Genomic DNA, 72,089 nt, shown 5'->3' with positions numbered 1-72,089 from the left:
ATCAGCATGGACCTTTTCAATATGTCTTCCATGCTATTTTGCTTACCCCAAAGTTTCTCCCTTCCCTTCCCTTCCCTTCCCTTCCCTTCCCTTCCCTTCCCTTCTTTCATGCAATGCAGAGTCACAATGAGAAGGTGCCTGGTGGCAGGGAGAGACTCCAAGTTCTAAAGAAAAAAATGATAATTATGCCTGTGGCCAGTACGGTGGTTCTTGCTGCATACTTGCTAGCCCGATTTCTCTGAGACCTAGTCTAATTTCTCCGTGACAATGACTTGGGGGTGGGGGCAAATGTCTGCACAGCATGTTTGACTAGTCTAAGTATGGCTGGAGATCTTCTCTCATTTAGACTGAGTGTATGATTGCATGGATATGAGTATATGTGTCTGAGAAAGAGAGAGTGTGTGTGTGTTGTGGGGAGTAGACCTAGGAAGGCTCTTTCCCAGAGGACGAAGAGGCAATTGCCCGTGTCCTGTGATGTTAAGCTGCCTGCCCAGGCCTCTCTCCATCTTCGTGTGCAGACCAGATCATAATGAGGACTGAAGTCACCCAGATGGGTCACCAGGAGTCCACAGGGCCCTACCCAGCAGGGTTCAGCCTACAGGCCACACCCAAGCCTGTCTGGGAATGGGCCTCCCTGTGGTAAGAAACGTGAGCCTCCCTGATTGCACAGGGGCTGGGCGTGTCCCTCACAGAGCGTCCTTTGTGCCCAGGAGAGGATTGGCCCGGTTTGTCCTGGCAGACTTCCAGGCACTGCCCACCTCCAGCCACCCTGCCCCGGAGCTCCCCGCCTTTCCTCTCCAGCTGGGCCTCCCTTCCTCACAAAGTGCAACCACCTTACTGAGGTGCTTGGGGGGACGCCTGTGCCACAAATGTGACCCTGGAGCCCCTGGCTAGAGGTCAGGGTGACTCCAAGGACTGCTGTCACGGAGAGGAGAAGCTTCTGGGGCCAGCTCACATGACTGGGGCTGCTGACAGGCCCACCCTGGGGCACCGGGGACAAGAAAGAGCCTGCAGTCGGGATGGAGGAGAGAATACTGGAGCAGAAAAGCCCCTCTCGTTCAACCTGCCTGCACAGGGGTGAGATACAGCATCTGGTTTGCTGCTGGGGAGACACCATCACTGAAGGTCCACAATTACAACTGCAACTGTTCGTGTTCCTTTAAAAAATTAAATTAAAAAAAGCCCACTAGAAATCTCATGCTTGTCAGAGCCTTCCTCCCCCGCCGTCGGCTCCCATTATGAATTCATGGCATCTTCTGCTGAGAGTTAATTACATGTTGTGTGAAAGATACAGGGCTTCCTTTTACATTTTTTTTTTTTCCTCCTTGATGGGTCCTAACCCTTTCGGCTGTCTGCCTCTGCTTCTTCCCTGTGCTGCAGGAAAGAGGGGCACGCGGCGAGGAGGAGCAAGCCTGACTTCAGGCCCTGTGCTCCTCAGAGCCTGGCTCTCAGATGCTGACAGCTCAGGGCCTCCCTGCACCAGTGAGCTGGCGACAGCCCTACCCATCCAGGTCCCCGTGCGCCACTGCAGGGAGATCCCAAGTGCCAGGGATCATGACAAAGCGCAAATGGAAGGTGTTGTTCAGGTGCCCGGCACTTCGCCCCTCTGGAACCTACCTCCTTTTGCCCTCCTCCCCCACAAGCAGGGGCGTCAGGTGGAGGGCAGCGTGAGGATGGCATCCTGAAGCCATCTGCGCGAAGGCACAGAAAGGGAACAGGACCCCTTCCGGGAGGCTTGATTCAGAGTTTCACAGTTGCTGTTCTCCTTGGTTCTTTTCTCTGATTGCTCCCACACATAGCCAGATATTTCATTCTTGAGATGGCTCACCTTTTCTCTTAAGAGGCTATGACCAACTCCGGAAGCAACAAGTGTGGACTGATACCTTGAATTATTGCCTCTTTCAGGTGTTGAATTTCACCTACAGATGACATGGCTAATTGCACAGCTGTTGGGCCCTCTCCGAGCATGCTACAACTCCCCTTGGCCTTGACAAGTCGCAGCACTGCAGGGCTGAAGGGCGCTCTTGGCCAAACCCCGCCCCAAGGCAAGACACATCTTAAAGTGGAGAACTTTCTACCATCCTCCAATATCATTCCAGTAAAACAGGCAATAAAGGAAACCTCAAGGTTGTGAGTTAAAAGCAATCAGGTCTATAATTATGATTCTCAACTAACTGCACACAGATTAACCACTTTTTAATGGGGCAAACCTTTCATTGTGGGCTGATGTCCTCCTGCAACTACTTTTCCTAATTCCAAATTAGGGCCCAGTCTGGGAATGTTAATTCATTTTAATTATTAGCCTTGCCTAGTTTAAGAAGCGCAATCTGCTGCTACTGGATTCCAAAATAAAATACAAACGTGAATTTTCTATTCTTCCGAATATGGTGTTTTGCAGCTTCCCGACTTAGGTACAACCAAGAGTAGACTTCGTAAAAAAAAAAAAAAAAAAAAATAACTCCTCTGTTTAGCTTGATTCTTCAAAGCCCGGTGTAGGCTGAGAGGGCATACATGGCTGGTGTGACAAATCACACTGGATTACTGATGAGTGGGTTGTCCCCAGCCTCTAAGGCAGGGGGAACTCAGCCCAAATGCGCAGAGCCTGTGAGAATGCCAATTCCTGGGCCCTGCGCCCAGAGATCCTGATTTGGTGGGTCTGGGGTGGGGCCTAGAATTCTGCATTTTAAAATAAAAATAAAATAAAATAAAAATAAAAAAGCACCGTGGGTAATTCTGATGCAAGTAGCCACAGGTTAAAAAACTCCAGAGGGCTACGGCTGTGGCTTATAAGCATAGAAATCAGCTGGGCACCCAGCATGCTGCTCTACTCCCAGCCAGAACCTTCCTGGAGTGTATATTCCAGGAAACTATTTATATATCTATTTTTTCAATGACATAATTTTTTTCCCCTTGGTTATAAAGCGATTGCAGAGAACTTATATAATGCCATAATAAAAAAAAAAAATAACAGCCACTCATAATCTCTCCAAAAGGGGTGGGACTATCAGCATCACGTTGTGGTTTTTTTCTTCTTTGTGTATTTTTTATAAAGTTGACAACATACTGAACAGATCATGTTATTTCATTTTCCCTCGTGTCACTATTTTTTCCTGAATATACCATTTCTGAGGCTACATAATATCCCCCTCGTGTGGATGTGACTTATTTTAATAACCACCCTTACCTGTTAGATGTTGAACAATAATTAATGATTGTAATATTGAGTCGGATATCTCTACGCATAAAGTTTTATCAACATTTTTGCTGACTTCCGATAGCTAGGTTCCTAGAATTGGATCACTGGATTAAAGGATGTGAATGTTTTTGAGGCTTCTGATAAAGAGATTGCCAGCGTGCTGTTCCAATTTGCCCCCTCACTGGCATATAGTGGAAGGCCCCTGTGTTGACTAGCCCTCAGCCTGTACCACAGCCTGTTACCAAAGATATTACTCTTACTGTATGTTATGAGTTGAATTATTTTCCCTAAAAAAAAAAAAAAAAAAATTGTGGAGTCCTAACCTTATTTGGAAACAGGGTCCTTGCAGAGGCAATCAAGTTAAGAAGAGGTAATTAGGGTGGGCCTTTATCCAATATGACAGGTGTCCTTACTAAGAGGAGAATGCCACGTGAAGTCACAGATACACAGGGAGGGCATCACGTGCTAAAGGAGGCAGAGACTGGAGTGATGTTTCTGCCTGCCACGGAATGTGGCCTGAAGCTAGGAAGCGACAAGGAAGGCTTCCACCCAGAGTCTCAGTGGGAGCATAGCCCTGGTGACACCTTGATTTCAGACTTCTAACCTCCAGAATTCTGAGCAAATCAATTTCTGTTGTTTAAAGCAAGTAACTTTCTGTAGCACTTGGTTATGCATTCCTGGGAAATGAATACACGTGTATTTCCTGGATTGGTGTCACCTCGACCAGAAACGGCTGAGGTGCAAAGGACAGAAGAGTGTCCAGTGCAGCCAGTTAATCCGTCCTTCCTGGGAGCATTTCCTGCTCCTGTGCACAGGAGTAAGAGTCCAGGGCCCAGCATGGGACTCTGGGGCCCATAATCCGTTAGAGCATCTATTTCCCTCAGTCACATCTCATGGTAGACGGGCACACAAAACATGAACTTTGCATTTTTCTTTCAAACTCTTGGATTTGACTCAATGGAATAAGGATTTATTGGGCTCTTTCAACACCTCCTGGATTAAAGCCTTGTTCAGCGGTTCAGACATGCCTAAGTGTCTGCGCAAAGGTCATCTTTGTCACTGATATGGCCTCAGACTGATTCAGGATCAGGTTTCTCCCAGGCCCTAAACCCACGATTGGTCAGTAGATTTTGCTGCAATTAAATTCCTTACTTCTAGAAATGTTGGTCTTTACTCCACTGGCTTCTGAAAAAGAGCCTGTTTCTCTCTCAAGTTGACCTTCTTGACCCTGGACATAACCTGGACCTAAAGAACCCCAAGTGGAAAAAATTATACATGCTAAGGAAGTTTTTACACCCACAGTTTGAAAATCTAAAACACGTTAAACTACTCTTTACTGAGCATCCCTGACTTCTGGTCCTCACAAGAACCCTGTGGGTGGGTATAATGATCTCTATTTTACAGGAAAAGAAACCAAGGCCCCAGCAGATCAGCCGGCAGATGGCCCAAGGTAGCAGAGCTCAGACATGGCAGAGCCAGACGTGGAGCCAAGATTTTCTAAAACAGTGTCCTGGGCCCTCTGGTCTATTATGTGGCCAAGGAAAGCTTAGGGAAGGTTAGCTCCTCAGTGGAGCGATAAATGCTACCAGAGGAAGCCAGATGTTTTGAGGAGTTATGCCCAACTTTCGGAGGCAGATATTCCTAATTTAGCTCAGTCTCATGCCCAAATTTTCTGGTATCTGCAGTAATACAGAATTTTGTTACATGACCCCTGAAAATAGTCTAATCTCTGCTAGTTCATCTTTTGACCTTATATCTCACTTTCAATAATTCTGGCCCAAAAAGTTTAAAAAAAAAAAAAAAAAAAAAAAGTAAGCCCTCTAAATGCAGATGAGGACTCTTACATTTAATGGAATGCTTTGAAAAAAGTTTTGTGATGAGACAGAGCCCCTCAGGGGGGAAAAGAGAGAGAGACAGCCTCTAATATTTTTTTGTATTAATGAACGTATTTACACATGACAGGTTAGCTTTAACGAAGTCCATCGGTATTCTTGAGTATGGACTTACACACGATGGGCTAGCTCTAGTGAGGTGCCCTTATATTCCACTGGCCCTCTGCCCTAGTTCCAACTGCTGAGGGAAGGAGCAAAGGCTCTTCCTGCCGAATGGCCGCTAGGAATCAATGAGGATGATGAGCCAGGGGGCGCGGAGGCTGAGCTCAAGCCAAGAGCAGACTGGGTCAAAACCCAAGCTGAGGCTCTCATGGAAGCAGACACAGCAAGCCGGAAGCCCCGTCAGACACAAAGGAAGAGTATCAGGCCAAGCGTGGGGCAGAGGAGGGCAGAGATGACAGCTAATTCCTTTCCTCAGGGGTTCCACCAAGGGGGAGGTGCAAAGATGAAACCCTGGGCCTTCCCGTGGGCCTCCGGGTGGAGAAAGAAGTTGAATTCAGCAAAACTTCTCAGGCCAAGCAAAGCAAAGTAAGAGTTACGTGGATGCGTTTAGAGCCAAGTGCACTCAGGCAGGCAGGAGAAAAGAGTTTTGCAGAGAAAGTGGCAACTGAACTGGGCCCAAACCAGAAACATGAAAAATCGGAATGTGAAACAGTGGAGGAGGCAAATCCTACCCCAGGGAGTTCTCAGCCTGAAAAAAAAGATGTGGAAGTTGGGGGTGGCAGTGTCTGTGGCTTAGGTATCCGGCCACAGCTCCCCTCCTGCACCTGGCCTTAGCTCCCAGGATAACCCCCACTGGTCCAGCCCACCAGCTTCCCCGAAGGGCCACCACACAGGGCCCAGGACCTTCCACCACTAACACTTTCCATACCAATCCCTGGCCACTATTTCTGCCCTCTGATGTCACAGGGCTCTGCATCCTGACCCATCTCGGCAAATTAGACCTCTCGACTTCCCAAGAGCTGTCATTCTTAACTCTTTTCTGCAGAGGCCTATAGCGCAGAGCTTCCCAGAAGTCTGGTTCAGTGCTATTTTGAGTGGGACTGGATTGGCAGAAATGAGCCACCCACCCGCACACTTGGGAAAAGGCTGCCCAAGGAGAAGGGGGCCAGGAGCTCCCACTCTGCACGAGTTTGAGTGAGGGTCATATGGGGCAAGCAGCAGCTCACGTGGCCCCTTGTCGAGGCTGTACCCACAAACAGCTCTGGACAGATCCAGGCGGGTTCTGTTCACCCAGCTGTTGCGCTACGTCTCCTGCAAGATGAGACACGGACACCCCCCTCCCCGGGGTTGGCATCACTTGTTGAGCCGTGGCTTTGGAAAGAACAGCAAGTTAAATCCCGGAAAGAGACTGAGAATGAAATCCAGCTGGAGGCCCACCAACGACAGTTGTGTCTTGCTCATCCTGGCGGCCACAGCCCCCCTCCTGCACCTGGCCTTAGCTCCCAGGATAACTCCCACTGGTCCAGCCCACCAGCTTCCCCGGAAGGGCCACCACCCAGGGCCCAGGGTGGTGGGGGCGGGGTGGGATGGACAGGGAGTGGAGGAAGCCCAAGCACCTGTGGGGCTCCTCTGCCTTCCTTCCTGTCTGACACGGGCAGGGAAACCTATCAGGGTTAAAGCAGCTTCCGGGTGCCTCTTAGGCTACCGCAAGTGGGTGCTTTTTAAAGGGTCTTTTGCCCTCTGTGAGCACCCTAGAACCACAGGATGCAGCCTCCCCGAGTGGTTACTGAACACCGACTCAGGGGCAGACCATAGTGCCCAGAGCCGCTACAGCCTTGTTATCCAGACCAAGGCCAGACTCCTTCGCATGTCTCATTCCTGCCTACAGCTAACCCGTCTTCTGTCCTCAAGGGGCTTTGACCTAACATCTCAGGTAGGAAGCAGCTCACTTTCCCAGGAGCCCAGTCATGTTCTTCACACATTCTTAATATTCTTCCTTCCTCTTTTCATACAGCGGCTTCCTTCCATCTTCCTATCACCACCCCTTCACTAAACCACCACCCACCTTCTATTTCCTGAGGTTCTGGAAAGGCTTTCGGCTAGGATACACGTCCTCTTTGAAGGGTGTGAGGTGGGGAGAGTCACCAGCCTCAACCCCATCCCACCACGGGGCAGGGGAGGGAGGGAGGCTAGGCCAGTGCCCCTCTTCAGGCTCGGCTAGAGCCGCTCCCACCGAAGGGAGCTGGACCACCTCCTCCAGACTCACGAGCTCCCCGGTGCCCCGGGGCCAGGGTGTTCACCCGGGCTCCCCTTCCTCCCCCGGAAACTCGGCCTGCGGCCTTTCCCAGCATGCCCCCCTTCCCCAAGCCACTGTGGGGCGGGTCCAGCCACCCACCCAGAGCCGGCTTCAGCACGTGGCTGTGGGGCGGCAGGTTTCCTCTCCGCCCGGCTGCACCGCGGGGCGGTTCTCACCCTCTTTCGCCCCTACCCCCCGTGACTTCTTGTAAAATGCTGCGCCCGTCCCCACCCACCTCCGCCCTCCCGCGGCTGCCAGACCGGGGCCGGCCCCCCACCGCCTCCCCCGGAGGCAGCGCTTTCTCCGCCCCTGGCAGCGGGATCCGCTTCGGAAACTGTTGACTCAGAGGGTGGCCGGGCGGCCAGCGTCTGATGTCAGCTTGGAGTGGGGCCAGGGGAGAGGGGGCGGGAACGCTGGGGGCTGGAGGCGCGGGGCGCGGGGCAGGGCCCACGGGCGCCGGGCCGCGGCGGGGGGCTGTGCGGCTCGCTCGGCGGCTGCGGCGGCCCGGGCGCCCGTGAGTCACGGTGCGTCACCGGAGCAGATGCCCGGGGCGGCCGGAGGCTCCCGGGCTCCCGCTGACTCATCAGAAAGCCCTGCTGCACAGCCCGGGGGGCGGGACGGCGCGGCGGGGGACGCGGGGGGGGGGGGGGGGGGGGGGCGAAAGGGGGGGGGGGGGGGGGGAGGCAGGGGACAGAGGGAAGCAGGGGGAGGCAGGGGGAGGAGGAGGCGTGGGTGTGTGTGTGTGGCGGAAAGGCTCGGGCGGGCGGCGGCCGAGGTCGTCTGAGGCGCGCGGGCCCGGAAAACCCCAAGAAGGCGGCCGCGGCGAGGGCGCTGGGGCCGGCTGGCAGCTGCAGGGGTCACCTGCAGCGCGGGCGGGCGGCGGGCGACCGGAGAGGGAACAAGTCCCCGCCTCCCCGCAGCCGGCGCGCCGCGTCAGGGGCCTACCCAGCCCCCCCGTGCGCAGTCTGTCCCGGCGAGCGGGCCCCCGCAGGGTGCGGTGGGGGCGAGGGCTGCGGGAGGCCCCTGGCCCCATGTCGCACACGCCCAGCTATCGGGAGAAGGCGGTCCCGAGACACCAGGGCTGGCCTCTGTGGCGCCCGAGGTCGCGGGGTTCTTCCCTCCGCCCCCTAAGAAAGCCTTTCGGTGTGTCTGGGAAGAGACAGCACCAGCATGCAGGTCCTCGACCGTGCATTCCTGGCCTCACTCTTTATACCCCTTCCCTCTCCTGGGGCGTCTACCCTGGTGCTGTAGCCACCACGTGCTGGGTCAAGGCCTGGTTCCAGTGCCTTCCTGTCACTGTTGGCTACCTACAAGACCCCGTGGCTCTCAGAAAATTGAACAGAGGGACCAGAGAACTTCAGGAAGGCTCATGAGCCGGGAGAATTTCTCTGGGTGACTGTCCACCCTGTCCTGCAACAGGGATAAATTCTGTAGCATTCAAGAAATATGAGACTCTTATTATACGCAAGGCGCTCCCCATCCCCTGTGACAAGTGGGGGAAGACGAGGCACAGAAGAGTCTAATGGTTCTCACTCTGCACATACAACCTAACCAGGGAGGCACCCAGGGCACACGTTGAGCAGAATGGGGGTCGGGGTAACAAGAGCACACAGAAACCCTGGTGGAGGCTCCCTGGTGGGGCTGGCATTAGGGTAGGGACCTTGAAGAGGAATGATTTGAACAGATGGGGAAAGGACATTCCAGACAGAAACAAATGCCTGGAACCAAAACCTAGAGGCGGGAAGGAGCAGGGTGAGTTCTGGGAATGGCAAGCAATCTAGTTGGACCGGAAGAACGGAGGCTCACAGGAGCATCAGCGGCTTGGCCCAGCAGACAGATGTGGATCTCAGAAGCAGGCACAGTGGCCCAGAGGGACCTGGAGCTACAGGGTTCCGCCCTCTGCCCCAGGGCACCGAGTCATGCCAGTTCCCAGACAGATGGATTCCTTCCAAGAATTCCATAGTCCTGCTCAGTCACAGCTGCTGGAACCTCCCTGCTTTGGATGGCTTTTATTACTTGGTGTCTAATGCAAATCCTCTTTTGTTCAGATTTCAAACTTTCCTATTCTGTCCCTCGATCACTATCTGTATGTATTGATCTCCCTCAGTGTTTCTCGATCCCAGCACATTAGAATTACCCGGGGGTGCTTCCGAAAACAAAAATTTAGATGCATGGGCCCCCCTCCCTGAAATTCTACTTCCTTTTTCTGGGGTGGAGCCCAGGCATCAGCTTTCTTTCAATGGGCAGCCAGGGATGAAAACTACGGATGCAGATGTCACCGATGAGTGCATCCAGGTCAGGCCCACCCTCAGAGTGGGGCCTCCTGGCCTTCAGACTTCCCAGCTCTGACAAACCCGGAGAACGGCCTTGGCAGGTCTCCAGGAGCAGTCGGACTCCCTGAAGCTGGAGTTGAAATGTGTTTCCCAGGCATCCACTCTGTAGCTGAGGCCAAAGTTTCCGACAGGAAGGGAGGGTGAGGCTTCTGTTTGCTTCCCAAGGGCCAACTGGCCTTTTAAGAGCCAGTGATAGCTAGCCACCATGAGCCCCACCAGCAGAACTGGGCGTCAGTGGGAACTGTAGGCAGGTCCCATCGACTCCACTGGTAGGGGGCTTAGATGTGGCACCATCTCCTGCCACACCGGCCCTCAGAAGTAGAAGAGGACCACTGGGGATAGACTGGGGACCCGGCCTATAGGTCCTCTCTTTCTTACAGGCAAAATGGAAGTGATGGTTCCTGCCCCTGTGAGGATCTTGAGAGAAGTCACCTCAGCATAGGGAAGGTTTTCAGTAAACATTCTCTTCTTCCTGTTTTGCTAGTAACTCTTTTCACAAATTTAGGAAAACTCTCCAAATCTGGGCCTCACAACTCCCTCGGTATTTGTCCACCCCCACCTCCCCAGTCCACAGCTTTGGGGAGGAACCTGAAGTCATATCTAAGGCCCTGTGGTAGGAAGGTCAGGCTTAGGAACTTGGCAGTGGCCTCCCTGCTGCAAGGGAAATGGCATCGACTAACAAGAGGGTAACCAGCCAACCTCTCCCAGGACTAAGAAGCAGAATTATGGCCTTGAGTCCAGGGAGGATTTAGACCTAAAGGAAGAATTTCCTGACAAATGACAATGTTGCCTACAGGACTCATGGAGTCCCTAACAGTTTGAGATCCATCCTGAGCACCTGACCCTGTCCCCACCAAGCAGTGTTGTCCCCATTTGACAGCTGAGAAAACTGAGGGTGAGAGACATTCAGTAACTTGGTGAAGCAGCCAAGTCCAGCGGCAAGTGGCAGGAAGGAGACTGGAATCTGGAAGAGCTGCAGTTGAAAGTAGCGTGGCAATCTCTCCCTGCCTTTTGACTCTTCCAATATCCTAGGATTTTGCGTTTTTTATCTCAAGCCTTGCACCCAGAATCCTAGAGAGGCCACACTTAATCCTACGGTGGGGGCATTAAACCCAAGGGGAGTCATTGATATGCTGGACACTGTTCTCCCTTTGAATCCCCATCACGCTAGAGGAAATGCTATAAAGGTAACCAGTGGTTATTGGAAGGTCTTTCCTGGCCAAACTGAAGGCAAGCTAGAGAGTGTCCAAGGTCTCGAGAAATGCAGCAGAGGCGCCACGAGACGGCCCTTTGTCGGATTTCCGCATGGACAATTCTGTTCTCTCTCTGGATTCTACCGGGCACCTCTCCTTACAGCGTCGCAAGCTTCCCGGTGTGGAAGCTCCAATTTTACAGATTAGAAACTTGAGGCTGGACAGAGGTACCACTGGGAAACAACTGTGTCTGGATGGGACGCCACCGGTTCCCTCCCCCGTCGCGTCCCGAAGCCAGGCCCGACCACCTACTGCGGACGGGACCGGTAATCCGGGCGCCCTCCCAGGTCTGGCCCTCCGGGCTGCACGGCGGCCCAGGGCGCGGCGGGGCAAACAGGACGCACCTTCTCGCCGCGCGCGCACAAGCCCAGGGCCGGGGCCGGGGCCCCGAGCGCCGGGGAGGAGCCCATTTCCCTTCCCCTTCCCCTGGGAACCGGCCGCTGGCGGTGGGGGTGGCCGCTGCCCTCCCCACCCGGCCCGGCCGCCAGGTGCCCAGAAACTCGGCCTCCCTCTCCCTCCCCCGCGCCTGCTCTCCGCGCGGCCCGCGTCTCGGCGGTCACGTCTCCCCATTCGGCTCCAAAGTACTAGTCAGCCGCTGCCCCGCCGACCGGGCCGAGAGGCGGGGGCCGGGGGAGGGGAAGGGCGGGGCGGGGGCGGAGGGGGCAGGGGAAGGAGAGGCGGCCCGGACGGGCGGGTCAGTGCGCTCGGCCCCCTTTCCCTCCCGCTCGGCGCGGGCGCGGCCGGGCCCCGCCCACTGTGCCCCAGTCGGCCCGAGCCCCCGGGGCGAGGCGTGGGCAGGGCCGCAGCAGCGTGGCCACCGCCCCTGCCGGGCACTCCGCGGGCGGGGGGCGGGGCAAGGGGAGGCCCCGCCGGGGAAGCCGCGAGGCCGCGCTTCTGGAGCGGCGCGCGGGCCGGTGTTGCTGGGGAGAAAAGCGCCGCCGCGGCCCCGCCCCGAGCCCAGGGGACGCTGCGCCCTCTGCTGGTAAAACCTCAGAACTGCACGCGGGCCCCACCTGCACCTACAGCGACGACCGGCCTTTGGACACTGAGGGGGCTGCTCGGGTCTGGTCAGTAGAAACTACTGGTTAATTAAAGATCATAATCCTCCCCCCCCCGCCAAAAAAAAAATCCGATTTCAAAAGCGATTCCTGGGCATTTCAGGAAAATTTGGAAATTTGGAGAAGAATAAAATCACTCATAGTTCCTAACACTGTTAGGAGTTTTCATGTCTACCCTTACGGTGCTTCACATCGGCAAGTCTGTGTGTGTGCACTCTTTATAGAATAAAAAATACAATATTGCCAGCTCTGTGAACGCAGAGGCCTTATTTTATTCATTGCTCCGTCCTCAGTGTTTAGAACACTGGCAGCATTCTAGATGCTGAGAAACCATTTGTCTCTATCTACAGGGGATCAGGCTTTATACGCTATCAGGATCGTCGTTGTTATCATGCTTAAATTTTCTTTTATGATCCCCTGACCCCACAGATGTGAGTATGCAAGGGATTGATGGTAAAACGGTCCACTAGCCCTCGTAGCAGATGAGCTTGGGGTTCACAAGTATTCACAGTACACATTTAAGGTACCCCTCCCCCCCCCCCAACACACACCTGGAATCTGGACAACACCCTGTAATCAAACACACGATTCCTGCAGCAAAATGCATGGCTATTCACACCAAGTAGGATACACAAACACCATCAACAGCTGCATGTCAGTTCAGTCACGTTTTGAGGCCAAATGGGTTTTCGCCAAACCAAACTAAAAACTTTGGGTTTCCCGGGCAATTTGAATTTTGAATTTGTAGACACTGTGGACCCTGCACTAACCTCTGGCCACACCCGAGGGTAGGCGACACAAGTCTCTGCTATGAGCTCATGCTTTCCCGTGTGCCTGTCTCTCACATCCTCCGTGTGCCTCGTAGCTCAGACAATTGAGGTGCCAACTGATGAGATGTGATTGAATCTGGGATGTGGGATGTGAAGGAGTGGGATTTAGGGGGGTTGGACTTTTGGACGTGGTCACACCTCCTTCCCTACTCGCAGCTGCCTTCGAACCAATGGACCTCAGCACGTGTGCGGTCACGTCTTCTTCCTGGACTCGCTTCCAGGGCGAAGCTGGCCCCAGTGGACCTCCCCTGGGGATTTTGAAAGAGAGGAGCCCAGCTTCCCCCAAACACCCCCACCCTCCCAGAGCACCACCGGGACAAAAAGGACACTGCTGTAACTTCTCAAGAAAGGTATGGGAACCAAGGCATTTGTGTCTGGCATCTCTCCAAGCTCCAGACTGAAGATCCAACCTCCTGCTGACATTGCCACTTGACTCCCACCCCCAAATTTACCTTAAATGTGATATGCCCAAGACCACACTCACAAACCTCCCCTCAAACCCTGGTCCTCTTCTGTTGGGACCCGTGTCAGTGATGAAGCCTGTCATCCGTGCAGTTACACCAGCTAGAAACTCGGGCATCTTCTGCTTCCTTTTCCTCCAGCCTTTTTTGGGACTCATCTCACGTCTTTGTCCATTTACCTCTGAAACAGCCCTCCCACCCTTCCCTGCTCTCCACCTCCACCTCTGCCAATGCAAGGGCCTCACCAGTCTCCACTTCCAGCTCTCGATTTACTCAGGTCCTTTCTCCACAATGCAACGTGACGAATGCCTTTGAAATACAAACTCAGTTATGTCACACAGAGACACATTCCAGGGCCACCAGGAGCAGCCGCCCAGGAATACGAGCTCACCTCGGATTCTGCGGCACGTGACCTGCAAAACGCACATCGTCTGACAGCTCTGAGGCGCACCCCACCCGTAGCTATAAAAACGGTAACGTCTTTCCCGTTTCTCCTAGGATAAAAATGCATGGTGACTGCATTATGAGCCTCTATAAGGCTTCTATAATTGGCTGCCTTCCTCAGTCCCTCGAGTTTCCACCCCAGGACCTTTGCACATGCTGTGGCCTTTACATGGACCATTCTCCCTCCATCTCTTCACCTGTTTAACTCCCACTCTTCCTTCACATCTCAATGCAACTATTCTCTAACCAGGAAATCTTTCTGATCAAGCCAAATGCCGCATCGAATGCTCTTCACCACCAGGTGCTACTTCTCCATAACCGTGACTCTTGTAGTCTTCCATGTATTGGCTCGACACTTGTCTCCCTCAGGATACTGGCACTTCTGGTTTGCCCATAATGGTGTTGCCAGCACCTGGCCCAGAGCCATAAATATGTGTTTGGTAAACATGTGAATGGACAGATGATGGCTACCCTCCCTGTTTGCTCACCTCTGGGGTAGCGTGTGGCATTCTGCTCACCCATCTCAGGACAAGCCCAGGAAGAGAAGCAGAAGCAGAGAAAGGAGGGGGAGTTTGTGAGTTCCGACAAAGAGCATCTGTTATGTGCCAGGCTCTGGGGATACGTAAAAGATGTAGCCGTGTCCTCAGGAGATGGCACACTGAGAAACCAATTCACTGAATGCCTTCAAGATCTTAACTCCTAAATCACAAAAACAAACCCATGGATCTAGCAAAGCCACAACCACACAGGGAACTTTCCCCCACAGATAAAAGGTCCCTTCTTTGACCCTGAACCAATCAGCAAAAAATCTCCTTTCTCCCAACCAACCAACCAGTCCTAAGGGTTCCCTGCTTTATGAGTGCTTCAACCACCTCCGAAAAGCCCATCCTAACCCTACCAGGTTGAGAGGCTCTGAAAGCTTGCCTGGTGTAGGAGTTCCTTGCGTGTGTCAAGCTAAGTAAACTTGGCTTGTGGGGCCACACGCCTGTCCTTGGCGGGCCTGGCATTCTAGCTTGAAGGAGTTCAAAACCCACCTGGAAAAAGCCACGCAAAAGTTTACCAACCACATCCCTTGAGCATCCAGGTCTTCTAGCCTTTCGTTACATTTTCTCACACCCAGGAACACCAGTTCACATTGGGCTCAGGGGTCCAGAAGTTGTCACAGTACCTGGAAACCTGCACTTAGTTTGGGATTTACAGTGGCAAAGGCTGTTGCTTCTAGTAGTGGGTATATGGGGGAGGGTGGGGAAAGTGAGGCAGAAATGCCCCCTTCCTCCTAGCTCCTCCCCACTACAAACCCCACTGTAGCAATGCAAAGGGTGGAAAGGCGGGAGCACTCTTGAAGTTCAGAAACATGAAAGAACATTAGAACTTAATACTAAGTGAAATCAGCTTGAGCACATTGGGGGAAAAAATGGGGTAACGTCATAGGCACTAAGCAAAAGGTAATCAACGAGCGCCATCTAGTGGGAATATCTGTCACTGCCGTCCTCCCCGTAAACTTGAAGCTGTGGTGCACCGCGTGAGATACCAGAATTTTTCACATCAGGAAGTAGACCCGCCTGGGTCCTCATCAGAGAAAAGTTGTTGAGCTTCATTACCCCTATCGCTGCGCTCTGCGTTGTAAGAAGGAAGCCAAGAAAGCCTCACTCATCACCTATAGGTGCTTTAAATTTTGCTAAACTTCTTTAAAAATTTGACTTAGATGTGATTTTCCTCTAACTATGGCTGCTAGGAATCTCCGAGCCAAAACGGGGCCAATCTTTATCAGGATCTTATAATGATCTCTTTTGTATTAACCCTTCCTTCGTTTTATCTCATTTTTAAGGTCCCCTCCCCCCCAACACCCAACTTCATTGCCGTTTTCCTTATCTAGTTTCTATCTTACATGAAAAATATTTTTTTCAAATCTCTGGGAAAAGTTGGAGTCATCCGTATTTCACACAGACTCCCTGTCACCTTCCTAAACATCTTATCCAGGAGTCATCAGGAATAAGAGGGTTCAGAACCCCAGGATACATCAAGCTAAAATTCAGTGAGCAGAAACAAGGGAGACGTAATGGCTACCACATATCGAAACTTTACTATACACTGGGCACTTTTTTAAGCACTAAACGTAAAATTCATTGAATTCTTACAATTTTTGTAGGTGGGGAAATGAAGCTCAGAGAGTTTGGGGGCAATTGTCTATGCAGCATTAAATAACTAATATGCCCTTTTTATGGAAGAGGTAACTGAGGCTCAGAGAGGTTACATAACTCATCCAAGGGCACACAGCTAGTAAGTGGTAGAAACAAAGTTGGAATGCAATGCCCCAAATCCACATTCTCAAGCTCCACTGCTTTATGAGCTCTGTGTCAGACATCAGCCAAAGCCAGAGTGGGGGGAAGCGGGGCTCTGTTTTAGGGTCACAGGCTGGAAGAGGAACTTGCCAGCAGAGAGGGGTGGGGGCTGTGATACAGAGCCACCTGCAGTTTGCTTGGTATGTGATTGGGGTTGTGTGGATATTATAGTCGTTTCCTCCTGCCCAGCCTGGCATCCTGGACGAGAGATATGAGGCACCTACAGGGTCAGACCATTTGCTCCGCCAGGTCCCAAGATCCAGCAGAAGCTGGTTTGTCTGTCAGACATTATCTAGAAGTCAGTTGAAAGAAGTCAGTTGGCTCCCTGGAAGGGAAGTGCCACGTGGGCAGGGGTTTAGGGCTATTTTGTTTACTGCTGTCCGAGTGTTGAGTGTCTGGCCGCTAAATATGAAAAGGTACTTGGAGAATAAATGATCACCCGAGTGAATGAATCAGTGATGAAGTTGGACCCTCCCTCAAGCTTTGCCCTGCAGGAATCAAGCTATCTGACAGGTGATGAGGGATCTCATGGGATGGGTAACAAGATGGTTCCTAAGGCCGACTGAGGCCTGCCTGGAGAGCACAGATCCCAAACAGAATCTTCCCAAACACAAGACTGTAAAGCGGCTCAGTCATCCCATCAGACCAGTGACAGAAGCCCACTTTGCAGCCCTAAGGATGATGGGCTGAGGGGGAGTTCCTAGGGGCAAGGAGACCAGGTAGGAACTATTGCAATAGTCCAGTGAAGAGACAGGAGGGAGTCAAACTGGCAAGTCTCTAGAACCAGGCGTGGTTTCTGGTGTGCCTGTTGCCCTCACCTGGGTGTCTGGGTAAGTCTGGTGCTGCGTATCCTCTGGGTCACACGGTACGTGGAGGTGGTCAGCAGGCTGGAGCTGGGAATGGTGAGTGAGGTACAAGGAAATGGGTGAGGGCCTTCTGAGCTGCTGGTCTGGGGGTCGGGTTACGGGGAGGGAGATGTTAAAATGCTGGGAGTGAAAAGTGGCCACTCAGACTGAAGAAACTAGTTCTTGGACAAAGTCTCATGCCCTCAGCTACAGGTGCCCTCTGGGCTAGGCCATGGAGGTCTGCACCCTGGGCTTCCCCTTCCCCTAGAGAACCATCTGGAGAGTTGCAAAGTAGCCACACCCCTTTGGTACAATCCGAACCCACCATTTCCAGGTGTACCCGAGGGCTTACCTGAGGGGTGGACTCCAGAGCGTCTCTCTGGATTTTCTTCTCCGGAGTCACAGACCCCTGTAACACTCAAAGCCAGTTCACCGCACTATTGGAGGAAAAAAAAACGACTGGAAATGGCAGAAGTAAAACGCTGGGCGCTCGGTGTTAATGAAGCCATACTTTTCCCAGGAGGAAACGGAGGGCTGGAATGTTGAGGTGGAAACGGAGATGTCTGGAAGCCAGCGCCACATGGCATTAAAAGCATTTGTCAAGAGTCTTCAGGTGATTTTTAAAAACGGTCTTCTTTATACCTTTCTGTATTATTGGAATTTTTATAACAAAATCACTTCATAATGGGAAAAAACAAAGATCTCTGTAGGAAAAAAGGAAGATAAACAAGAGAAAGAAGGAAAGCTGGAGAACGTAACAGGCAACGGAAAGGGAGGGGACAGAAGAAAGGAGCAGCCGCTGAGAGGAAAGGAGTGGACAGGCAGGCACACTAAGGCAGTCAGGCCAGGGTCCCAGGGTCAAGGTGTTGCCCTGTTCGGATTGGCATTGTTAGTTTTGTACCCCTAAAATTCATGTTGAAGTCTTAATGCTCAGTACCTCAGAATACGACCTTACTCGGAAATAGGGTAATTGCAGATGTAATTGAAGTTAACATGAGGTCATTAGGGTGGACCCTAATCCAATGTAACTGGTGTCCTTACAAAAGGGGAAATTTGGGCACAGACGCACATACAGGGAGAATGCTAGGTGTACGTGAAAATGGCCATCTACAAGGAAAGAGGGAACAGATCCTTCCCTCACGGCCCTCGAAGCAACCAACACTTACCCTGACCTTGGAATGCTAGCCTCTAGGACCGAGACAATGAATGAATCTCTGTTGTTGAAGGCCCCCAATTTGTGGTACTTTGTTAGGGCAGCCCTAGCAGCTGCTAGACTTCTTAGCAGAAACTGCTTTGGACCTTAAACAGACGTTAAACACGATCTAGCCTTTTTCTTTTAAGGACCGGATACTGCGGTGCTCCTTCAAGGTTTCCTGCAAGGCTGATGGGACTCATCCCCCACTATCAGGAGTATCAGGTGCATATTAAGACTCACAACTGCAGCCAACGGCTTCATTCTCCACTTGGAATTGGCTCACAACATTGTCCAGAGAATTGTCCTTTGCCACAGGGAACTGCTCACCCAAACTTACGTCTTGCAAAGTGCAGCCGGTAGCCAGCCAGTGACTGGCTGATACTGTGATACAAAGCCCCAGCCCCCGCTTTTCAATTTGCTTTAACTCTGAAGAGCCATCCCAGCTCCAGGACTACCTGCAGCATCAGCTGAGGCCTCCTCTGGAACTGCATTGTTGCAACTTCCTCCTCTGTCCATTCCTGCCTCCCATCTCCCAAGAGCACTTCTGACCAACATTCTGCATGTGGCTGTGCATCCGGGAAACCCAGTCGAAGACAACAACACAGGTTTATCAAGTATTAGGCTCAAATCTCTGCTCTGACATGTTTTAGCCATAAAAATCTCAGGCTAATTCCTTAACCTATCTGCGTATCCCAGATTTCTTCAAATGCAAAATCAAGGAAGTTAGAGGGAAACCCTTAGGACACTTAGAGCTTCTCATTTGTGTCATACAATAGTGTCCCGAGGCCGTTGAGATGTTGGTCCTTACACAGCTTAAGCCTAGGCTTTTAGTTCCAATGTCTGTGTCCTTTTTTAATCTGCTCGATTGCCACAAAACTGCCGTCACTCGAGTAGGGTTGCTGATAGCTAAGGCTTGAGCCTAATCCTTTATTATTGGTACTTTTCAAGCCTACTCCCTCCTGGGAGGTATTTTGGAACCGCTTTGTCCCAAGGTGATTGGTTTTATTAGGGATCAATGTTAAGATAATATTGCACGGACAAAATGTTGTGCTCTGAACCCCACATTTTCCCCAAGGGTCCATGGTGCAATTTCAGCGCACTTTTTTTTGAGAGAAAGAGAGCACAAGCAGGGGAGGGGCTGACAGAGACGGAGACACGGAATCCGAAGCAGGCTCCAGACTGAGCGGTCAGCACAAAGCCCAATGCAGGGCACCAACTTTGGACTGGTGAGATCGAGACCTGAGCCAAAGGGGGACGCTTAACCGACTTAACCCAGGTGCCCCTCAGTGTAAACATGTTTTTTTTTTTTAACGTTTATTTTTTGAGACAGAGACAGAGCATGAACAGGGGAGGAGCAAACAGAGAGGGAGACACAGAATCTGAAACAGGACCCAGGCTCTGAGCTGTCAGCACAGAGCCCGACGCGGGGCTCGAACTCACAGACCGTGAGATCATGACCTGAGCCGAAGTCGGACACTTAACCAACCTAGCCACCCAGGTGCCCCTAAACACGTTTAAGTAAGAATGTCAAGTTAGAGCAAAAATGTACCTAAAAGGGAGGGGGCAATCGTGTCATGCTATTTGGGAATATTTTCCTCCTCAATATGAACTTATGTCCAGCTCTACACCCTAATGCCCTCCCCCTTCAGTCTAATTCTCAACCCAGTTCTTATTGGGGCAACATGAGATATAACACATTCATAAACATTTTTAAATGCTTTTCTTTTGGGAACCACTAAAGTTCTCCCTCTCCCAGCAAACTCTTGAAGTGTATTACATCTTTTTTTGAGAGAGAAAATCCAAGCAGGGTCCACACTCAGCACAGACCTCAGCACGGGGCTCAATGTCACCATCCGGAGATCACGACCTGAGCCAAAATCAAGAGTCGGAAGCTCAACTGACTGAGCCACCCAGGCACCCCAAGTGTGTTGCATCCTTGTAGAATTAGAGGAAACTGAACTTGGAAAATGCTCTTGCTTCATTGCTGTTGAGAACTTAAAAGTAAGGAAAAATGAGTAGGTTTAAGTCATGAAGAATTCAGGGACAGTCTCCTGCATAAAAGATACTGCACCCTTAGCTTGGAAATTAAAAAGTTGCCAAAGTGAAAAATAGACTTGGAATATGGAGCGGAGAAGACCTCCTAGAAAGCGATTTGAGACACCAAGTGGATGGGAGGAAATCAATAAAATCCAGAGAATTAAAATTCCTAACCTTTAGTCATAGGTCTTCTGCATACTACTGCTAAAAATCGAGGTGGTGTCAAAGTTGTAGATACAGGCATACACCAGACAGTCTGGCACCATTATTTAGGAAAAGCTTTTAAGTTATCTGGCCCTAAATTGAATCTGAATAATATCCTACTAGTTTACAAGATTTTCTTTTGCACGCTTACAAAATCTTTCGGGGACGGGGGGGGGGGGGGGGGGAACGCCAATGCACAATCAGGTCATCGGTCAACTGCAGATTCTTTTTAACTTCCCATAGTTAATCCAGTAGTAATCTTCTCACTAGGCCATCAACTGCACAGGTTTTAACAGGCATAAGCAGTGTTATGGTACAATCAGGATTAGAAAGACCATTTACCAATGAATATGCATTTGAAGCTGAAGTCAAGATAGGTCAAGGGAGTCAGAAGTTAAGAGATGGTTCTTACCTGCTCCAAGACAACACACAAAATGAGCATGTTGGGTAGATTAAACCTTCTACTCATTGCCATTAAAAAAAAGAGTTTGCCATTTGCAACAGATAAAACCTAAATCCTTCCACTGTGCAACACTGGACAGAGTGCCTGTAGCAGTTCTGTCTTCCCCTATCTACACTGCATTCTGGGTGAAGATAAAAAACTGTGATTAAGATACATGTAACACCCACAATCTGTAGTAAGCAAAGGAAAAAAGAAGTCCTTCAGTAAAGAGTAGGCACTGCTACTTTTCAAGTTAATTTGCCCAAACCGATGATCATACGTTACCAGAATTTCTTCAAACTTAAAATGCTTTCCTATTTCTATACTTTTGAAACCCCATCCTGAATTAGCAACAGACCTAGGGGAAAAAAATCTAATCCAAACCATCCTTAACAAATTTGATCGCAATCCCAGCAGAGTAAAAAGGCTTCAGAAATTCGTACTTTTGCTATCAAAAGGCCAGAACAAGTTTTTTTTGTTTTTGTTTTATTCCTAGGCTAGGTTTATTCTCATTATGAAAGCATCAATCTGCAAATAGACCATTCTTTTATTGTGCCTTCAGCATGGACAAGACAGGAATTATAAAGTATTTGTAGGATTTATTCACAACTTGAATGTGCAAGACTACGGATTTTTCTCCTCTTCTACTGTTTTAGTCAATTAAGCAAGTATTCTTGCTATATAACTGGTCAAGTTGCCAATATTAACAGTGAGAAAACACAAAGTCCCCAAAAAGGGACAAAAAGATTGAACAGTGGCTTTTTAAACACAGTATTTTCAGTGAATGTTATCAGTGCCCACATTTATTTGGAATATCTATTTTAATTCATATAAATCAATTTCATTTAGTTTTCAGTTTAAAATTATTAAAAGGCTGGTGAATTAATGGATCAATCTAGAAAATGTGGCCCTGGAAACATACTCGTGCTCATGTATGTATTGAACTTTACCCAAAATCTTCCATGTGTAATGCCCAGCATGTTATCGGATTTGCTACTTTATAATTAAGATTCTGAAAGAATAATTGGAAGTTCATAATATTCAGAGTTGAAATGCAGAATTAACTCTTTCACAATAGAAGCCAAAGTAAAACATAAGGAGGAATAAAAACATTTTATCTGTGTATTCAGAATCACACACAAATTACCTTTACAGTTCAATTTACTATATAGAAATCATTTGGGTTTTATATTTTCAGTTAAATTCTGAACTGAGATTACAATATTGTTTAAAAAAAAAGATTGTTACATTAATTCAGTACTTTTTAGCATACCAAATTGAAATACATTAGGTTCAAACCTCAGATTTTATGGCAAACAGTCTTCAAATACAATACAGACATTTCTTAAGGTTACCATTTCATTCACATGTGATATTTGCTACTCTGAGCTGTATACATAGAACAGCTCTCCTATGAATATGGCAAAGTCGACAAGCCATGAAAACTCAAAGCTGTATACTCAAGCCAAGAACTCAAAGTTGTACCATCTTCTAAAAGGTCTGTCATTTCTGGACCACAAAGCACGACATGTAAAGAAGGTTGGGAAGAATTCCTCCTCTTTATTACGGTTAAAAATAAGTTGCATGTAGCTTGGAACTTTGCATAAAACCCCATATTATGCCTTGGTAAAGTCCAAGGGTAATTAGATGACAATGGACTGGGGTCTTAAATTTAATTAATAGAACCCATGAAATTCAAATGGGCATCAATCAAATCAAAAAAATATTAAGCACCTACTGGTTTAGATCGAAATTTATTAGAGATTCATGATCAATTTCTTTCCACCTTGAAATCAAGGTGTAAAAACCAGCTATTAAGTGCATTCCAAACTTCTCCTATGTAGCACAGGTAGAATTTTCTGTCCATTGGCACCAAAGTGAAGTCACATTTCCTCTTGGGAGACAGAAATTCCACATCTGAACATAGAGTAAGTTAGGAAAAAATGACCCCTGTTGTTTATATTTTATTACTATTGTGATTCTGAGATCTAGGATTACTAATATACTAGCAGTGAACAACGTAAACGCCTGGCAACAACTGTCAGGTTAGTAACGCTAACTCCCTTCCCCCAGTCACAAGATTTTAGTATGAAAAGAATTAAAATTACTAAGCTGAATGGGAAATAACAAGGAATGGAGAGTAAAACAAAGCAAATTCCTAAAGTTTGAAATCATTGCAATTGAGAAACTGAGAACAGGTGTGCTTCACCCCACCCCCTTACAACTCTGAATTTAAATAATGTTCCGTGCAAAAGAGCATCAGGTTTCTGGATATAGATGTAGCCCTTCTTTAAGTTTTAGTGCGCTGCAGACTCTTCTGCAATTTTATTTCCCTCCCCCCAAGTTTATTCAAAGTATTTAATAGAATCTTCCATTTCAGCCGAAAGATTTGTAATTCAAAGATTTACTAAGGTATTCTATGCATTCTATCTATACAGAAACACCTATTAATTATTACAATCGGTTTATGCAGAATTAACATTTTTGGTGTTAAAATTGTTAAAACATCATGCTTACTGCACATTGACTCTCCATAATGAATCTGAACTTCACAATGATTTACCAAACATTTTACTTAAATTACTAATTAAATAACTGAAAAAATGTACTGAGCCAAACTAAACTTAAATGGGCTATAAAGGAAAAACAAAAAATAAAAAAACCTTCATAACAGTCCATATACACATCTATTTCAAAACTACCTTTGCTAGCTAGCCCCTTTCCCAAAGTTTTAGCCTGAAAAAACAGTAAAATCTACACAAAATTTTATTGCAATCATACAAGGGTTACATTAGGTCAAATACAACAAATACTATGATGCAATTTTACATTTATTAAACTACAGTTCAAAGCACAAATTTACACATTCTAAATACACTAAACGTATCTAATGAAGTCACACTGGTCTTCCACTGACATTTGATATATCTGGGTGAAAGACATTAACTTTACAAGACTTTTTAACATGAATCCTTAGTATAAAAACTGTGTACTTGTATGTAAACGATTTAATGGGGAACCCAATTAATGGGCTTCCATCTCCACTAAGTCATCCATTTTGTTGCATATTTTATTTTAAATGCTTAAGGGGTAGGACAAACTGGTTAAGTTTAAATCTGGATACATTATCTAAATCTCCCAATTACCCCCCAATGAATTATAGATGAAAGCTGATTTCGTCTGGTCCCAAACAGCTATTACTAATAGATTTTGTTTCCAAGAGAATTAACAGAATAAGATTGTTTGAATTTGTTTCACACTGGAATGTAGACCAGACAAGCTTAACCTGCAACTTCAGATCTAAAGAAGCATTGATGCCTGTTTAAGCTTCAGAGGAAAAGCCATCTTCTTGGCTCAGCTGAATGCAAGAAGGCACAAAGAAGAAGTTCTTCATCATTGTGTCTGAAGTAATTCCAGCATCCTGCATCTCATACCTAACATTAAAAAAAAAAAAAAAAAAAAAAAGTGTAATTCTAAATTTAAACACAAAGACCACACTACCACAAAGCAAATGGACAAGACTATAAAAATAACTAGTCTTCCAATAATCCTTAACAGAGGGAGGGGCACTTTGCTATTTACTGCTTGTTAGGCATTTGTTACAGAATTAAAATTATTAGCAAACATCTTATGTCATCTCAAATATCCAATCAGCTTTAAAATGAAAACAATACCTTACCAATCATTGAATGACATCATGTAGTAAATCGCTGGCCTCTGAAAATCATTAAAAGCAGATGGTTCATGGAGAGAATCTGCTCCCATGTTATCAAAGATAAGCCAATCTCCCACATTCAGCTCAGGAAGAAGACAGTTTTCCACAATTTGATCAAGCTCATCACAGGATGGACCCCAAAGGCTGCTTGTAAACAGAGGCTCATCTTCCTTGTATTTCTGTAGGAAAAGGTTTTATTTCTTCATTAATTTTTACTCGTGTTCATGCAGGTAATGAATCCGAGGGAAGATGAGAGCATTTTTCACTGAGTCAGACCCAATGCACCTATGAAAGGCAGGCCTGGAGCCAGGGGCACTGGTGCTCCTTCTTAACTCCACCTAAGGAGGGCAACTCCTCAAAAAAGGGCAACATTTCCCATCCTAAAGTGTATCTCCAAAACTTGGGATGCATCTTTAAAAAAAAAAAAACAAAAAAACAAAGGCTCAGTTTATAAACTGCCAAATAAGCAGCTCTGGTATTTGTAATAAAACTTGCCTTGTGAACCTCTGGAATGGTATTTAAGTCCTCAGACAGTTTACTTGCAAAAGAACCATAAACACCATCATTCATATAATACATGAAGGCTGGTTCATCACTTCCGGTTTTTTCTACTGAAATAAAGCAGAAAAAACAAAGATGAATTTATATTGAAATTTCTAATAGAGTTACTATGCAAGGCATAGCAAACAGACTGAATATTTATAGAGCAGACTTACAGCTTTCACATTTCCCAAATATTTAATTTAAAAAAATATACTGACATACTTTAAAACTGTTAGCCTAAAAAACTGAAAAGACATTTCATACAGGAAGATAACCAATAGACATGAAAAAAGTTCCCTACAGAAGTTACCAGGTAAATGCAAATTAAAACTACAATGAGCCATCACCACCACATACCTATTGAATGGAGAAAATTAAAAAGTGACAATACTGAAAACATCCATGAAAGCGGGGAAACAATCAGAACTTGCACATATATACCACCAGGAGGATAAAATACCACTGAAATCTTCGGAAACATCTACTCTGTGACCTGGCAATTCTATTCTTAGTCATTTCCCCCAGTGAAATGAAAAATGTCCATAAGACTTACACAAGATTGTTAAGTTTTACTCATAATAGCCCACAACTGGAAACAACCAGTTGTTATTCATTGTTATTCACTGCCAAGGAGAATGAATAAATTGCATATTCACAGTGGAATATTAGGACTGAACGTGAAAAAAAATTGTTCAGACGCTATACTGAGCTGTCCTAAAATATATGCTAGAGGATTCCATTTATATGAAGTCTGAGGATAGCCCAAACTAATATATGGTGGAAAAACCATCAGAATGGTGGCTATCTGGCAAAGGAACAAAACTGGAGGGAAATTCTACGATATGAAATTTATGTTTTTATAGGGATGTCAATATATGCCTTCATTATTTGTCAGATCGTGTATTTAAGACTGTACTCACTGAATAAAAAGGACACGTCAGAAGTAATGAACACAATCAATACTCTTCTTGGTTTTTAAAATACCACTCTCCATTAAAATGAATTGGAGCTCTTTGGAGAAATGGCCAACTCCAGGTCTGAGGCAGGGTAAGAAGAGCTTGGAACATCTTGATTTACCAGAAAGTAAAGAAGCACTCAGGAAATGATGGGGGCATGTCAAAAGGAGCCAAATTTTGGGCAGTAAATAATGAAAAGTAGTAGATTACATAACCTATTGAATAAGTACCTAGGAGTCTAAACTAATATAAATAGGAAGGTAGAAAGAGAAAGCTATTCTTAAACTGAATAATGAAGTAAAAATATGAAGAGAAAAAGGTTATTTACAATGATCTTTCCAATTCATTATGAAGAAAACTCACGTGATACCATCTTAACCAAGTGATCAAAATGTAAAGTTCCTTGTATCCTTGCAGCTCTTCAAGTTTGACATTTTTAAAAGACTGTTTATAGAAAAAAAACTTATTCCTGTTAACTTAAGGAAAAAAACTATAGGAATAAGTCTTCTTAATGTTGAACAGTACTTTCTACATTTTTTAAAGTAGTATTTGTCAGGAAGACAGACTGACTAGTGCCTTTTTGTTGGTTTGACAAGAGAGATGAAGACTGTTGGCCCTTGTTATGAAAGAAAGCATAAAGTACATTGTCCCCCATGAGTAAAAGTTCCATGACAAGAGACATTACAATAAAACACCGGTTCTTAACAAGATAGGAGAATCAATCAGCTGGGGAAGCTTACCTAAAATATGCTTATCAAAACACCAGAACCAAGAGTTAGATTCAGGAGGTCCTTCACAACATATAAACGTCCATGTCCTACAGTATTTTACACTTGACAAGTATCTGATCATTTCAATTCATTTGTAGATGAACTGATCTAACAGAAACCAAACTATAAGGGGGCACCTGGGTGGCTCAGTTGGTTAAACGTCCAACTTGGGCTCAGGTCATGATCTCACTGTTCGTGATTTCGAGCCCTGCATCCAGCCCTCTGTCAACATAGAACCCGCTTTGGATCTTCTGACCCCCACCTCCGCCCCTCCCCTGCTCACTCTCTCTCAAAAATGGGGAGGGGAAAAAAAAAAAACTTACCTCCAGAGGAAAATTTATCATTTTCAACAACTTTCTTTGCAATGATATTAACTGCAAGTGTAAATGCAGAAGACACATAGTAGCTTCCGGGTTCTGAAATTATCTTAATGCCAGATCCTTCAGGAAAGTAGACATCCAACAAAGGGCTGATAACATGATTAACCTATAAATTTTAAACCCCACATTATGATTTCAATATTGAATTAGATAATTCATCACACAGTCATGTTCTATAATCTAACCCTAGCAAATCAGTTTCTAAATATTATAGAATGAGGGATGGAGGGGAGAGCAAGAAGGTGAATAGTAACGTACATCTAGATAAAACAGCTTAAACTATCCAAATGATAAATTCATTTGTGCCATCAAGTACCCCTAAGGGCAGAAACGCAACTGTATACAAATTTTTTGTAAATAAGAAGTTATGTTAGAGTTCACAGAATTTTATTAAGCTTAAGCTTTTCAAAGTTAGCTAGGTCTTCTCATTGTCTCTTTATCTTAGAATCAAATTAAAAATTTTTTAAAAATATTTGTTAGAGCATGCGAGCGAGAGCAGGGGAGGGGCAGAGAGAGGGAGACCCAGAATCCGAAGCAGCTCTAGGCTCTGAAACTGACATGGGGCTCCAACTCACAGACCATGAGATCATGACCTGAGCCAAAGTCGGATGCTTAACCAACTGAGCCAGCCAGGTACTCCAGAATCAATTTTAAACAGATAGTACAGGGTTTATTTCCTGCCATTGTTAAACTCTAGTCTGACTAATCTACCATTTTAGTAAAGAATGAGATTATTCCAGCACGTCCATCCACTGAACAAAGTTTACCTCTTCCAACTGAAATTCAGATCCTGTGAAGCCTCCACCAATGTCTAACATGTTCATTGTGAAGCCAAATTCTCCCTAGAGATAGGAAAAAATACTTCAAATGCTTATCCAAATGGTTATGGCTACAAGGACATTGCAAACACCCCTTCCCAAGGAGGTAAATAAGATCTGTTATAATCTTTAGTATAGAAAGGGCTTTGGTCTCTATTAACCGAAGAAGGTTTATACTCAATGGTATATGTATACAGTACAGTCTTCCTGAGGTCTGTCCTGGCTTGTAGTCATATGCAAATAAATTACTATTTCATCCCTTTACCTAGTTAAAAAATGTGACTGTATGGAACTGATTATAAAAAATAATGCAAATGTTTTAAGTATATGAGGGTACTTCAGAGGTAGTAAAAACACTGGATATTAACACCCTGGCTTAAAACATCGAAATAACGTAAGGAAACAACTTACAGCCATGTCAAACACACATCGAGCATCAGACAGAGCATGTACATATACTTGAGATTCTTTGCAAGTACTTGAAACATGAAATCTGGAAGAAAGAGAGTAGTAAATTTAAAGCAACAGCACATCTTAGAGGTCCTTCCTGTAATTCTTTTTCAGTTCTCATTTACCAGACGTAACATTACCAAATATTTAAAGAACTGGAAGCACACGCCTCTAATTATCCAAGTTATAATAGCAGTGTTTTTTTGTTTGGTTGATTTTTTTTGTTTGTTTTCTAAGAAAAGGCAATGTATGGGTAACACTGTAATTTTACAAAGAATTTAACAATGAGCTCTCAGGCTTCATAACTATCAGAAAGGGACAGGCTTTTATGTATATGAAGCATCAAGCACCACCAATAAAACTGGGTCACAAATTAATTTGAATGTACAATTTTATCTGACAAAATATAAAAACGTGTCTATTGTAAAATACAAAGGTATTGGGTGGCTCAGTCGGTTGAGCGACCGACTTCAGGTCACGATCTTGCGGTTTGCGGGTTTGAGCCCCGCGTCGGGCTCTGTGCTGACAGCTCAGAGCCAAGCCTGGAGCCTGCTTCGGATTCTGTGTCTCCTTCTCTCTTTCTGCCCCTCCCCCACTCATGCTCTGTCTCTGTCTCAGAAATAAACATTAAAAAAAAATTAAATACAAATGTACATTAATTCAGCTGAGTAGTACTAACACTTATTAATGTTACTTATTAAGAGAAACTTAGAGACTCGTTAACAGAATACTTAAGACTATGGCAGTGGTTACACAAATCTGTTAGAATTCATAAAAAGTCAAATCCAAAAAGTCAATTTTACTGAATGTTACCTTAAAAAACAGAAATACGAAAACCCTCAAATCGGTCAATATTGTTACCTAAGGCAGAATTAAACTTAACAGTGGTGACTTTTTATCCATCTTTATGAACTTAAAAAGCAAGACTTTGCATTGGAGTGAGACTAGCAATGGACTGGCAACTCAAAAAATGTGGAGCTCTGTGCTCCAAATTTGACCCAGACCATAGTTCTGACATTACGATCAAATCATGAAATCTCTTTGGGCCTCAGTTTTTACACACATAAAAATCAAGAAAAGTGGAACAATGTCTGATTTATTGGAGTGGCCAAGAGATTAAGATGAAAAGGAAAAAAATTTAAAGATGGGAAAAAAATAAAAGCACACAACTCAAATGAATGCCATCTTGGTATTCATTAGAATTCTAGTACATCCTCTCCCTTCAATTTAAAAAAGGGGGGGTTTTAAATTACTAACTGAATTTTTATTTACTATTTTATCTCTTAGGGAAGGGGAAGGTATAGGCACAAAATTACATGAAGGATAAAGCATATTTAGTTGTTTTTCCTAGACTAAGGGAAAAAAAATACATTAAACTGAAAGTTGAATCTATTAGAGTTCGTGCAAAAAGTCTTAAAATAAATCAGAAAGACAAAGATTTATCACCATAAAATGAAATTTAAAACAAATACTCACTTAACCCCAATAATTTGGACATCAAGTTCCTTAGCACATTCCAAGAGATGCCTACAGTTCTTCAGGGTAGTGCCAAACTTCATGTTACCCTCTTCGCCTCCAATATTATCTTCTGTTGCAATATGTAGTAAGACCCTAAGAGAAGGGGAAGATGATTGGGGCAGAGTTGGTTTACATCATCATCAGCACATGTGAAGCCTGAAGATTGTAGAAGTATGTTGATTATGTTGCCAGTGCTCCCAAATCCAGCGACGGTTGAATCAGTGAACCTAATGAAAAACAATCCTGTACAGAGAAAAAACTAGCCATTAGGGCCTAAAGCATGAAGCTCACAAGGACGGGAATTTGGAAAATGCAGGAAGTTAAGACTCTGTTGTAGCAGCAAGAGTCAGTTGGGCTCTGTAATGAAAGACGACATTACTTTCAAATGAAGTCCATCAGTCCATAAAACCACCTAGAAAGACTAAATTGAACAGCAATGCCATCATTGTCTTTCGGATGAAAATATCAGGGCTTTAAATGTTTCAAATTTCCTAAATTGTTCTAGCTACCTAAATTTCCACCACTTATTCTGAGAACTCCTATTAATCTCATACATCTTACCAAAAAATTGGCGAACTTGGAAGTTATTTAAGCATCTAAAACAGTAGCCTTTTAAATACTGATTCAACTCCATTTGGTATTTCCTTCCAAATCATGACAACCAAGACAAAATGATCAAGACTGTCTCAGGAGACACACAGTAATTACAAACTACTAAAACCCAAAATATACAAATGCTGTTTGTAAAACTGTTTTCCCAAAGAAGTCCTGATGAGTGACTGATGATCAGAGGGGCCAAGTCTGATAAAAGCAAAATTATTCTTCCTATAGGTATAATCAGCTCTATCAAGAATATAACATCCACTTTACAATTAACAAGGTAAACATCCCTAATCACTGCTGTCTTTAAAAGATCACAGAACAGAAAGATTTTTTGAGAGAGACAAGTGGTTCACTAGAATTTTCCCCAAAAGGCCTTTATTCAAAGTTTTTTAGAGTAATCAATCCTGTCAGGACACCTAAGAGTACCATTAAAGTCAGTAAGAAAATTATAAATATACAACGAAAATATGGATATGATACACATTTTCAGGAACACAATGCATTAAAAACAAGTAATTTTGTATTAATACACTATACTTTTAGTATATCCTAAGGTCTTCTTGACGTACCAGTTCATGACAAGATTAAATCTGCTTTTTGCTTTTAAAAAGTACACATTTTAATTTAAAAAATCTTGAGATGCATGCAGGAACAAGTACAAAAAAAAAAAAAAAAAGTAAACTTCCTATGCAAAGAGAAGAGTGGGCCTTAGAAAAGAAACCCCTTGAACCTACAGAGTAGGCTCCTAAGACACTGTCACTAAGGACAACCATTTAAGAACTACAGCTAAAGGCAGATTAAACCCTCAGCTAACCAGGAAAAAAAGCTGACCAACACATATCCTGTTCCCAGCATGACAACTAGTAGGGCTGATATGATTATGAAAAGAGGCTGTGGCCCTGATTTTATTATCCCAAGAACCCCATTTTCTTCCTCGAGTTCAAGATTATAAATTCATATTCCAAACTGCCCTTATCTCCTCCCAACTCTACAAGAAAGATCAGAAATAGGTAGCCAATAGATGCTATCAGCATTTTTGATATAGGAACTTATTAAATAAGTTAAAAAAAAATAATTATAATACAAATCACTACTCTACTAAGCATTGCCTTTTCCCAGGCCAAAGACAAACCCAAACCCTAAAGAGTAAGATAAATATTCCCATGTACTTAGTTTTACACTTACTTGGCATTTGGGTGATTACGTGCAATTTTCTTCAATTCAACTTCATTGTCACATGTCATGATGTTCACTCCAATTTTTGCTGCATACTTTATTTGAGACACTTGTTTGCAAGGACTTATGTAAATGATGTTTTCTGGAGATACACCCAATTCTTGCACTAAAGCCATTTCAGTCTATAAAAATATATTTTAAATAGTGTCATCTAAAAAGCAAAATTTCTATTACCCCTTTTCATTCAATTACCACTTTATAACTTTTATTTTTTGGCTAAATTTAAATCGTATTAAGTTAAATTGGGACTGCATAAAGTCACAGTTCTTATTCTGGTAACACTACTCTGTGTTAAAATCCTTTTAAAAGCTATAATTACCACCAGAGAAATCTCCTGGTTTAGAATTATTTTGCTGTCATCAGAAGTAATGGTCTAGCTCTAGCCTAAGAATGAAGAACAAATAAAAAGTTGTTGACAAAAGATAAAGCTTTTCAAAATCTCATCTCACTGAAACTTTCCTTTCATTGGTACACTTGAAAAGTTTGTAAATTTCCATCAGGCTGCGAATTTACACAAGAGTTTAAAAACATCCAAAAGAGAAACTTCCTTGCAAGTTTTCTAACTGCTGTAACCAAAAGTTAAAGTGAGTTCTAAAATGTTGCAGTTCAGTGACAAAATAATGAAAAATACTCACTTTACTGGAACAAGCAAATCCAGTTCCAAGAGCTGCCAAAATCTCAAGTACAGCTGGAGTGGAGTTGCACTTTACTGTGTAGAATGGCTTTATCTGAGCCACTACATTCTGCCACTGACTGTGTTTCTTCACAATCTTTCCAAGATCTCCCACAAAAAATGCATTTTTCCCTGTCTATTATGATCACACACAAAAAAGAGAAATAATAAAGGAACCATTGAAAACAGAGTACCAAAAGTAGTAAAGAACTCCCTTTTCCTCCATAAAGGAGCGAAAATACACATTTACACACACTACTATATTTAAGGCTTAAGAGTAATTAAAGCTAAATAGAGCAAATACAGGAGAATCCAAATACCTTTTCTTTTTAAAACTTGACTTTTTGCTGTGCTATGCTGCCATATAACATATTCTCTTCTTTGCTTTTTCTAAAAAACTGTATCAATTGTAGTGACTTTCTACTTTACAACTGCCTCAGTTTGGGGGAGTAAAGGAGAAGAAAACCACCTGTTTCCTTCCATGCTTTTTTCCTACACTGTTTAAAACTACTCTGGTAGTTCAGGACCTGATTTCCTAATACGGTGAGTAGAATCAGGAATGCTAACCAAAATAAGCTATGTATCTCCATTATAAATTGCACGTAAAGACAGGATGGTAAAACAAGAAAGCAAGGACACTAGGAACCGATCTTTAAGGTGACAAAGCTGGTAGTCTGTATACAGAGATGGCAAAATTATATTAAAAAAAAATACAGAAGTACACTAAATACCAGCTGAACGGGAATAAGGATATTCTTCCTTCAAAACTAAGAAAACAGATTTTAATTAGGGATCTGGAGAAATCTGTAATAATTTTAACATGGCTACTCTAGGGTAAGAGAAATGACTGTAACATGTCAGGCAGAGAGAGCATAAATTATTCAATGTTACATGGCAGACCAAATAATCTTATTTAGAATACACAACTATTGTTTGAAAAGCCAAGACGATATTACTGTTTTCTATTCCTTAATACACATTTGAAAATGTACATTATTGGAAAATACTGATCAGGATATAGACATGATTGGAAATTAAGGTTTTTGCATAGCAGATATGGGACAGCTGTACTCAAATTACTCCATTCTTTCAAGATATACCATCCCTAACGTTCTAGAGACAGAAAATTTATTTTTACTTTAATATGGAAAAAACAAATAAGGCAATTATTATGGCTACCAGCAAACTGGGATTAAAAAACAACAACAAGATTTTCAGTTGTAACCGCCCTTGAACCATACAATTAGATGACACTGCTAGGAAAGAATAGGGCTGTAGACTAACCCTCACTAAACGTGGGATAATTCAACATTGTGGGACAAGAATGAATGAAAGGAGTATTTCGAAGATCATTATCTGACCCACAAAGAATGTTGCAAAAGTTAGAGGACTAAGAGAAAGGTCAGCATACTTCCACGAGGAGGTTCCTAGTGACCTAAGAGAAGGAACTGCAGAATGGTATGGCTATACAATTGACTGAACAGTATGACAAGTGTCACTTTTTTCCCCAAAATTTTGATGCCAGGGGAAAGAGATTTGCTGAGGTGTGGGGAGACTGGAGCACACCTGTAAAGGTCAACAAAAGTACTTTGGTATCCTATTACTGAACACCAATAACGTGAAAATCTTTCAGTAAATTTGGGGAAATGGGAAATTAGCTCCAACAAATAAATTTTATTAGCAAGGTAATAAACAAAGATAGTTCTATTAGTAAGTATAAAACAAAAATAATCTTAAGTAGCAATGAATATGAGTCAATAGAAGCTGACATCTGGCGCCAGAAACATTTCAGTGTAAGTTACCAAATTCTTAGCCAACATACACGACCAAAATTATATTAAATATAAATTAAAATCTACTCAAGCATATAGTTGAGAAAAACGGAGTAAAAAAGCCGTAGTGATTAGGAGGAACATAATCAAGAAAATAGACCATACAAGAGCTGGGCACAGCAGAGAAAGAACAATTAAATTAGAAAGGCACCTGTTTAAAAAAACTTTTTTTAATGTTTCATTTATTTTTTGAGACAATGTGAGAGACAGAGTGCAAGCAGCGGAGGGGCAGACAGAGGGAGGCACAGAATCTGAAGCGGGCTCCAGGATCTGAGCTATCAGCCCAGAGCCCGACGCCGGGCTCAAACTCATGAACTGTGAGATCATGACCTGAGCGGAAGTCGGACGCTTAACCAACTAAGCCACTCAGGCGCCCCAGAAAGCCACTTGTTTTAATCTGGGCTACGAAGAAAACCTCATCACTACGCAAGGGAAGTGGGAGTGTCAAAGACAACCTGGAAAAGCGAACATCTGAAAAAAGTACTTTTATCAGATTAACATCTTAGAAATAGAGCAATGTTTTAGAATTCAAAAATCTGTAAACACTGAATTTGAGAAATGTGAAACGGCACACTTACCAGGGTGTGCTCATAAACATAATTATCAATCACATTCCCAAGGTTTGTTCCTTCATCCAACAGGCCAACGGAGTAGTTTGCATCATCAATAAATCCTTTCATCTCAGCCGTATTCCACAAAGCCGAAAGTCATAAACCAGGAAAAACAAGAGACGGGCCACCAAGCCTTATGTCTGGGTCCTTAGAATATGCAACAAACTGTCAAAATAGAAGTTATTTCAAAGTCTGTATTATTTCACTATTAACCTTATAATGAAGGGGATGTCAATGAAAGCATGCTAAGTGCCTAAATTAGTGATGAATCTATCACTTAACACTTGCAGAAACACTGGATCATTCACTATCTTTTAATGCCCATTTTATAGTGAATGTGTATTTTATACATTTAAAAACCAAGCTCAGTATGACATAGTTTAAGATAATCCATATACGTGCAATTTATTACCAGTCAGTATGGTCACCTTATTGCCGTGGAGTTGCAGACCCAGCCTATATTATTTGTTTTACCGTTCTTCCATAACACAATTTTCAGTGAAAGCACATCCTCATTTTGAGTAAAGAAAGCTAGAGAAATATTATCTGCAGCCAAGAAATTAAAATACTAGTCTAAGCTTCAATATACTGCCAATCACCTCCCAGTGTGTTAGCAGGTAACTGTAGATAGAGGTCTTCTAAATTCTACAGGAGGGGAAAAATGAAGTAACAGAAATGGATAGAAGTGGTAGAGAGTCACTTTAGTGGACAATCTGTAGCTTTGATACAGACTGTCTAGGTCTCAACTCAAGCTCAAATGGTACTGGCTACATCTGGTTAGCAATGTAATTCTCTTATGAGTTAAGCTGACTTAGAGAAATAGAAGTCAGAAAGATCTGGTCGTGGCTATGTCATTTAACAGCTATTTGATCCTAGGTCAACTTCTCTGAACTTCAGTTAATTATCTTAACTACTTCCTCAAAAGGTTGCTGTAAAAAAAAAAAAAAAGAAAAAGAAAAAGAAAGAAAAGTATAGCATATGAATACAAAAAAAAAAAAAAAACAACAACCCCAAACACTTGTTTAAATGTGTTAAGAACAGAGCTAAAATTAAGTTGCCAATTGCCAGTAACACAAAAATGCCATCACAATTTAAAACTAGGCACAAGCTAGGCACCTGGTACATCCTAGACCATTTACTAAGAGCTCTAAAGGCTGACTAAATCCAACATTTCTCTTAGCAAAGAAATCTTTCCCCTCCCTACCCCAGATCACCCATTCTCCTCAGGGCAGCATATACTGACATAAAAGTTTATCTTTGCTGAATTCACTGGTCCTTAAAGGTTACTTTAGGCAAGCATTTAACATAAACAAAAAGTCCGTTAGCAAAACAAATCTTCCAGACAGGATACTACTCATTGTCTGGTACTGACTTCTGGTTACATTAGTAACGGGCACAGACCAGCTATTGGCAACCTATTTCAAAACTTGCACAGCCTTTCCCATGTCCTTGATTCTCCCAATGCTATTCTATGTGCCAGTGTTCACTTTCTGTGATGGCCCTCATCCTAAGGTATACTCCATTTCAATGGTTCCCAAAGTGCATTTTTGAATGCACCAGAACAAACTCATCAGTAGACCATAACATTAGATTCCATGAAATAAGTTTTTTAAACTTTTAAAACATCTTCATCTCCAAGAAGTCAACTACATTCAGTTTAGCTCATCAAATCTCCTTCATGCAACAACAGAAACAGAAAAGTTGAGAATATTTTTATTTTAACGAAGTAATTAACTTAGGCATATCTACATTAGACTTAATACTTATGCAGTAAAGTCACATTGTAGCCTGGACACTCTCTAAAGGTTGTTATACCAGCAATGATGTAAACCTGTGCCCAGGAAGCAGACATTTTAGGCCTGAGGATACATATTTATTTTAAACAACCTAACTCCAGTTACAGTAACAATTTAGGGGGCTATTCATCTATGCACTAAGGGAAATAGAAACAATAAAAGCTACTTTTTAAAAAAGATCAAAGGAAAGTATAAGAAAGAGTACAGCAGAAACCTTCAGTTCAGTTTAGCATCAAAAATCTTTTTGGTCCAACAGCTTTCACTTAATTCTATTAATAATGAAAAAAAGATCTTCAGTCTAATTTTTCAGTTCATGAAACTCCTAAGTCTGTATGTACTATTCACCTGGGAACTTTAAGTTAGGAATTATGGACCTCTACAGGCAACTGCTGCCACATGCAAAAGTCGTTTACAGTCACAATGATATGTACCTCAATTTCCTATAGCTGCAGTCCTTACAGAAAGGGTGATTTTCCTCTAGTAGTAGGATCCTCAGTACTTACAAAAACATCCATCTTACCTGCTGAATGCCTACATTCTTAACAGCAAAGATGTTATGGCAGTGTGCCAAGCACTGTTGTAAGTACTTTATCTATATAATTAGATCTTTAACCCTTAAAAAAAAAAAAACGTAATAATGGTACTGCCCACATTTTAGAGGTTAAGACACTGAGGCACAAAACAATTAGCTCCAGAGATGCTGACAATCAAATTATGTTTAAAAGGAAAAAAGTCTCTCCAGCACCCCTAGAAAATACAGGATTGCTTTTTTGGAACTCCAACTTACATACAGCATAAAAACATCCTATTACGCTTATTCATAGCCTTTTAGCCTCTATGACTAGTCTCTAGATTTTAACCTTGCTGTTCTTCTGTATCTTTGGTCTAATTCTCAGGCAAACCCCAAATTTGAAATTATTTTTCCTTTTTTATCCATCATATCAACAGTTTACATGAAACGACGTGCACCCATTTTGACAAACATATATTATCTGTGTAACCACTAACCATAAAGGTAAGTTCCCTCGTGTCCCTTGGCAAATCCCCAAATCTGCTTCAGGTAACCATTGAGCTCTTTCTGCCACTATAGATCAGACTTTTGTAGAAGTGAAATAATTTTAAAACTAAAACAGTTGACAAGTAATGAATAACACGAACCAAAATACTGGACTGCTCTAAAGGATACAATGCTTGTGGAATGGCTGTATTATTATCATTGAAATCGAACTCTCACTTCAAAAGTAACCCTAGTGTTCATTCACCAATCCCTAGTTGATTCACAAAAGGACTCAGAAGGAAAAATAAAATTCATTTGCTATACTGGCTGTACTTAATGAAAGAATTAAGGGACTAACACACCTAAACCACTAAAACAGATGTAGTACATGTAATATTTGATTTCCTTATTTACACTGAGCACTGCAATAAAATTGTTAGGCCGACACTAATAAAACCTATACATAAAAGATAGTGAGCATAAGTGAGCTCTATCTCTTCTTATATGGTCCCTGAAGGTTTTGATACCCCTCTATTTCCTAGCTCAGAATAGGTGCTCACAAACAGATGGGACAAAGGACTTCACAACTCTTAAGAATGGGGAGTTCTTAAACTTAGGGTTGGCTTGTGACAGCAATGAACTCCTTCAACTTCCAAGTGTGTTGAAAAAGATGGTCCAGTCCATCTTTCACCTTCTCAAAAGGAGGCCAAAACTTGATACAATAGTGACCCACATGTAAATGCAAAGCTCAAATGTCAGTTACCGTTAAAAGCTAAAAGTTAACATGCAGGAAAAACTAATTCTGCTATAGAATCTGCAAAAGATAAAGGCCTTCAGGAGAGAGGTTTTCTAACACATCTTAAGCCGACAAACCCTTTGTTCACATGAAATGTCACCTGGAAACCCAGTATTTCCAACAACTGAAAAGGCTGAAGTAGGGGATTATGGGTAGGCTGATCTTCTTTCCTACCTCTAATAATTATGCCCCTCTCACTGAAAGAGTCCTAAAAGTAGTTCATAATCCTACCTCCAGAAGCCTTTGACTAATTTTCTTAACATGTTAGCAAAAAAATATTTAAAGCCCCACTACCTCAAAAAGGTTTATGTTCTACATTTCTGCCTTAGAGCACTAAAAAAATACTTTGCTAGTTTCCCAAAAAGCATTTGAAGTTACTTGGTAACAATACATTAAACCAAAAATCTATGACACATACATACAGTATGTTCTATGGACCCAGAATGAAAATAAGTGTGTATGTGTTGTGGGTGAGCAGAGTTTGTATTGTATGCCAGATCACCAAGTTAATCCACCTTAATTTTAAACACCACAGGGAATTTCCAGACACCTCTCCATTAAGAATGGACTCAAAAAAAAAAAAAAAAAAAAAAAAAAAAAGAATGGACTCAAACCCAGGTAATGCCAAACTTCCCCCCAATGCTCCAATCCTAGGTATAATTTCCAACAGACATTGCACCATTTTTTATGGCTTATAAATCAAAAACGGGACTGACTTACTGGCTCCAACACATTACGACCCGCTATATACTATGGTCTGGTGCTGCTAGACATTGAAGTATTTACATTAAACTTCAAAAAATCTACCCTATATAAATCTTAGATTCTCTTCAACTGGAGCAAATTCATTTTCCATAAAAGCTCTCAAGTTTATTTTCATCAACAGATACTAGGAAGTATTCTCTACTTCAAGCCTTTAAGCCATGTTCACAACCAAACACCTTATCAATATATGGTGAAAGCAAGCTGTTTATTACACTAGCACAATGGCTGTAATCACAATACTACTTTTGTAAGGAATTTCCTCTTGGATAGCATAGCTGGGAAGAAAAAAAATGTTTAACATTCCTTATTTACACCTTGGTGTTTTCTGGTAATACATCTTTTAATGAAGAGCTGCCAAAGAAACAAAAGGCTCCAAAGAACTGCACACAGCTCCCTGGAGCCTTCCATGAGGCCGCTGAGTCCTCATGTCCATTGAGAGGGTAGCGCCAAGAGAAGTGGCTGCAGCAGCTGGGCACTTGCCTTGTTACACACCTGCTACAAAGGCTTCTATAGTTGATTGTACTTCAGAAGAAACTGATACATCTCTCAAATAATCACAAGATAATTCTGGCAGCAACAGCCCACTTGACACCAAGCTGGATGAATATGAGTCTTGGGTTTCTGAAGTGAAGACCTCCCTGGAAGTAGAACAGGGAGAGCTGAAAGGTTGAGAGTACGGTTTCAGAGACATGTAAGCAGGAAACCCAACCTTAATATATCAACCACTTTTCTAAAAGGACTTTTTACTCATTAAAAAAATGAGAACTTGAGACATTTTGAAACTACTACTGTAAAGAAGCCAAAGAGCACTTTTTTTTCTTTTTTCTTTAACATAGTCAATTGATGACTTAAAACTCAGCTAACAGCTTAAAAAGACACAATGCTGTCAAGGTCACCTCTGTATCCTACCGCTGATAGAAATGTTACTTACCACACAGAATACCTTTAGAAATAACTGGGCAGGAGAGTATTAGAAGAGGATTCTAAAGGATGACTTTGGCACTATAGATGGGAGGCCTGGAGTAGGTTCAAACCACCAAAAACAGTGCCAGGAAGCTACATACTGGAAATGGTAGGAAGTTTCAATAAACTGTGCAAAGGCAATATGGATTTTTTGCCATACTGGACCAAAAATAAGTGATGGAGAATAACAATAACCTACACAGAGTACTTAGGATAATCAGGACAGAGTATGCTTTTATCAACAGTAAGTGGAAAGCCAGTAATGACAACAGGCACCCTTAAACTTATTTTTCAGGTGATAAGGTGGGGAAAAAAAAAGAAAAAAGAAAACCCTAAATAACCCTAGAAAAAGAATATTAAAGGTGACTGCTGAAGAATTATTTTAAAAGACAAGAGCAAAAATGAACAGGAGATATTTAAGGGTGGGGGAGAAAAACCCTAAAGGAAATGAGCTCAATGGGCTAAGTTTGAAGTGCCTAGGTAAAGGCTGCCGTGTGAAAGGTCTCACAATTCTAAAATATGTCTTAATGAGAAAACAAAATACAGGATTTTCATACCATATACTTTTACATGTGGAATTGACAAGATTAGTCTTTTAAAAAATCTGTCTTGACTATCTGATGTAAAGATTAATTTTTTTCTGGAAGAAGTGTATGTACCCTCACTCAAGTAAATACTTAAAGGTCTTTTGGTAATTAAGATGTAGTGGCATTAAAGGTAACTACTGTAATCCACATGAACAGGAAATTTACAACCATAGTAACCTCATGCTTTCTAAGCTTTTCAGGTGCAGTACAGGTACAGAATAACTCTTTATTTTATTTTATTTTTTTTAATTTTTTTTTAATGTTTATTTTTGAGAGAGAGAGAGAGACAGAGCATGAATGGGGGAGGGGCAGAGATAGAGGGAGACACAGAATCGGAAGCAGGCTCCAGGCTCTGGGCCATTGGCCCAGAGCCCAACGCGGGGGCTCGAACTCACGGACTGTGAGATCGTGACCTGAGCTGAAGTCGGACGCTCAACCGACTGAGCCACCCAGGCGCCCCCAGAATAACTCTTTAAATAAATGCACTTAATTACTATTTTGATTACCTTAGAGCAGATCTCAGTCATCTTTCCAAGAAGAAACCTTAATTATCATTATATATAAAACACATGTGTAATACAATTATTGCAACAAATACAAGGTTAAGAGAGAGAATACCCTAGAAGCCCTATACAGCTTTCCCAGGTGGCAGTGGTTGCATCTCCCATAGAATAAGCATGTTCATGCTTTTCCGATCATCATTCCCTTGTTATTTAATATTTATTGTTCTATGTGCCCCTAAACCACTGGCTTTGCTGGTTTTGAACTATAAATAGCATCCCTGTTATTCTTCTACCATGACTGACTTCTTTTGCTCAACTTTAGTCTCAATTCACCCATGCAGATAGACATAACCAAAGTGCATTTATTTTCCTTTCTGGGTAGTATTCTGTGTAGGTATGCCATTTATTTATCCGAACTGATCTATGGGTTACTTCCCATTTTTTGCTGTATTCTTTATGTTATTTATGACCTAACTTCTATTACTTATGTACCTAAGGGCAGCGCTATGCAAACTGTACTGTAGTGCAAGAGTCTAGCTCGCTGGCTGGCAGTTTAAGTAGCACTGGTCTAGGGCTACATACTAGAAGTGAAACTGCTAAGTTTTTGGTGAAAAAAGGTCTTCAAGTCTTTTCTTCATTTTCCCATTGTTTTTTGCTTTTTCTTGTGGGAGCTCTTCATGAATTTAGGATAGCAAATACCTCACTGAGGATTATTTGGGGATGGTTTTTGTTAGATCATCCATGTTGAACGTACTAAAGCATTTCATCCTACTTTTGGTCATGCCTAAACTAACATGCTTGGTCATGTTGAACGTAGGTGAACTGAAGTTCATCTAGAACCTAGAACTATACTTATTTAGGAGCTCTTTAGGATATCAGAGGGTCCTTGCAGTAAAAAGCCAAGAAACAGATGAAAAATCACATATTCAACATAAACTTAATATTAATTTGTCTACATAAGCACATAAAATCATAGTAGGGAATTACATCCTAACAGCATGATAAAGAATTCAAAACATAAAACTGAAAAGCCCCTACAGTTAAAGGAAATTTTTTATTAAATGAAAGGAGAAAGATGAGAATGCGTAATTTTTATGATTAATCGATGTTTAAGATTATTACAGCTAATACTACTCACGTTAATAATACCCCATTTGCAATGTGGATGGAACTAGAGGATATTATGCTAAGCGAAATTAGTCAGAGGAAGACAAATATCATATGACTTTACTTATATGAGGAATTTAAGATATAAAACAGACAAACATAAAGGAAGGAAGCAAAGTAATATAAAAACAAGGAGGGGGACAAAACATAAAGAGACTCTTAAATACAGAGAACTGAGGGTTGCTGGAGGGGTTGTGGGTGGGGGGATGGGCTTAAATGGGTAAGGGGCATAAGGGAGGACACTTGGGATGAGCACTGGATGTCATACACAGGGGATGAATCACCGGAACTACTCCTGAAATCATTACAGCACTATATGCTAACTTGGATGTAAATTTAAAAGAATGGATATACTAAATACAAATAGTTTAAAAAGAGGTTTAAAATTAGTCTGACTTATAATCCATAACAGTTCACATCAATGAGAAAAGAAAACTTAAAATATGCACCTATAATGTTGGTTAATATATATAAATAAATAATCTAGTATAGGTGGTAAACTGCAGGACCTTAAATTCAGGAATGTCAGTTTTCCCATGCTACATACAGACTGCTGAATAAAATTCAATAGTTCCTATGGGGGGGGGGGGGGGGGGGGGGGGGGGGGCGGGGAACAAAACCAAAAGCCAAAAATAACAATACCCTAGAACAATGCTGTCCAATAGAACTTTCTGTGCTAAATGCAATTTTCTTTATCATTGCCCAAAATAATAGCCATTAGCCACATATAACTCCCCAGCACTCACAATGTGGCACCTGCAACTGAGAATGGAATCTTAAAGTTAGTTAACTTTTAAAGCTCACCACCCCCAAATAACTTTGATCAAGGTAACAAAGATCAATTCACAAGCTTACAAAGCTAGACTGTAAGGGCACAAAAAGTAACAAAATAACAAACTCCACAGCAAATTCTGAAGAGAGATTTAAAATGCATGCTTACATAAGATAATGAAGAAAAGGCAAAAAAAAAAAAAAGTTTGGAGAGGAGCATTCAATAAGAATTTGTTATCTTGGGTCCTTCTCCAAGTCAGTCAGTTCTAGGCATTTAAGCTCTGATCTCATAGTGGCTGAATATGGCTGAGGCAGGCTGAACGTCATCAGTGTAATCCTTGTAACTCAGTACAAATATTTTCTATTCCTTTCATAATGTTCTTCACATTATTCATTAAATTAAAGGATGGCTAAATCTTTGCTTCAGTTAGCTCGTGATAAATCATTTAAGTGTACATGGATGACCCTGGAATGAAAGGGAAGGACAAAAAATACCGTCTTCCTACGCCTTACCAATGTGAGAGCACTTCACTTGCAACAGCCTCTTTAGGCTTATCTGAACGACAGTCAGCCTAAAACAGCCTACTATTTACCTAGATTTTATAGCATGCAAGGTACAAATAACTTATTTACTCCTATTTGAAATTAAGAGTATCAAAATTTCAGGGGGCTAGATTAAGAGTCTCAAAAATTCTGAAATAACACCAGGTGAAAAGAGTATAATGGAACACACAGACTGGTAGCCACTGTTGATTCTCTTGGCTCAACTGTCTTTTGTGATAAATGCAAGAACCATTTTATGCCCTTTAAAAATTGGTCTACATTGCTTTCCAATCTTTTTGGCCCTCCCAGAGAAGATTCTAAATTTGCTCAAAGGAAAAAAATCCATGTTCCCCAAATGCTGTTTAATCCATTAGCATATTTCCACATTGTTCTTGTACAGAATACTTTTCCACTAATTTACACAAGCAGTGCAGAACCATCAAACACTATTTTATGTATGCCAGGGGATACATATGCCTTAAAAACTGGTATTTCAAGGATAGTTTTATTTGACTTTTTTGTCAAAGACACTAACAACCATTAATGAGTGTTCTGCTGAATTTGCTTTCATCACAAAATCTGTAAATTACCAAAACCAAATTTTTTTCCAAAGTCAAAAACCTAACTTTACTACTGACAATTAACAGCAAAACACGAGGAAACAATACTAGTACATACATACAGAACATTTTTCCCTTAGTTACAATAATTCTAATTTAGGTAGGATGGGTACTATTAAGGCATATGTAAATATTACCAATCAGGAGACAGAACATGAATATTTAAAATGCTGATGATTCAAGGTGCCTGGGTGGCTCAGTCGGTTAAGCCTCCAGCTTCAGCTCAGGTCATTAATCTTGTGGTTCTTGAGTTCGAGTCCTGCATCAGGCTCTGTGCCGATAGCTAGGAGCCTGGAGCCAGTTTCAAGTTCTGGGTCCCCTCTCTCTCTCCCCCTCCCCGACTCGTACGTTCTCAAAAATAAACGTGAAAAAAATTTTTTTTCAGAAAAAACAAAAATAAAATGCTAATGATTCTTATTAAGTTCCTACATGAACATAGTCAACTGACAACCACATAAAATATTTTAGACAAATTTTAAGAGCCCATTTAAACAAATCAATTGTAACCTTTTTCTAGATTTAGATACAACTTACTAAAAAGTTTAAGGAAATGATTAATTCAATCTGACTTCATCACCAGATCTGCTAATAAAAAGCAGTTGGTTAGAAAAGAATTTAGTTTTCTGGAAAGGCCTACTTCAGATTTTTCCATCAGGCTTATTAATTATAAAATGGAGCTCTGGCTAAAATAACTTGAGAATCTAGCCCACTGAAAAATCCACTCCAGCATAAAGCCCTAAGGATTTTTTTTTTAAAGGCATGCAAAAGCTTTTCCACAATTAGAGGCCCTTCATTAATTTTAGATACTGTTAGTGTTAAAACACCTGTCAAATATCTTTACAGTGCTCACATATTACATCATACATATATTCTAAAGAAAAGTTTTCAAAGAAAAAGCTCTTATATAAGCAACTACCTAAGTTCCTAAATACTTAATAAACTATCTCAAAATTCACATGGTTACCTGATTTAGAAACCTAACTCTGGAGGGAAATCCTAGAGCTCAGACCACCTGCACAGAACTATTGGAAGTATTACAGTGTTCAAATAGAGTTCACATAACTATATGCTTTGCAATGCTATGCAAATGCAAGGATTTTCTACAAAAGCCAGCGTGTTAAGCCCTTTTAATGACTTCTCGTTTTCCAAACAGTATTGTTGCTCCATAGGATTTTAAATATCCAGTATAACAAACTCCTATTGATATCTAAAGACCTTTCTGGAATGTAAAATTTTCTCTTGCCATTTTCATTAATTCTACTCAAGAACCTTTGGAGCCAGTGATCCTTCCGGAATTTAAAATTTCTCAGATTTTAGAATGGCCAGGAGGCCAAGTCAACACCCTGTAATCACAATATTCTTGCAACAAAATCTAGGAATATTGGCACTACATGGGATAAGATAAAAAGAGCCTCAAGTCAGCTCAGACTCAGGTCAAGTTTTTGTTCCCAAATCAGTTTAGGTTACTATAAGAAGGTCATAAAAATTTTTTTTTAAGTAACTTTTGAATTTCAGAATTATACACATAAGGGATTATGGACCTGCAGCTTTGCAGCAAAGCACCAAGTACTAAAGTTTCCTTCAACATAATACACATTGTACCTGGGCATAATAAGTAAAGTCAGTTACTTTGGCTGCCAGAACCTGCAGAATAAGTATCTTTAGTATATTCTACCTGTACTCATCTGCCTGCAAAGGAGGTGTTAACTATGGATTTCCCAAGTTCACTATAAATATTAAATATACTGCAAAGTTAAGTTTTCATTAGAGAGTTCAACTAAATGCCTGTTTTAATATGACATTCCTTAAATCATGAAGCTTGTCCTTAAATTTCCATCTTAGAATCTATTCATGACTATGTCATCAACTAGTCCCCACCCCAGAAAAGTTAAATCTCCAGGCCAATGAGGGAGGAACATCAGATATATCGGAAATAGACAGATGACTAACAAAAATTAAGAGATAACTGACTTGGTCCTGAGATGGCAGCAATAGTGCTTCTCTTTAATATGCACACAAGACACCTGGTTAAAATGCATTGAGTCAGGTTTGGGTGGGGCTGAGATTCTGCATTTCTGTTGTAGTTGATGCTAATCCCAAAAACCACACTACATTCATTAACAAGGGGTGGTTAATACACTCAAAAAAAAAAAAAAAAAATCATTGTATCAGTTTAGGGCTAAAGGAACTGTTCCAGTTACAGCTGAAATCTAGTTACAGCTAGATTTTAAAAATAAGTAATTCAGGGGTGCCTGGATGGCTCAGTCGGTTAAGCATCCAACTTCAGCTCAGGTCATGATCTCACAGTCCGTGGGTTCGAGCCCCGTGTTGGGCTCTGTGCTGACAGCTCGGAGCCTGAGCCTGCTTCAGATTCTGTGTTTCCCTCTCTCTCTGCCTCTCCCCTGCTCATGCTCTGTCTGTCTCAAAAATAAATAAAAACATAAAAAAAAAAAATAAGTAATTTGCTCAAACTCACACAACTAAGAGAAAGCCAGTAGGAGAAACCCTCTAGTCAGGTTTCTAAGTCAACAGAACTTTCAAGGAATTTTATTAAACTTATTCCCCCACTCTGTAGCTTTACAAATGTGTTGAAAACACATTTTAATTAGAGAAAACATTTTTATTCGATATGATCTTTTTAACAAAATCAGACTACAGGAACACTAAACTGATAACCTATGCTTCCCTGAAAATGTCAGTTGTTATTCCAAGTGTCTGCACAACTCAGAAACATGCAAACTTTGGGGCACCTGGGTGGCTCAGTCGGTTAAGTGTCGGACTCTTGATTTCAGCTCTGGGTCACATTGGGAAGTTTGAGCCCCAATGGAGCCTGCTTCAGATCCTCGGTCTTCCTCTCTCTGCCCCTCCCCTACTTGCACGAGTGTTCTTTCAAAAATAAATAAATGTTAAAAAAAAAACAAAAAACAAAACCCGAAACCCGAAACCTCAAAACCCAAATTTCAATTGCAAGAAACCTAAAATAAACTATACAAATCCAGCAGCAAATTCAAATTTAAACATCAGTTTACTGTGGAACTGTATTCTGCACAGACGTTCAATTCAAAAGTCAAATCCATACATAGAAAATCAAGTACTGGCAAAAATTATCCAAGAAAATCTGTTCAGAAAATAGCAAGCTAGGAGACGTACATATATCATCCCTCAGTAAGTCCTCTGAAAACAACCAATTTTTCCTCACCAGCTGAGTATTACATAAAGTCATCTTATAAAGCAATTACAAACTCTAGTAGTCACTTTATACCTGGCAAAATGCTCATAACTATACAAGAACTGATATTCACCTCTCCTACACCATGCTGTGAGGTATAGCTTCAATGAGTAGAATGATGAACAGAATCTTTTACTCTATTTAAAAATGTCTTTTTTTTCTGATTAAGCCCAAATACTTGAAAATTTACCAAATGGTTGAATGATGGAATAAGCCACTGCCTACACATTAAATTACAAAAAAAAAAAAACAAAAAAAAAAAACAAAAAAAACAAACCCACCCAAAACTCTCCAACAACTTATATTAAAACCTGGATTAGTAAGATTTCCTAAAACTTGGTCTACAGTATGTACTTAAGTAGAGTAATACTTGTTATATATTCAAAATAAATTTCAAGTGATTCAGTGATTGGTAAACAATGCATATAAAACTGAATCAGTAAACCCTTAACTGTCAAGCCTTTATTTTTTTACTTTTAGAGAGAGAGCGCGTGTGCACAAGAAGACAGCGAGCACACATAGGGGAGAGAGAGAGGGAGGGAGGAAGAAAGAGTATTTCAAGCAGGCTCCATGCTCAGCTCAGAGCCTGACACAGGGCTTGATCTCACAACCCTGGAATCATGATCTGAATTGAAATCAAGAGTTGAACTCAACCAACAGACTGAGCCACCCAGGTGCCCCTATTTTAGAACTTTTAAAAAGCACATTAAAGATCACTGCATTTTAAGAGGTAAATACAATTTCAAATTCAGAAAAAAAAAAAGCAACAAGACTCTCCTTTACTTCAATTTTACAAGACCCCCAGTACAGATGTGAAAATACTTACATGGACAAGTTAGGAGATGGAACCCCCCTATCATCAGCTAGGTTCCCAAGGTGGCTCAGCGTTGAAGTCGAACTGCTCTCTATACAGCACTTCTCCTAGGCCCTCTGGGTAGTTGTATACTCGGTCAGAAAGTTCGCCCTAAAGAAGGAAATAAAAGTAGTAGTAAATAGTCATAAATTAAAAAATACGTTATACTGTGCTTTTCAAGCAAGTTAAATTGATTTATAGATTAACTATGGGAGTATGTTTTAGTTTTAAAAGTGTTTCATTAATCACATTACACAAATAATGTTTTCAAAGGATTTACCATATTACCAAGTACTTTTTTATGTAGTAAAAATTTCCAAGCTCTTATAGTGCAAAGTTCACAGAACTGGTATCATCTTACCAAGTTGCTTTATCCACCTACTCAGTTTCCAGCCTTCATCTAATTTCATTTTTGCTTTTATTTATCCTCCAAAACCCAAATTTCTCAGTGGACCAAAACTGCAAAATTCCCCAAGTACCCTGGTCAACCTGATGTGTATAATGTTCTAGTATGATTTGTAATCTGCAACTACCCAGAACATTTCTTTTACTCTCCAAATTGCAAGTTCTTCTTTGCTTAAAGCATAAAATCTTACTACATACCAAAAAGAAGATCGAGGACTTAATGCATTATGAATGTGAAATTAACATTTGAGAATTGCCTTATACATTAAGGCAAGTCACTTGGAAGTTTATACTTCTCTTCCTCATACCTAACCTACCTCGCGTCTTTTTACTATCGCTAGAACAACATACAAATGTTAAAGTGCTTAGCATGTTACAAAACGCTAAGTTTTAGAAATGGTTATTACCTATTATGGTTTGATTGGATGGACTTCTCACCTCTTAACTAAACCGCTACACCTATACTTAGAAATCATTATTCAGTGGTTGCTACTTTAAAGTAATATAACCGAACAGCATTTGTTAGAAAGGGTGATAAGGAAACCAGAAAAATGATCTAACTAGAGATTATAAGGTTAAGAATCAGAGAAATTTGACAAATACTCTAGGTATATCTAAAGCATCTCAAAAAAATTTTAAATTAAAAATAAAGCATCTCGGGGCGCCTGGGTGGCTCAGTCGGTTAAGCTTCCGACTTCAGCTCAGGTCACGATCTCGCGGTCCGTGAGTTCGAGCCCCGCGTCGGGCTCTGGGCTGATGGCTCAGAGCCCGGAGCCTGCTTCCGATTCTGTGTCTCCCTCTCTCTCTGCCCCTCCACCATTCATGCTCTGTCTCTCTCTGTCTCAAAAATAAAATAAAACGTTAAAAAAAAATTAAAAAAAAAAAATAAAGCATCTCTCATCTCCACCAGAACAGAAGCATCCTTGTGGTTCTTTTAATTTACTAAAAAAATATGCTCACATATTCTTGATGAGTCAAGAACCCTTACCAACATGCAAGGGTGATTATAACCTTACATTAGATTCCAAATAATGTACTCAAAAACAAAGATTTTGAGTCTTCCCACACCAAGATAATTTTAAAAATAAATTAAAAGTTGACTCATGCTGCAAAGACAGAGTTTATAAGGAATAGGATAATTATCCTGGGTGAGACACTCTCATCTGCCCGCCTCCCCCCCCCCCCCCCCCCCCCCCCCCCCCCGCCATGTACCCACATTCACACAACTGTTTTGCTTAATGCAACCTCAAGAGCAGTGATGTAAAATATTAAGGATAGTAAACTTCAGACATTCAAAAATCTTCATCATCTCGAAAATATTTCCATCTAGCAACAACAAAAGAAACTAGTAGGAAATGAAAACCCTAAAATATGAAAAGCACATTTTGGTAAAATAAAAGGGGCATATAGGGTAAAAGAGCTATTTACATACAGGATAAATATTTGTACAGTTAAGATAAACCATAAAGGAGTTAGATGAAAATGTGGAGAAAAGGAGGTACAGGAAAAGATGTTATTCTCATTTAGAATGGTCTGTGTAAATCCTTTGGCTCATGAACACTGCAATCAAGTTCCTTAACTGAAGACAATGTCTCTCCTTACATCTAGGTGAACAGCACGGAGAGAACTAGTCCTGACCGAAGTCAGCAGGAGGTCACTACCACAAAAAAAACCAAGCCTCCCACCACTTTTACAGTACTATCCCAAAGCCTAGTACCCCCAAATTATCAGTATTTCTCTGAACAAAATACATTGCATTTACCAATGACTTTTAAAATCGCTATGTAGTATCCTCTCCAAAAACCCCAAACTCCAGTCTAATGATGAGAAAAGTAGCAGACAAAGCCAAACTGGGCGACATTCTACTGGGTATCTGGCCACTACTTCTCTATGCTATCAATGACATGAAAAACAAGGTTAAGAAACTGTCAGAGATCAGAGAGAACTGGGGAAGATATGACAACTAATGTAACATGGTACCCTGAATTATCCCGTAACAGAAAAAGGACATTAAAAACTGATGAAATTCAAATAAAGCCTAGAGTTTAGTTAATAGTAATGAATCAAAGTCAGTTTCTTAGTTTTGACAAACGTACCACAGTAAGATGCTAATAATGTGAACTGGGTGAGAAGTATGCAGCTCTATACGATCTTTGCAACTTTTCTGTAAATCTAAAATTATTCCAAAATAGTCTATTTTACAAAATCAAAGTATTCACATAATCGGCTACCACTAAGAAATAAAAGTAACAATCTATTGATATATGCACTTCCGATGACTATCAAAAACATGAATTAAAAAAGTTTTTCAAAGAAAAGAAAGCAAACAGTTTAATTCCATTTTAGAAAAAGCTAATCTGTGGTTTAAAAAAAAAAATCAGAATCCTGGTTGCCTCTGAAGAGTGGGGGATTGTCATTTGAAGGGGCAAAAGAGAACTTCTGAGGTAAGGCAAATGCTCTACATCTTCATAGGTCTGGATTACACAACTCTATTTTTCGTCAAAACTCATCAAATGATATACTTAAAGATCTGTGCATTTTAAGGTTATGTGGATTTTATCCAAAGATTTTTTTTTTAAGAAATAACCAGTATTAGGCTATGATATATGCTCATGAACTGAAGTTGGAGGCGTTAAGTGTTCTGATGTCTCCGACTTTGAAACACATGGGAAAAAACCGACATGAACTGATGAATGGATAGTAGGATAGCAAAGAAAGCAAAACGTTAAATCTAGGAGAAGATGTAATTCTTTCGCCTATGTTTGAAAATTTACTAAGTTAAACGTGAGTGGCAGGAGAAGGCACTGATATTCTATCACCTGTAATCATTAGAAGCCTACCTTTCTACTAAATGTAAACCCCTCAGGGCTTCTTTGTCTTCTTGACCAGCATCTGCACTCTCACATTTGCAAAAAATTAAACATTAGGGCCTTGCCCGACAATCCTTAGCCCTATTTCTGCCAGATCACACAGCACTCCTCTCTTCCTTAAGGGTCCTCAGGTTTGCACCCAAGCTGTGGGGCTTAAAGGTGGAAACACGAAGACAGTCAACACCTTAACGGGTCCAAGGCACCACCACAAAATCCAGTTAAGTCTGAACATCAATGGGGCTGTAAATTGTGTACCCGACCTCAGGTTTCCGAACCAGCAGGGTAGCCCAAAAAACAAACGCTCAGAATGTATTTTGGGCAAGAGTTAAAACACGTCACCATCATTCCTGTTGGCAGTCAAAATAGTACTTGATAAGCCACCCAAGCCTACCGTTCTCCCTCTCACTGCCCAGGAATCGTGGCGCGGACGAGAAAACGAAGCCATGGTGACTAATCCTCAGGCTCCAGGAGGTGACTGGGGTGAGTGAAGGCAACTTGGCCCAATCAGGAGAGCCGCAGGGGGCGGAGCAGCAGCCCCGAGGCTTCCAGAAGGGGCCAAGGGCCTCTCGCTAGCTACCTGACACCGGGGCTTCCCTGCCTCCGGGCCCCGAGTGGCGTCAACTTTCCTCCACCAGAGGGGGGCCGCACTCCCCGCACCCCCAAGAACCCGTCCTCCTCCGGCAGCTGTCACAGGAGGCCGCCGCCGGGCCCGCCCCGCTCCATTCATAACCTAAGGCCCCGGCCGTTGCAGCCCTTCGCACCGCCCGCGGGGATCCCGGAGGCGAAGTCGCAACGCGCCTCCGGGCCGGGGCTGCCAGACCAAGGCCCCTCAGGGCTGCGGCCCGGCCCCCTCCCCGGAAACAGCAATGCACCACGGGAGAGGGGTGGGGGCCGCACGCCGCCGGGAAACGACGCCGAACCCCGGCGGAGACCCCCGCGAGCGCCCCCACACGCACACGCCCCCTCACCTTAACCGCGGTGGCCCCCTGCTCCGCCGAGCGGCAGGCGGCCGCCTGAGGGCCCCGAGGCGCGCCCGCCACCCCAGCCCGCCGCGCCGCCGCCGCGGAGACACCGACCGCCGCCACACACACCGCCGTCCGCCATATTCGAGGCAGCCGGCCGCGGGGCACTGCGGGGCCGCCGGCCGAGTGGCGGGGCCCAGTCTGGAGGCACCCGGCAGCTCCCCGAGGCCGGCCCCGCGCCCCCACGCCCCTCGGGTCACTACTCACGTGAGATAACGGCCCAAAGAGTCGGGTAAAGCGTCTTCTCTTTTTCGGCGGAATTTTTAAAGAGGGATGTGGTTACCTTGAGCAGAAATACCCAAGGCGGCCTGGGCCATAGGCTGCGGGGACGACGTGGGGGGAAAAGCGCGGCACCGACACCAGCTGTGCAGCAGTGGCGGCGGCGGCCGAAGGGGAGAAATAGAACAACAGCGCAGGTAAAAGAAGAATGGCGAGGACTGGGTGGGGAGAGGATTCGGCCTCGTCACACTGCAGAGCGGAGGAACGAGAAAGGATGAGAAGAGGCAAAGAAGGCGGAAAAAAAAGAAACACTGCAGCCAAGCGAAGAGCCAGAGAGTGTGGGAAGGCGGTGCCGGAGACGCCAGTATTTATAGTAAGTGGGCGTGGTCTTGTGACGTCACAGCCATCCGGGCTGCCGCGCGAGTGGGGCGGAGTCGGGCTGCGGCCCGCGGCGGAGGGAGGCAGCGGAAGAGACAGGCGTGAGACGCGGAGGGGGCGAAAGGGGGCGGGGCGGGCGACCCCGAGTGCAGGTGCCGACCGCCTGGTGGCTTCCTGCCCTCGCTCCGGCTGCAGCTCCTGCGCCGCGAAGCTTCTGAAGCGCGGACGTGGGCGGGTGAAGGAGAAGAAACGCGGATCGTCCGCAGCGCGGCGTGGCCCCGCTTCTCCACCCCCTCAGGTGTCTGTGCTCACGCCTGTCGCTGGCCCCCGCTCATTGGGAGCTGGACCCGGGTCTCTGGTGGCCGCGACGCTGAGTTGTGCTGGGTCAGGGGCGGCGGCATGCTTGTGCTGCCTGCAGAGGCTGTAGGGGAGGCCTGTGAGGGCCTTCGCCGGAGCTCCCACTTCGAGTGCGCTCCGCGTTTTGAGGGTTCCATAGGCTACGCCTGGGGACTGTCCTCCCAAGGTGAAGCTCCGGCAGTCGAGGGATACCCCGGTCATTTCTGGAAAAGAGTTCCTAATGACCAGGATGGGTTCCTGACTCCAGCGCTGGTGAGGTTACAGAGCCTCGTGACCCCGCGAAAATGTCCCTCGTGTATGTTACAATATGGTGCAGTAGGAATTTTTCTTTAAGCAGTGTAGACTCTCTGTCCTCATTTGAAGGCAGTCACACCCAGTCCTTATTAATCAAGGACCCGTGTTGGAGAGGGGATTACTGATGTTACAAATGCATATTACTTTAATCCCACACGTCTCATTTTCGCAGTCATTTAAATTTTACTACTGCATAACAAACTTTTTTTTTTTAAACTGGGGAACCTAGTACGACCCACATAGCTTTTAATTTATTCTCATCTTTTAAAAATGTCTTCATACTAGTGATCAGAAATCGTGAGTCTTGTGCTAACTCCAACTCACAGTGTCACAAATGAAATAGGTTTTTACACATCGCTTTCAAGTTAACATCTATGAAATTAAGACCTTGACTTTTTTTTCTTTCATTCTTCCGCACCCTCTATTTTGTGAGCAGCATTGTGGTTGATTAATAAATCATAAATTAGGAAAGAAGAGAAGGAGCTTTCCTGGATGGAAAGGTAACAAACGGTAGCAACGCTGAAATGTGGGGTTTGGGAGGAAAGTATTTGGTAAAAATCGGGAGTCTGGACTCTTCCTAATTTCATTTTTCCATATTTCATTCTAATATATCTTGGCTTCCTCTTTCATGCCTTAAAAATTCTTTTTGATTCAGAACATTTATAAACACAGCATTTTACTAGACCCCCTGGTGGAAGGAGGAGGCTAGAGATGAATACACTACTTGAAATCTTGCTAACAATCTGGCAGGGGAAATAAAACAATTACACAAAATAACTAAATTGTTGATAGATAAATAGGTAACATGCTGCATGGAACCTAGTGGAGGGAGGAAATGATTACAGCTAAATGAAAGAAAGGCTGCTGGGGAAAGGTAGTGATAAATTTTGAGAGCAGATATTCTAGGCAAGGGAAACAAGTGAGAGGAGGCACAGAAATGGGCCAGTCTAGAAAACTGTGAGTGGGCTTTCTGGCTCCAACATAGAGACATGGTTGCATGTGAGATTGAAAAGGTAGGGTCCGATCAAGAAGTGATCAGAGCTTGGACTTTATTCTGGAACCATTTAAGCAGGGACATGATATATTCAAAGATGTTTTTAAAAGATTATTCTGGCATCATGGGATTGGAAAAAGGTAGACAGTTTGGAAGAAACAGTAAAGGAGACCCCAAACAGTTAAGAATACTAAGGGATTCAGAATGAATGGGAGGGAGGGGTCCCAGGGTGGCTCAGTAGGTTAAGCGTCCGACTCTTGATTTCCGCTCAGGTCATGTTCTCGTGGTTCATGAGATTGAGCCCCACATGGGGCTCCTCACTGATAGCTGACCAGCGGAGCCAGCTCTGGATTCCCTCTCTCTGCCCCTACCCCCTGCTCATGTGCACGCACTCTCTCAAATAAACATAAATAAAAGAATGGATGGGAAGGAAAAGGCATAGCAAAAGCAGAAGGTAATCTTGAATGTCAAGGGAGGTAAGAAGGTGTCAAATGATTTGGGGATATTAAGCTAATCAACAGGGAGAATTCTAGAATCAGGAACATAGGTAGAAATAGAAGGTCCCAGTTGGGAGGGAAGAATATGAGCCAGCTTTGAGCATAGTTTAAGCTGTTGATGTAATAATGTCCATGTAAAATGGTCAAAAGGCTCCCATAAATACAGAGATCTACAGCCCTTTTGGCTATGAATTTGAGAGCAGATGTGATTATTAAGGAAATGTTGAGGTCTACAGGAAAAGGGATATAAGCACAGGACTTCAAGAAATGCCAGAGCGAAGAGAGACTGGCAGAGAAAACCAAGAGGACCAGCCAGAGAAGTAGGAGAATCACAATAGTACAATGTCAAGCCATGTGAGAAGGAGGGTGATCCAAGATGGAACAAATGATGCAGATGTCCCATCACTCAAACAGGATGGGAAGGGTTCTGATTCTGGCAAATGGCAAATCATTGGTAAACTCTGGTCTCATGTTAAGTTTGGATTTTTGTCTCCCAAATTTTTCAATCACAGAAGTGGTTTGGATTTCAGAAAAAGAATGTGGGGATGGAAAGAAGATGGGCTATGAGTGTATGGCAGAGAGAACACTGGGAAAGGTATTGTAGTGATCCATTGAGAAGAATGATAAAGGCCTGAAAAGAAGTTATCTGTGACCTTTAACTGAGTAATTTCAGTGGAGTGGGAGGTACAGAAGTGAAATTTGAGTGAGGAGCAGCTGAAGTGAAGTCACTGAATGTTAACCACTCTTTCACATGGAAAGTACTGGACCTGAGCCTAATTCAACATCATTTATACCATAAAGTGATTCAACAACCTATTATTCAAACTACGTGCCCTCACGATTAGTGTTTGTGTATTCAGAATTAAAGAATAATGCAGCTAGCTAGCATCATTGTATTTTTTTGTCTTTGATGAATACAATAGAACCTTAAAAACTGTACTGCAATGGACTAGCCAACATAGTGTGTAACCTTAACAGAAGGATAGCTTCCTAATGAGAACAGCATATTTAATTGTGTTTGGGGCTTGAGGTTTTGGGTTTTTTTGCCAAGTCAGGTTACTCATATACAAAAATACAGGTAATGCCAGGGAAAGTATTATTATTAAACGGAGAGCCCTAAGACAAAATGATACAGTACCATTCACACTTAGATCATCCTGGTCTATTGATTCAACCTCATTTGCTTTTGTGCCAATAGACAATCACTCAAAAACAATAGGTATACCTAAAACCGCCAGCCTATAATAAAAATATCTTGTCATCACATAGATCAATGTGACAAATGTAAAGAGTACCATTGTAATCGAAGGTAAAAATACCAGTTTAATGGGAATGTTTAAAGGGAGCTTCATAAGTATTTTTTTTTTTAATGCTTATTTATTTTTGAGAGAGACAGAGACAGACTCTGAGCGGGTTAGGGGCAGAGAAAGAGGGAGACACAGAATCCGAAGCAGGCTCCAGGCTCCGAGCCGTCAGCACAGAGCCCAATGCAGGGCTTGAACTCATGAGCTGTGAGATCATGACCTGAGCTGAAGTTGGAGGCTCAATCAACTGAGCCACCCAGACACCCCAAACTACTTCATAAGTATTTTTATTGCTAAGGTACATTCTTAGAGTACTCCTTATTATATAGAAAACCAAAATATATAGGTTTTGTTTTGGGTATTTTTTTTTGAGACTTTTAAAGTTTTAATGTGAAGTTTTGCAGGAAACGGTAATACTCTCTGAAATTCGAGCATGTTAAAGAGTACTCTGTAAAAATAACATTTTCAAACTGATAAACAGGAAAAGAAACATGACAGATTAATAATTTTTCACCATACTTCCACAGTTCAAGTTTTCACATGGACAAAATATATAGGTTTTGAATAGTTAAAACCTTTCCCTTTCTCACAAAAGTAGGGGCATCTGGGTGGCTCAGTTGGTTAAGCATCCACTTGATTTCAGCTCAAGTCATGATCTTGTGGCCGTGAGATGGAGCCCACATCAGGCTCCATACTGAATGTGGAGCCTGCTGAGTGTAATCTCTACCCCCAAACATGGGGCTTGAATTCATGACCCCAAGATCAAGAGTCATGCACTCTTCTGACTGAACCAGCCAGGCGCCCCTAAAACATTCACATTTTAAAACATGATGCTATTTCAGTTGTCTACCACATCTTTTGGTGCACTGATAATCTTCTAAAAAGCTAACTTGCTTTTCAAGGACCTGGTGCTCTGGCTTTTATGTACTGGTAAAAATGGCTAAAAGTGTTTCCAAATTACTTTGCAGAGTACAGAGTTCAGATTATATACCATTCTCTCCTTGGATGGAATAAATATAAGGCGCTGTCCTTTATTTGCTAAATATCTGTTGTTAAAAAATCCTATAGAGCTGTAATTCCTTTACCCAGGTTGATTTTCTCCTGAGAAGTCACTTACTTTGAAAAGGCATTTTTTTTATTGTCATGTTTAATTTTTTTTCTCACAGAATTTAGGTACCAGGTTGGTAGGTTTCTGGGGCATTCCAATCCAAGTGCCCTGTATCCCTGCACTGACTTGAAGTTGCTCATGTCCGTCACCCATCTTTGTCCACAGAATAATTTAACCTATAGAATGGTGTGCCTGGCAAGCAAAGAGTGATAGAGCCCAGATTCAAACCCTGGTGTAAAGGAGACTTTTTTTTCCTATTTTCATTGGCCATGTATGTCATTAGATATGGGTCAGCATTTTGCCTCTCCCAAGTGACTTAGTGTCTGTGATAAGCAGGTCATAAGCAATACAGTGACGTCTTTTACTACAAATGAAAGTAGTAACAGATTACTCACTTAATTTAAGAGGACTGCTACAGATACCTATGTAATCAGCCAAAGCAATAATCCAGTTTTACCAATTAAGTGTAACATACATGACTAGAATAATTGATGGACATAAACCATGAGTTTGCTCTCTCATATCTTCATCTAATCCTTGGAAGTGAAGAAATCCTTGGAAAGTTCATTTCATTGTCACTTTGCTGCCAGGCATTATCTGATAACAAGTGTTTTATTTGTTAGGTAATGTATAGCAATATAGGCTTGTATCTCTCTGTCTCAAAACAGCTGGCTGGCAGATATTCCTAAACTTTTTGGTTATGGGCATAGAAAGTAGGAGCTCTGAAATCTATTCTTGTCCAGTTTGAATTATGGTTTACTTTATTTTCTTTAATAAATAACCTAGCCAAGGTGCTGTCACGTGAGCACTTACATGATTGTTAGTAACTGCAAGCTACATTGTATTTAACAAGAATTTTTAAATTACTTTTGTCATTTGAAGTTTTGCAAGTTCCCTTATAAACTTTTATATCATTCTGAATTTGTCTTATCTAATTTTAACTAGAAGGAGAAAAGTCCATACAAGAAATAAAACTTCAGTTCTTTACCAAAATAGGGAGAGTAGAAATGACTTACTTTCACAAAAATAATTAGTCTTTTTGTGCCATTCAATCATCTATTGTATAACAATAGTTTTAGAACCTTCATTTAGTCTTGGCTGTGCTTGACTAAGTCACTTAATTCTAAGCCACCTCTATTTCTTTTACAAAATGTATTCCGGGGCGCCTGGGTAGCTCAGACAGTTAAGCGTCTGACTCTTGATTTCAGCTCAGGTCTTGATTTCACAGTTTGTGAGTTCAAGCCCAGCATCTGGCTCTGTGCTGATAACTTGGAACCTTCTTGGGATCCTCTCTCTCCTTCTCTCTCTCTACCTCTCCCCCCTCAAAATAAATAAGTAGACATTTTTTAAAAAGTATTCCTTATTCCTTTGGAAGAACTTCTTGCCTTTCATACCCTGAGTTCTTCTGGTAACTGCCATCTTCTTAACCCTGGCCTCCCAAGCCACAGGAACTGGTCTAAGAGTTAACAGCTTCTCATCACTGGGGGGCAGGGACAGCTTAATAATCATTGGTACCTATTGATTTTCAGACCATTCTTTCCTTGGTTGGAGTAGTGAGGACTGGACAAGGAAATAATTTTTAAAAAAAATTTTTTTTTTTTTTATGGCTCAAGTTATCCATATGAGCTGGTAGTTGCCAGTAACCATGGTCCCAGAAGAAATCTTTGTGAGAAAAGGAAGCGAACTCGTATCATGAAGAAGGGAGAGTCAGCATTCCAGTCATCCCATTTTTCTTGCTCTTCAGTTATACCAAATTCGTCTTTCTTGTCTAAGTTAATAGCTTTCTGTCACTTACAACCAAAAAATCCAGGCCTACACAAGAGAAAAAAAGATCTTCGTTTCATTCAAAAAGTCAGTTGCACAAGTAGAAGACAGGAGAGGCCCGATTGTTCTCTATCTAAGCAGCACCTAGAGAAGTAGTCGGCCACAAGCCTGCCATGAACCAACAAAACCATGGAATTGCTAAAAGCAAAAACAAAAACTCTGAATGCAATAATTTGGGGCTGCATTAATAAACATACAAGTCAGAAGGGAGGTAGCAGTTTGGTTTACTGTTTTGGTTAGACCCCAAATGTAGCTTTTCTGTCTTGGGGTTTGTAAACAACGACCAGTTGTAAATAAAGTTTTGTTGTAAAGTTCTAGGTAGTACAGGAGAGTGAAAACTACACCACTTGGAGGAAGATAGCCATAAAGGAGAGGGGTCTAGAAAACAACATTATCTTTCAATAAGCCTGCCAGGTGGGTCTTACTGTGCCCAGTGTACAAACAAGAAAACAGGAGTACAGTGAGGTGAAGCAGCTTGCGGAAGGTAACCCACCTGAAAAGAGAAGGCCCAGATTCATATCCAAAGATGTCTAAAGCCCAAGGTCCAGCTTCAAGCCCCTCAGCCATATTGTCTCTTTGAACACATCTAGAAAATATGTCAATCTCTGTAGAGAGAAGGAAACTATGGTGACAGTACAGATGGGAGAGCCAGGACCAGTGGGTTCCCTCGCCTAGCTGTGCTATCTCATCCCTCCCCCTGAGCTTCCACAAGGTTTGGTTTGTGCCTTTCTATGGCCCTTTTAATTGCTTGTCTTATGTTGTTATTGTCTGAACTTAGTGAATAAGGTATTAAGCTTCTTTAGGGCAAGGACTTTGATTTTTTTTTTTTTTAATCTCACAGAACACTCAGCACGGTGCCTCACACAGAGACCTCTAATTACTTCCTAACAATGTAGTAACTGACAATGTCATGGGATGTCTCATGGAGCAGAAACCTGTCTTGCCACTGGGTTTTGCTCAGAGATGCAGAGGAGATTTCTGCCCTGGGAGGATGTTGGACCAGAGGGACCTCTTAGACACTTTCCTTCTTTAATCACAGTGTAGAGGTGAACCATATTCATTGCTATTCATTATGTACTATTTTTTTAAAGCAGAATTTAACATTATTTTAACTTTAAACATTATTTTAACTTCATGATGATTGCATATTGTCGTATAAAGTTCTGCTTCTTTGTGATTTGTTACTTGCTTATACTAAAATTAGGACGTGTTTTATCTGTGATTGGCCATTTTATTGATTCCTTCTCTTCCCCCTGGGAAATCCATAGCCTACAATAGAAGGAAGGAAGGAAGGAAGGAAGGAAGGAAGGAAGGAAGGAAGGGAGGGAGGGAGGAAGGAAGGGAGGGAGGAAGGAAGGAAAGAAGGGAGGAAGGAAGGGAGGAAGGAAATGCCTGTGTCTAATTTGAGAGGAAGAATGGTATTTTTAAAATAAATTTTAAATTGTAGTCATGAAAGTGGGAATGAACTGTCAAACAAAAACTGAGATGTTTCATATTATTTGTGTACCAAATTACCAAGAAAGGAGTGTTTGCTATTCAAAGAAAGTGAATGAATAGAAAATGAGGGACAGTATAATAGTACAACATCAAGAATGCTTAAAAAAAAAAAAGCCCCATTGTTCTTTGTACACAAAAACAATAGCTCTTAACAGCATATTGACCTCCTAAATCAAATTTGCAGCTGCCAGCAGCAGCCCTCGAGTGGGAGATGATTTAATGCAGAGGGTGTGTGTTGTGGCATGCCTCCTGTTTCCCAGGCACCTTACCCACTGACAGCAGAGTTACATGACTTTGGAGCACTGGGATCCAACATTTAGTTGCTAATACCAAGTGAAATGATGAACTAAACCTTTTAGTTGTTAGAGAACAATGGTCAGAAAAGCAAAATCAGTATTCTTCCAAAATGATGAGCTGGCATTGCTTAGGGCCTCCCAACAGTGCTTCATCTGCCCTCTGGTTGCTCGGATCTGGGGGAGACAGATCAGATTGGGCCAAAGCCAGGGTGATCAGACAGCCCCAGAGATTAATGCAGACTTGCAGGGAACAATATAGGACAACCTGTTCTATAGTGATGGCCCTAGTTCTAAGAAGAGAAGCCCTTGGAAAACCCATTTAATGTTCTGTCAGTTTTGCCACTTTGGGAAAACTGCCAAACTAGCTTATTTAAAGTTCGACCATACTCTTAAACCTAAGCATCCAGAATACTGAGTCTGGAGGTGAAGAAAGCAAGAAGGTGCTAGAATGTGGGTCAAGTATGGAGGCATACAAAGTTCACAGAATTAGTAAAATTAACCATGAAAAACAAAAGTCGAATATCAGCTTTATTGTAATAGAGTAAGAGCCTTGAAATGGGAGAATAGCCTTTTTATTTTCCCTGGGTACATCTTAATTGTAATCTTAATTTCTAAATAATTTCATGCAAGTTTTTACTAGTGTGTTCATAAAAATATTTTTGGAAAACAGGTGAAACTTAGGAGTGCTAATTTAGTAAACTGGCCTATCAAGATCTCATAGACTGAGTTAAACTATTAGGATTTCTAAAGATATACATTAAAACCTTGGTTTGTGACTCATTCCAGAAACATGCTTGTAATCCAAAGCACTTGTATATCAAAGCTAATTTCCCCATAAGAAATAATGGAAACTCATCGGGGCACCTGGGTGGCTCAGTCGGTTGAGCGGCCGACTTCGGCTCAGGTCGTGATCTCGCGGTCCGTGAGTTCGAGCCCCTCGTCGGGCTCTGTGCTGACAGCTCAGAGCCTGGAGCCTGTTTCAGATTCTGTGTCTCCCTCTCGCTGACCCTCCCCTGTTCATGCTCTCTCTCTCTCTGTCTCAAAAATAAATAAAAACGTTAAAAAAAAAATTAAAAAAAAAGAAATAATGGAAACTCAGATGATTCGTTCCACAACCTAAAAATATGCATATAAAAGTGATTACAATTTTGTAATATAAAATAATAAAGCAAATACAAAATATAAAGAAAAATAAACAAATTAACCTTCCTGTCTCTTTTCTACCTCTTGATTCAGTTTTCTGCTATCTCCTCCTATGTCCTCTGTCTTCTCTCCTCACTCCATTCCCTCTCTCTTGAATAATTCATCCATTCTTACAGAATTGTTTGACATGGCTATTCATGTGACTCGAAAATGGGTATCACCAGTTTTGTTCCGTCACTGAAGTACAGCTATGAATGGCCAACTGCCTCTGGCAGGATGTCCTGTGTCCTTTCAAACTAAAGATTTCCTTATCTATAAAATGTGATAGTTGTCCCATTTGGTCAGATGGAGAGTCTCATTTACCTGTATGATTCAAACAAATCTAGGTCCCAAATCAAAGTCATCACTGCCCTCTCCTTCCCCACAAACTGATCCTGTTCCTTCTTTCTCTCAATCAGCCAGGTCCAAAATTTTGAAGGCTTTTAATTCTTTTCATCACCTCATCCATGTATAAAACAAGCGCTACTCGTTTTCATTTTGAAACAGTGTTTTCAGGGGCGCCTGGGTGGCTCAGTCGGTTGGGCGTCCAACTTCGGCTCAGGTCATGATCTCACGGTCTGTGGGTTCAAGCCCCACGTCAGGCTCTGTGCTGACAGCTCAGAGCCTGGAGCCTGCTTCAGATTCTGTGTCTCCCTCTCTCTCTGACCCTCCCCGTTCATGCTCTGTCTCTCTCTGTCTCAAAAATAAATAAACATTAAAAAAAATTAAAAAAAAAAGAAACAATGTTTTCATTTTGAAACTTGTTTTCATTTCTTGTCCTTCCTAGTCCAATCCTACACCGCATCATGTTTAGGTAGAAAAATCGATAGCAAGTCCAATCTTTCTGGCCCCTATCCACTTTTTGCATGGATTTTTCTCACACTAATCTTCCTTAAATGGTGTTTTCATCTGTCCCTCCACTGGCAAAACCCTGTAATGAACCTGTTTCTTACAAATCATGTCTTTTTTTTTTTTTTTTTTTGAATTTACATCCAAGTTAGTTAGCATATAGTGCCATAATGATTTCAGGAGTAGAATCCAGTGATTCATCCCCTACGTACAACACCCAGTGCTCATATCAACAAGTGTCCTCCTTAATGCCCCTTACCCATTTAGCCCATCTCCCCACCCACAGCCCCTCCAGCAACCCTGTTTGTTCTCTGTATTTAAGGGTCTCTTATGTTTTGTCCCCCTCCCTGTTTTTATATTTATATTATATATTATATAATTTATATATTCCCTTCCCCTATGTTCACCTGTTTTGTATCTTAAATCCACATATGAGTGAAGTCATGTGATATTTGTCTTTCTCTGACTAATTTCGCTTAGCATAATACACTGTAGTTTCATCCATGTTGTTGCAAATGGCAAGATTTCATTCTTTTTGCTTGCCGAGTAATACTCCGTTGTATATATACACCACATCTTCTTTATCCTTTCATCTGTCCGTGGACACTTCCTACAAATCATATCTTAACTCCTCTGCTGGCTTTTAAATCTCATCAGAACCCAGCCGCACCCTTAGGAGATAGCCTTGTAATCCCAGCCCAGACCTTCAGCTTTAGTCTGGTTTGCTCAAGGGCCCCCAAGTAATCCATGCTACTGTCTACTTCTGTGACTTTGTACTGTTGTTTTATTGTGTATCCAGATCCTACCATCCAGTGTCCCAGCTAAAGTCCAGCATCCTGTTCAGATCCCAGGAGGCCTATTCCACTGTTCCTAAACTTGACATCACGGGTGTCTCTGGGCCCTTAAGGCTGCTATTCCTCACTGAACCACGCTGTTTGCATACTATGTAAGTGCCTCAAATGTACATGCCTCCAGTCACCCATCTTACCCTGTACACTGGACCCCACACCACCCTGGGCCTTCCTACACTCATTCCCCTGCTACTCCTTTCTTTCTCATGCCCTTCTGCTGTTTCCTTTGGATCCCCATTTCATGTTGAACAAGCCCTTCACATCCCTAGACTGTCTCCCATTGCTTGCCTTAACTGAAATCTGGTTATCTTACAAAAACAGTTTCCCTTCCCTCAGTCTTGTGTTGAGGGATGTTTGTTCTACCAAGCCTCGTATACCTGAGGGTCGGGAAGCAGAGTTAGCCATTTCCCAGCTCCTCAGTACTATTGCCAGACCATTACTCTGAAAAAATAAATAAGAGATTAACCCAGCTGGCACGCCCACTCCGTATCCATGCCTGTATCATCTAACACCTTCCTGACATTCCCATGGTAATTTAAAAAAAGGGGGAGCACCTAGCTCATTAGCTTCTTTTTCCTAAATTAAAGCTCCTATATTACAGCTTTAAGACAATTTTCATTATTCTTTCTCTTTAAAAAGATATTATAATAATAAAATTCTCCTATAATCCCATCTATCTCCAATGCACCCCAGTGATGAACCCCATTCCCAGCCTCGCATGGATCCTTCTGAAACCGTAGACTTGAATCTCCTTGCGAGGAACTAATCTTCATGGATACTTTTGGAACACCTTAGCCTCCCAGCATTTTTTTTTTAATTTTTTTTTTTAACGTTTATTTATTTTTGAGACAGAGAGAGACAGAGCATGAACGGGGGAGGGGCAGAGAGAGACGGAGACACAGAATCTGAAACAGGCTCCAGGCTCTGAGCCGTCAGCACAGAGCCCGACGCGGGGCTCGAACTCACGGACCGCGAGATCATGACCTGAGCTGAAGTCGGACGCTTAACCAACCAAGCCACCCAGGCGCCCCAACCTCCCAGCATTTTTACTGCTCAACTACAGGGACCTTCACCTGCCCTAAAGTCTTCTGCATTAGAGTTCTTCAGACGCAACGTCCCTCCTTGCCCTTCCCGCTGCCTCATACCACCTGCATACTGGCTCCTCAGACATAATTGCCCAATCTTTAAAAAAAAAAAATGGACCTGAAATGTACATAACCTACAATTAACGATTTTAAAGTGTACAATTTGGTGGCATTTCATGAGTTCAAAATGCTATGTAAATACTACCTGAAGTAATTTACAGATTCAAATATAATTGCTATCAAAATCTTGATGGCTTTTTGGGGGGCAGAAGTAGAAAATAGTACTCCTAAAATTCATATGGAATCTCAAGGGACCCTAAATAGCCAAAACAACCTTGAAAAAGAACACATTTGGAGGACTCACACTTCCTGATTTCAAAACTTACTACAAAGCTATAGTAATCAAAACAGTGCAATCCTGGTGTAGGACAGACATATAGATCAATGAAAGAAAACAGAGAGCCCAGAAATAAACTCTCAATTATATGATTTTCAAATGATTTTTATAAGGGTGCCAAGACCATTCAATGAGGAAAAGACAGTCTTTTCAACAAATGATGGTGCTGGGAAAATGTACATCCACATGCAAAAGAATGAGGTTGGACACTTACTTTACATCATCTACAAAAATTAAATGGATCAAAGACCTTAAACTATAAAACTCTTACCAAAAAAATAGAGGGATATCTTCCTGACATTGGATTTGGCAATGATTTCTTGGATATGACACCAAGGCACAGGAAAAAAAGGAAAAAAAATAGACTACTTTGACTTTATGAAAATTAAATACTTTTGTGCATTAAGAGACACTGTTAACAGAATAAAATGGCAACTCATGGAATAGGAGAAAACATTTGCAAACTATATCTGATAAGGGATTAATATCCAGAATATATAGAGAATTTTTATTTTTTTAAATGTTTTAATGTCTATTTTTGAGAGAGAGAGAGAGAGAGAGAGGGAAACAGAGATGAGTAGGGCAGGGGGAGAGAGAGAGAGGGAGACACAAAATCTGAAGCAGGCTCCAGGCTCTGAGCTGTCAACACAGAGCCCGACATGGGGCCCAGACCCAAGAGCAGCAAGATCATGACCTGAGACAAAGTCAGCTGCTTAACTGACTGAGCCACCCAGGTGCCCCTTAAGAGAATTTTTAAAAGAAGAATGTTATCTTACTATTTTTGTGAGCTAAAAGATAATTAAAATGTAAAGGTTTACTCTTGTATACATGTACATATATATATGTATGTATACGTATGTATGTATATATGTATATGTATATATACATATACACATATATGCACACACGTGTGTATATAAAATAAAACGGAGAAGAGTATATATAAAACTGTATTATATACACACACACAAAGAAAGACTGTAAACTTCATGAGAATTGGGACTGTGTCTGGCATGCATAACATTTTTTCCTAAGGCCTAGTACAAGGTCTTGGCCCACAGTAAGTTTTCAATATATATTTTTAATGAAATGAATGAAGGAAAGAGAAAGAATAATCCTCACATTACCACCAGCATTGTTTTTTTATTATTCAGATCTGATCATGCCCTTCTGTGCTCAGAATTCCTGCATGACTTCCTGCCCAGCATGGACTTGTTTTGTTTTTTCAAAGATTTTTAAGTAATGTCTGCACCCAACGAAGGGCTCAAACTTACAACCCCAAGATCAGGAGTCACGTGCTCTCCCTACTGAGCCAGTCAGGCACACCAAGTGTGGACTTGTTATGTAGCAGGAAGACCTCCCTCCATCTGCCCTGTCACCCACTCCACCTCATCCTCATCATGGCACAACGGAGAGAATGGCTTCAGCCTTTGTGCTCTTGGTGAAATAGTGACAGTAGATGCCATCTCATGGATTGCTGAAAGGATGAAACAAGGGAACGTCTAAAAACATCAGGCGTATAGCTGAGGCCAGTGGGTTCATGCTGGCTTCTTTTTCTCTCCCCCGCACCCTGCTCTTTAGCCACACTTTAGTTTTTGCCCTCTCAGAGTCACACGTAATTTGTTCCCATTTTTTGTTCATTCTTTTCCCATTACTTCATGTGTGTCCTCCTGACCTCCCATCTCTCTCTATAAAAGTTAAATGAATACTTCAAGACATATCTCCATGGGAATGCAAGCTGGTGCAGCCACTCTGGAAAACAGTATGGAGGTTCCTCAAAAAACTAAAAATAGAACTACCCTAGGACCCAGGCATTGCACTACTAGGCATTTATCCAAGGGATACAGGTGTGCTGTTTCGAAGGGACACATGCACCCCAATGTTTATAGCAGCACTATCGGCAATAGCCAAAGGATGGAAAGAGCCCAAATGTCCATCGATGGATGAATGGATAAAGAAGATGTGGTGTATATATATAAATATACATATACATACACACACAATGGAGTATTACTCAGCAATCAAAAAGAATGAAATCTTGCCATTTGCAACTATGTGGATGGAACTGGAGGGTATTATGCTAAGTGAAATTAGTCAGAGAAAGACAAAAATCATATGACTTCACTCATATGAGGACTTTAAGAGACAAAACAGATGAACATAAGGGAAGGGAAACAAAAATAATATAAAAACAGGGAGGGGGACAAAACAGAAGAGACTTATAAATATGGAGAACAAACTGAGGGTTACTGGAGGGGTTGTGGGAGGGGGGATGGGCTAAATGGGTAAGGGGCCCTGAGGAATATACTCCTGAAATTATTGTTGCACTATATGCTAACTAATTTGGATGTAAATTTTTAAAAATAAAAAATAAAGTTAAAGAAAGAAAGAAACACATTCAGGAAAAAAAAAAAAAAAAGACGTATCTTCAGTTGCACTTACTCAGTGAAACCATCTCACTCCCCCAGAAAATGTAATCCTTTTCTATGCTTCCATGTAATTTTGTAAGAGTTTTTAAGAAACTTTCATAGACTGTTTTATATTACAGCTATTTGTGGACATATCTTGTAGACCTATGTGTTGATCTTCAGAGCCTGACACAGTATTTATTAAATTGAATTGATTTTTTTTGACCAGGAAATTTGGGTCTTAAATTTCATAATTGAAATTACATCATAAAATCATTCCAAATACACTCTACCTATAAATAGTTCCTCTCTCTCTGTGATAACATCCAGCCTGGCAGTTTAGCACCCTTGCCACCCACAGCTCTCTGGAAGCTGCACAAGATAATGTGAGATAATGTGACTTCTAGAGATGGGTGGTGGTGGTGGGGGGGGTGGGAAACCCCACAGCCGATTGGACCAGGAGTGAGCACACACCTGACCCAGGAAGAACGAATCACTTGCTCAGAAATGACTTGTCTGATCCAGGCTAATTCCTTCATCCTTGGAGAATTTCAGGACGGAATGCCAATTGTGGGTGGGTGCTGGAACTTAGTGGTCACAGTATAGGTCCAGGATGAGCAGTCCTGTTGTGTGTGTCTCACAGGATGATTGAATGGAGGAAGGCAGGTAAAATGGAGAAAAGGCTGAACCGGCTCAGAATCAGAGACCAAGAGATCCAGGGAAGAGCCATCCTATTCCTGAGGGTTTCCCAGTTCTCTGGCCAATTTGAATGAAGCCCGACCAATACTTTGTTTTCTATCCTTGGATCCTGGGAGAGATCTCTGTATACTCAGTAAGTAACCCTTTGTACCTCAGTGGACTGATGTTTCGTACAGTCACGTGCATCCTACTGAAAAAAAGAAATTGTTCTCATGAATCAGTTCCAGCCTCTAACCTGTCCTGTCACTAGAATTTATATCTTATCCTTGGCCCTCCCTTACTAGCTAATTATGACTTTGGGCACATTTTTTGTTCACTCTGTGTCTCAGTTTCTTCAATAGATAAAATGCAGTGATTTCCTAAAGTACCATTTCTGTACTTTCCATACATTATCTCAGGTGCCTTTTTTAAAAAGTTTCTTAGAATACAGGCAAAGAATTTTTCCCGACATTTTACCAACTTTCCCAAAATCTCACAATTAAGTACTAGCAAAAATGGGACTCAGATACCAGTCTTCTGACTTTCTGGTCAGGTCACCATCAGGTATAACTCAGAGAATATAAATAATTTCTTAAAAGGATGATAAATTGTAGATTGAGTGCATGAATGAATGAATAAACAAGCAAATGAATAAACTCTAAGATCTCTCTCCTGAGAATTTTTGTTGAAAGACCTTCAAGTCACTAAAGCTAACAGTGACTTCATATTTATAGGAGTCCCATGTCAAAATATATTGATACTGGGTTCAGTAGTAGGGACACTAGATGGAATGCTTATCTATGATGGTAATCAAGTGCTCTATTTAGAAAAATATGCATAATATTCCTACTTGTGGCATGTACTTCCTGAGGATTCCAGTTACCATCTAGAAGTTCAATTTCAAGGTCACAGGCTCAAGACCCATGGGCAATACCCTGTACTTCCCCACTTTAAAATGTGCGCGCTCAGGTCACAAAGAACTTCCAGTTCAGTTCCCCGGACCTTCTTCACACTGTCCGCAAGCCCACTGACACAGCCTGACCAGGTCCTACCACGGACCACTTCCTTCCTTTCCTTCCCACAAACCAGGGCTGCCTGTTGGGCTGATTTTGCTCAGAGCACACGCCTCCCTTGCGGCCAGGAAGAGGCTGATCTTTGCTGCTCCTCAGAGTTGCCCCTGCACTGTTCTGTTCACAGCCCTGCTGAGTCACCACCCTTTCCTCCCAGCTGCTGCCACCAGACCACATGGCTTCTTTCTCAATTCAAGCCGAAAGAGAAGAGCACGTTATGCAAACTAGATGCCAGCACAAGACTGCAACCCCTTTGGTCCCCTCCCACCCAAAAAGCACACAGAGGGCTTCTTATGTAATTTAGGAATTGGCCAACACCGTGCTTGCCTCAGCAACACATATACTGAAAAAAAAAGGGGGATTGACCAACACAGCATGTTGTAATTGCGCCTGTGTGAGAAAGAGGTTGAGGGAGAAAGCAGGTTGGGGGCTAGTTCACTGCTGAAAGGGCTGCCCCCCAGTTGACCTGGTCAATACGGCTCAGAGAAAATCACCGAGTGTGTAAGTTGAAGAGATCATAACATTACAAGCTCTTTTGCTATAATGCTGTTATCTACCATTATAGTGGTATATAATAACATCAGTAATACCGATGTCTTTACTATATGCCATACCTCATGTTAATTCCATTATATGCAGTGTGTATATAGTTTAATACAAGTAAAGCCTTTAACATAGTATCTGACACAGGGGCGCCTCAATGGCTCAGTTGGTTGAGCATATAACTTGGGCTGAGGTCATGATCTCACAGTTCGTGGGCTCGAGCCCAATGTTGGGTTCCTGCTGTCAGAGCAAAGCCTGCTTCGGATCCTCTGTCCCCATCTCTCTCTCTGCCCCTCCCCAGCGCACATGCATGCTCTCTCTCTCTCTCTCTCTCAAAAATAAATAAACATTAAACAATTTTTTAACATAGTATCTGACACAAAGTAAGTGCTCAATGAATGCCAAGTATAGCAATAATATTATCTTACTTATCCTTAAAACCAACCCCAAATCTTTGCTATGCCTTTGATCTTCCATCAGTCATTTCTTCAGGAACTATGTACTGAGCAGTACTATGTATCAAGCACTACGGCCCTGGGGACACAGAAGAAAAAGCCCATGCGCTTCCAGACATGGGTTCCAGTTTAGCTCAACCACTATCTTTCTGGGTGACGTTGGGTGTCCTCCTTAAGCTTTCTGAGCTTAAATTAGTTCAACTGTTCAATGAGTACAATAATTTCTATGTCATAGGTTGTTGATAGGATTAGAAATCCCATCCAAAGAGTTGAACCCAACACATCACTCATACGAGGAGAAGCTCCTAATACAATCTTAGCATCATTTAATAGAGAATTTTTATACATTATTCTTGAAAGAGAATACTAAGAGAGAATCCCTTTTCAAGCTCATGAAGCAATTAGTAGAACCTGGGAGTTGAACCCTCGTCTACCCATAGACCATGCTATCAGCCAACGCAATTCAAAGTTTGAAATCAGGATTTCTCTGAGACACACTGGTGTATCTAGATTCCACATCTCCCCTGGACAGATGAGGTACCAATATGCATGGAAAGGAGATTTTTTAAAAATTGAGGAATCCAGGAGCACCTGGATGGCTCAGTCGGTGGAGTGCCCCACTTCGGCTCAGGTCATGATCTCACGTTTGTGAGTTCGAGCCCCGCGTCAGGCTCTGTGCTGACAGCTCAGAGACTGGAGCCTGCTTCAGATTCTGTATCTCTCTCTCTCTCTCCCCTCCCCTGCTCATGCTCTGCCTCTGTCTCTCAAAAATAAATAAATGTTAAAAAAAAAATTTTTTTTTTAAATTGAGGAATCCAGCTCAAGCATAAAATCGAATCCTGTAGAAATCTTCAGATACTTGGCATGACATGAAGTTAAATACAGCAGCAGCCCTGTCGATGGAAAAATCAATAGCTGTGTAGCCAAACAAACCTCAATAAATGCTCCTTGAAAGAAATTTTGTTGTTGTTGTTGATTACTATTCAGAGATAACATTTTTGGAAATTTTGAACAGAATGAGTTTGTAAGGATAAAACCCT

The 72,089-nt window shown here is 42.4% G+C and overlaps 1 protein-coding gene across 4 annotated transcripts; it reads right to left on the bottom strand.

Annotated features, from left to right (window-relative positions):
• Positions 1-21,442: 21,442 nt before the first annotated feature.
• Positions 21,443-53,345, bottom strand: AZIN1 (antizyme inhibitor 1). 4 transcript variants are annotated; one of them, XM_049633550.1, is made up of 13 exons: positions 52,971-53,345; positions 48,440-48,577; positions 39,723-39,889; positions 34,844-35,041; positions 32,396-32,569; positions 31,710-31,882; positions 29,880-30,014; positions 28,365-28,446; positions 27,903-27,977; positions 27,079-27,241; positions 24,982-25,097; positions 24,451-24,665; positions 21,443-24,205 (listed from the first exon to the last, which is right to left on the bottom strand). In XM_049633550.1, the coding sequence occupies exons 4-13, from the start codon at positions 34,943-34,945 to the stop codon at positions 24,094-24,096; spliced, it is 1,347 nt and encodes a 448-aa protein (XP_049489507.1). In that variant the 5' UTR covers positions 34,946-35,041; positions 39,723-39,889; positions 48,440-48,577; positions 52,971-53,345; the 3' UTR covers positions 21,443-24,093. The 4 variants fall into 4 exon arrangements, with proteins under 4 accessions (XP_049489507.1, XP_049489506.1, XP_049489505.1 ...); XM_049633549.1 differs by having other exon boundaries at positions 39,723-39,868; XM_049633548.1 differs by lacking the exon at positions 39,723-39,889.
• Between the last annotated feature and the right edge of the window lie 18,744 nt (positions 53,346-72,089).

This window comes from Panthera uncia, chromosome F2 (assembly GCF_023721935.1).
Source record: "Panthera uncia isolate 11264 chromosome F2, Puncia_PCG_1.0, whole genome shotgun sequence".
NCBI lineage: Eukaryota > Metazoa > Chordata > Mammalia > Carnivora > Felidae > Panthera > Panthera uncia.
This window is presented reverse-complemented; position numbering and strand designations above follow the sequence as displayed.

What these genes read in the sequence shown, in the direction of transcription:
- AZIN1 (XM_049633550.1), bottom strand. Translation starts at nt 34,945, where the DNA reads ATGAAAGGATTTATTGATGATGCAAACTACTCCGTTGGCCTGTTGGAT. An exon ending in CGTAATCACCCAAATGCCAA is followed by an intron (nt 30,015 to 31,709) that starts GTAAGTGTAAAA and finishes CCCTTCTCTTAG; the next exon opens with GGTCTTACTACATATTGCAA. An exon ending in TGATAAATTTTCCTCTGGAG is followed by an intron (nt 25,098 to 27,078) that starts GTAAGTTTTTTT and finishes GCTTTATTTCAG; the next exon opens with TAGAAAAAACCGGAAGTGAT.